Source organism: Nicotiana tomentosiformis, chromosome 9, assembly GCF_000390325.3.
Source record: "Nicotiana tomentosiformis chromosome 9, ASM39032v3, whole genome shotgun sequence".
Lineage (NCBI taxonomy): Eukaryota > Viridiplantae > Streptophyta > Magnoliopsida > Solanales > Solanaceae > Nicotiana > Nicotiana tomentosiformis.
Genome location: NC_090820.1, coordinates 67,433,359 through 67,505,447, shown reverse-complemented (window position 1 = coordinate 67,505,447; position 72,089 = coordinate 67,433,359). Strand labels below are relative to the sequence as shown.

The window sequence follows — 72,089 nt, the reverse complement described above, 5'->3', positions numbered from 1 at the left end:
AAAGTGGTATGAAACAAACTGAGTTGCATAAGATGCTAATGATAGATTTTTACCCTCATTCGAGGATGAATGATCCTAAGCGGGGGAGAATGTAACACCCCAAAAAATTTCGAAGTACTTAAGTGTAAGGCCTGGTAAAATTTGCAAAGAAAATAATGTTTCATGGTGCCGGACTCTGCGGCTCAGACTTTTTGGGTTGAACAATGCACCGAAAAGTAAAAGAAAATTTTTGGTGGAAGTGAGCATTTCTGCGGTCCATTATGCGACCGCAGAACCACTCTGTAGACCGCATAATGGCCGCATAGTGAGGCAGTTAATTGGGTCAGTTGGATGCAACTATGCGGTCGATTATGAGACCGCATAACTGTTATGCGGTGCATTGTGCGACCGCATAACAGTTATGCGGTTGCATAATCGACCGCATACACAGATAGTTCTTTTAGCTATTTTGCAACCAATTATGCGACCGATATGCGGTCCGCATATCATTTATGCGATCGCATGCCTTATTCCTGAGCTCCATTTTTGGATTTTTAAAACCCGATCCTATTTCGTTAAATACACTCTTTGGGCCATTTTTGAGACATAATCTGATATTTTAGAGTGAGAGAGAGTGACCTAGAGTGAGAAGGTGTTCTTCAATTCTTGCTCAAGTTTTGGAAGATTAATAAGGGAAGCTCACTAGGTCTTCATCCTAGAGGTAAGATTCTACATCCTAAACCCTAATTTCAAAATCTTCTGAAAATGGGTAACTAGCAAGATAATTTTTGGGCATGAGAGTTGTTTATTTTACATACATGTGTTATCAAAGGGTGTAGGAAGATTATTGAGCTAAAAATGGTAAGGATTGGGTTGTGGGATGATAGAACCTTCATAAAAAGGACATTGAAACCTTGTGCACATCTAGTGTTTGATAAAATGCTCAAATGAGCTAGAACCGTGATCATCTTCCTAATTTTGATTCAATTTGTTATATTTTCAAAATAGATTGAAGTTGCTAAGAATTCCGGAACGTTTTAGAGTGTAAGGAATCTCAAGTGAGGTATGTTAGCTAAACTCTTCTCTTAGAATTGACTCCCACAATATTCATGTAAATTATGTAAGTCCCGAGTGATTCATTATGAATTTGGATATTCTGAGTAAGATTTGGGTTGAAGGATATATGTTCAACAAGCATCACAAATGCTCTATTCATGTTATGTTACCAATTGAGGATGTGTTAAAATATCGGTTGTGCATTAATAATGTTTCGCCTTTAAGTCAAGTTCAAATGAAGGCTATTATGCCAAAGTTTTGTGAAATATCTCTATGTGCATTAGACTCTAAATTGCTCACATGTGTATTACACACTTTGATTTGAATTGTGTTTATTGTTGATGATGAGGATGATATTTGAAATTGATAATGTGAGCATGAAATACTGAATATGGCCTACGTGCCAAGAATGATCTTATAATTATGGCCGCTAGTGCCAATGGAATGAAAAGATCTGAAAGCACTATGAAATGCGATGATTGATATAAAAAGGTAGAAGTCTCAAATAAGATGGCCTAGTCGATTGGGTCGTGATCGGACACCATGCCGCACACATGGTGGTGATTGTGCCCGAAATTGGTAATGATAGTAATTGTGGTTGATGTCTCTAATGAGATGGCCTAGCCGATCGGGTCGTGATCGAACTCCGTGTTAAAAACGGTGGTATTGATATTGAGAGTAATGGTGGTTGATGTCCCTAATGGATGGCCTAGCTGATCGGGTCGTGATCGGACTCCATACTAAATTTACGGTGGTATTGGTATTTATGGTAATTGTGGTTGATTCTCTAATGAGATAGCCTAGCCGATCGGGTCATGATCAGACTCCGTGCTAAAAGTACGGTGGCATTGGTATTAAGAACCCTAGTATTACAGACAATGGTATATCGATACTAAAAATCTCCCAATGTGAGATATGGAAATTAATTTGAATACTGTCTTGATCCTAAATTGAGGTTTGATGTTGATTAAGGCTTTAATTGATATTATGATAATCTTGTTTGTATTAATTGTCATTCTATTGAGAGGTTGTTTAGTTATACATACTAGTACTATTCGACGGTACTAATGTCCCTTTTACCGGGGGCGCTGCATCTTTCAATGGATGCAAGTGGTTCCACAGCAGGAGATATTGATCAGTGATAGCAGTGCACCTTCTTCCCAGCTGACTTGGTGAGCCCCACTTCATTCCGGGATCATGAATCTTTTGTACTTGTGTATTCTGTTCGAGGTATAGCCGGGGCCTTGTTGCCGGCATTATCATTGTACTCTTCTTTATCTATAGAGGCTCCGTAGACATAGTGTGGGTTGTGTATTTGTGCTGGGGAAAGACAAACTATGTTATGTTGTGGATGTATTACTTGTCCATTTGAGACTTTAAAAATGATGAAACAATTGGAAATGAATTGGTAATGTAGATATGAATACATTTTCGTCTAATTAATGAAAATATGTATTATCTTCATTCGTGGATGAGTTTGGGTATAAGGAAATCTAACAGGCTTACTCGGTCGGGTTCACTCGGTTGAGCGCCGGTCGCGCTCCTCGGTTTTGGGGCGTGACACCCTGGCTTCGTAAATCGGCCTCCAAACGCCTCGAATCTAGCCACAAATAATTTGATACAATCATCACGAGATATAGTAATCAACTCCATATGAAAATGCTAAGTTCTTAATCAAAAGTCAAAAAGTCAACCCCGGACCCACGTCTCAGAATCTGAAAAAAATAACAAAATCCGAATACTCATTCAACCAAGAATCCAACCATACCAAAATTACTCAAATTCGATCACAACTCGACCTTCATATCCTCAAATTAAAGCCTATGAAGTTTCAACAATCTTTCAACCCAAATCCATAATTAAATGATGAAATCAATGATATATTCATGGAATTTAACCAAAATCGAGTTAGAATCACTTACTCCAATCACTCCCTTAGAAAATCTCTCAAAGAATCGCCTCAATCCGAGCTCCCAAAATCAAATTATGAAAAATGACTCAAACCCTCATTTTTGAAATATTTAAGTCTGCCCAGACGCCCTTCTTCGTGATCGCGAAGCACAAAACTAAGATGTCCAAAAATTGACCCTACACGATCGCAAAAAGCCCCACACGAATGCGATACCTAACCATAACTGACTTACACGATAGCAGACACTCCTACGCGATTGCGAATAACAACCACGCGTGAACCCATTCTCCTCATTTCCTCTACTCGAACGCGACTTAACCCATGCGCACGTGATGCACTGATATCGAAAGCTTCGCGATCGCGGACTTTCCCACGCGACTGCATAGCATAAAATCCCAGCTGCCCAAAATAAGCCTACGCGATCACGGACCTTGCCACGCGATCGCGTAAAAGGAAACCATACTTGCAACATCAGCTATCATCTAAGTCCAAATTCCAATCCGTTAACCATCTGAAATCCACCCGAGGCCCCCGGGACCTCAACCAAACATATCAACAAGTCCTAAAACATCATACGAACTTAGTCGAGGCCTCAAATCACATCAAACAATATCAAAAATATGAATCACACCCCAATTCAAGCCTAATGAACTTATGAACTTCTAACTTCTACATTTGATGTCGGAACCTATAAATGAACTCTGATTGAACTCAAATTTTTCACACAAGTCATAAATGACACAATACACCTATTCTAACTTCCGGAAAAAATATTCGAGCCCGGCTACCACAAAGTCAACTCTCCAAACTTCTAATTTTCTAATTTTCGCCATTTCAAGCCAAAATCAACTAACGGACCTCCAAATCAATATCCGGTGACACTCCTAAGTCTAAAATCGCCCTACGGAGCTGTCGGAACCATCGAAACTCCATTCCGGGGTTATTTACACATAAGTCAATATCCGATCAATATTTTCAACTTAAACTCCCAACCTTGACATTAAGTATCTCAACTCATTCCGAAACATCTCCGGAACCAAACCAACTACCCCGGCATGTCACTTATAAACAATTAAGGATAAAATAAGTAGTAAATAGGGTAACGGGGCTACAATACTCAAAATGATCGGCCGAGTCGTTACAATATGCGATAGGTGTAATCGACTATAGCAGTCTTCTCCAAATCCAGTGAACCTCTCCAACATCTGTAGATATTCATGCCTCCTATAATCCCTAAGATCAGGCGGGTAGCAGACAACAAGACCGTTAATGGGCAACCCGAATAATACTTCCACGTCCTCTAGCTCGATGGTTACTTCGCCGGTAGGAAAATGAAATGTATGTGTCTCAGGCCTTTAACGATCGATCAAAGCTGTGATCAGGGGCCAATCGAACTGCAGCCGGCCGACCTCAACAACCCGCTAAAAACCAGTCTGAGTGAGGTACACAACTATACGAGGATGAAGTGGCTGGTCCCTAATAAACTCCCAAAAATGGTCAATGCATCTCAGGTGGAAGTTCTGGTTAAGCAACTGTCCATCCCAGATGTGTGAAGACCTATGGCCCGCCTGGAGCAAAAGTAGCTCATGAGAAACAGGTCTAGGATGCACAGACGGGCGATCCATAATGATGTTTGTAAATTAAATAATATTAATAAAAATATTATTCTATTTACTCGTTTAACATTTCAAAATATTTGCGATATTTTCTATATTTTTATTTAATTCATAAATTTTTATATTATTAATTAATTTAATATAAAGTATTTATATGTTAGTTTTTAGGTTTTTACGACTAAAATTCAGCAGAGTCTTATTTGTACAGTCAACTTTTTATTATTTTTATTCGCCGTTATTAAAATACTAAATATTTAATTTGTTTAAATTATCGAGATAAATTTTAATAATTTTCATAATTATTTTTATATTAAGTATTTATTTCGTTCGTTACGATTTATATGTTAATTTATTACCTTTTACAAAAAAATACGGCATGGTCTCTTATATGTACTGTTAATTATTTATCAATTTTATTCGTCATTAAAATAATACTAAATATTTAATTTGTTTAACTTATCGATATAATTTTTAAAATTCTAATATTTTTATCTAAAGTATTATTAATTTTTTGTTTCATTTGTAACGATTTATATGTTAATTTGTTATCTTTTACACAAAAACCTGGTAGTGTCTCTATTATGCTGACACCTAATTGTTTTATTATTGATCATCCAAAAATACTAAACAGTTAATTTATTTAACTTATCATATTTTATTTGATCATATCTGATAATACTTTTGCTATATGATTAATAATTGATTAATATCTGTTCCGTAATTGATAACTCTAACTGGTTACGTTAATGAAGACAGGTAATTATTGTTCTACACTAAAGGACACTAAAGATCACTAAAGACACATATTTATTATTCAGCAATTATAAAAATATTCCTCAACTAACATAAATTATAATGTATTTATTGTTCTACTACACTAAAAGCCATCACTAAAGGATACTAAATAACACTAAAGGCACATATTTATTATTGTACAATTATAAAAATATTCAAAAACTAACACAAAATATAAACTTTATAACAATGGAATAATAAACAATTTTCAAAAAAGAATTGATAAACATTAATTAAATTCGGTTAAACACAAAAAATAAAAATACAAAATCATGCAATACATTACTACGAACTAATTACACACACATATATATATAAAACTTATAGTAAAAGAGTGTTTCGAAATACCTATTTTTGAATGTTTTTGAACGGAGAATGTTTTTTGCCTTTTCAACCGAATCGAGCACAAATCACATTCAACTCTACGAGGAAGCCTTGGATCGTATCTTTTATCGATAAAATAAGAACGACAACAGATTTAGGGAATCAAAGTGGGCTCCAATAAAGTTTTTGTAAAAAAAATAAGGGGGGGGGGGGGGGCATTTTTTAACGCTTCTGTCGGGGAAGAGAGGCTGTGATATATTTAAAGTATGTAAATATGACCGTCTTTTAACGTTCAGTTATATCGCATGTAATATACGCGCTATATTGAGTCTTTCAAAATAATAAGCATAGCGCATGTATTTCATGCGCTATACCGTAACGGGATAACTAGCCGTTGAGGTATAGCGCATTAAAAACATACGTTGTATATAAAAAAGTCATCAATAGTTTTTTGTACCTATATTTGTGTCTTGAGTCCAAAATTGCATCATTTTGGCTCCGGACTCCATATTTGGGGCGCTAAAGTAAGTGTCTTACTTGTTTCACCGTAGAGTCGGCACTGTTTAAAGTGTTATAATCACATTTTTTATTTATAGTACTTCTTGACATGCATATGTAGTTAATGTGTCGGCTGATTCTTTTTCATGGATTTAGCATGCGATAATCCTTTTATGATAAAGGTTAACGGTAAAACTGGAACTCAAGTCCTTTTTTACACCATATAAGTTAAAATGGCTTACAATAATAGGTAAATCTTCATAGCATAGTTTGATTTAGTAACCAAGAGGTTAACGGTATAGGTTAACGGTACTACTTTGTTATAATCAGGTAAATTGATCGTATAATATAATTTTTTAAAATTATTAGTGTATATAACTAAAATAAATCCGTCATCATTGAATACCAGTTAGTGGGATTCTGTTGACCCCAAGCTCCAACTAGACTATAATTTATCTTGGAAGCTTAAAGCCTAGAGGTTTATAGTGTTACTGAAACCATGATCAATCACGATCAGCATGCAAGGTAAGGAAATATAAGCCAGCTGTGGGGTTAAATAATCTTACATAAACTCGAAAATACCTAATTGGATAATGGGAACTAAATAATGCTGGATAACAGGGTGTGTGGAGGGGTGGGGAGATAGACAATTTGTTGTATACGGTCGAAATAGATTTCGGCCTTTCTACGTTCGATCGAGTTCGAGTGTTAAAAAGTCATAATTACATTTTTGGGAGAGATCTCCGAAGTCGGTATTAACGAGCCTCGAGCCCGAAGGTCGATCGAGAGGTCGGCTCAATAACCCTATCGAGCCCATGGCCGAATCGATCCGCAAGGCACTACTTCAAGGTCGGCAATGCGCGACGCCCATCTCGAAGATCGAACTCGAGCCAAGACCGAAAGGCCCAACCCAGTAACGAACTCGAGCCAGTATCGAGCTCACAGACAAGAGCCGTTGTGACCGCACCAGGAGAGAGAAGCTTAGCAGGAATCAAGGAAGAGACAGGTCATCATGGGCCTTCCACTATATGTTTTATTTTATTATGTTTTGTAATAACCCTCTTCTATAAAAGGAAAAATCCTTGTAAGTTAAAAAGGCAGAATGCATTGTAACAAAAGATCACTTCTCATATTGAAAGATAGCTCCTAATGCTTGTTTTATTTTACCTTATTCATTCTTTTGCTCAATATTCCCATTCTCATAGTCAAGAATATACGTATCTCTATTTTTCTACATGTTTTATATCGAATTGTATCGCATATCTTTAGAACCAAACACAAAATCTTACGTTATTCGAATTTTTCCGGTAAACAGTTTGGCGCCCACCGTGGGGGTAAGGGTAACAATGATCGTTTGATACAAATCTAAAGTGCATGCCAGCTTACAACTTCAAATCAGTAATGGCTTTACTTATCGACCACGAAGCCAGCCTTCTAGGTGAAACCAACAACTTGGCACCCGGGGCCGGAAGGCCAATTAACGATGGCACCGAGGCTCGTATCGAAGTTCCCGAAATTCGAGCCGAAATACCATTGGATGTCAATTCACAAATAGCTTTGGAGGCGAATTAGCGTTCCGAACCGGAAAGAAGTATTCAGGGCAGTACTCGATCCGTAGCCCGAGACACCCAAAAGGTAGGAAAAATCGAGGACAGTTTACGTATGATCTTCGAGATGCTACAAGCCCAACAAGTAGCGATAGCTCAGTTACAGAGCCAAACCCGCGCATAAAGCAGGCCGGATTCCAATCCACTTCGAGAAGTCACCCCTAGAACAGAGCCTGCCATAGTGAAATCTAACGAGCAAGAATCGGGGACTACTCTCGAAATTACTAAATTGCTCGAAGAACTCACAAAACGAGTCGAAGAAAATGACAAGATAGTGGAAACATACAATGCCAGGGTCGATCAAATCCCGGGGTCTCCACCAATGATAAAGGGGCTTGATTCGAAAATATTCATACAAAAGCCTTTTTCGTCGAGTGCGGCGCCGAAACCAATTCCCAAAACATTCCATATGCCCAAAATTCTCAAATATAACAGTACGACCGATCCTAAAGAACATGTCACCTCTTACACATGTGCCATCAAAGGCAACGATTTGGAGGACGAAGAGATCGAATACGTGTTGTTGAAAATGTTCGGGGAGACCCTCTTGAAGGGAGCGATGATCTGGTATCACAATTTGCCACCGAATTCCATCGATTCTTTTGACATGTTAGCAGATTCGTTCGTAAAGGCAAATGCTGGTGCCATAAAGGTTGCAACAAGGAAATCAGACCTCTTCAAAGTAAAGCAAAGGGAGAATGAAATTGTGAGGGAATTCGTATCCCGATTTCAGATGGAATGCATGGAATTACCACCGGTCACAGACGATTGGGTCGTACAAGCTTTCACCCAAGGGTTGAACGAGCTATGTTCTACAGCATCACATCGGCTGAAACAAAATTTGATCGAGTATCCACTGATAACTTGGGCAGATGTACCCAACCGATACCAATCGAAAATTAGGGTTGAGGATGATCAGTTGGGAGCTCCGTACGGACCTGTGCATCAGAACAGGAAAGCTACTAAAAACCAAAAGGAGATCGACAGAGAACAAAGGTCGAACAGAGACCGATATCGACTGTACGTCGCAGATCAGGTGAACAATAGTTCAACACGCAATGCAGTTCGGAACAATCAAAGGATTGATCGAGGGCAAAATTCTCGGTGACTTATGAGTAAGAGCGGCGTCGATAAATATGCCGATCCTATAGAAGCACCTCGATTATCAGAATATAACTTCAGCATTGGTGTATTCGCTATCGTGTCGGCCATCGAATGCATCAAAGACACTAAATGGCCTCGACCCATGCAGACCGATCCTGCCCGAAGAAATCCCAATCAAACGTGTGAATATCATGGTACCCATGGCCACAGAACGGAAGATTGCAAGCAACTAAGAGAGGAAATAGCCCGATTATTTAACAAAGGGCACCTTCGGGAATTTCTGAGTGATAGGGCGAAGAACCATTTTAAAAAGAGGGATTTCAGCAAGCAAAATGAGCAAGAAGAACCGCAGCACGTCATCCACATGATCATAGGCAGCATCGATACCGCTTAGGGACCAGTGCTTAAACGCACTAAAACATCGATTGTGAGGGAAAAGTGATCTCGGACTCAAGATTACGCACCCATGAGGACTTTGTCCTTTGATGATGAAGACGCAGAAGGGGTCATCCAACCTCATAACGACGCACTGAAATATCCATACTCATAAATAAAACTAAAATTAAGCGTGTGTTAATCGATCCAGGTAGCTCGGCCAACATCATCCGATTTAAGGTAGTAGAGCAGCTCGGCCTACAGGATCAAATCGTACCCGCAACTCTGGTTCTAAATGGGTTCAATATGGCATGTGAAACAACCAAAGGCGAGATAATCCTACCAATAAACGTGACCGGAACTATCCAGGAAACAAAGTTTCACGTGATCGAAGGTGATATGACATACAATGCCCTTTTCAGAAGGAGATAGATCCATAACATGAGAGTTGTACCTTCAACCCTACACCAGGCCCTCAAATTCCCGACATCGAGAGGTATCAAAACGGTATACGGAGAACAACCAGCCGCAAAGGAAATGTTTGCCGTCGAGGAAGATAAACCAATGTCCTCACCTTCGCCGATAAAAGAATCGGGCTCGGAAGGAGAACGGGACACCAAATAGCAATCACAAACATCGGCTTCGACCCAGCCAGACAACCAGAAAATCGAAGAGGATGATGATCAAAGGGTCCCTCGATCTTTCATGATTCCCAATGACTCCAACGCCACTAAATCAACAATCGAGGAACAAGAGCAAGTCACATTAATCGAACACTGGCCCAAGTGAAAGGTATACTTAGGAACGGGGTTGAGCCCCGAACTCAGAAAGAAACTCGTTCAATTTCTTATCGATAATATTGATTGTTTTGCCTGGTCCCATACGGATATAACAGGGATCCCGCTGGACATAACGACGCATCGGCTAAGTTTAGACCCCAAGTTCAGACCGGTGAAGCAAAAGAGAAGACCCCAGTCCGAGGGAAAGCACGCATTCATAAAGGACGAGGTAACCAAGCTTCTCAAAGTAGGGTCCATTCAGGAGGTGAAATATCCCGAGTGGCTAGCCAACGTAGTTGTAGTCCCTAAAAATGGAACAAACTTAGAATGTGTGTGGACTATAAGGATTTGAACAAAGCATGCCCCAAAGATTCATTTCCACTGCACAACATCGATCGCATGATCGATGCCACGGCCGGCCACGAGATCCTCACTTTTCGCGATGCCTATTTCGGGTATAATCAAATCCAGATGAACCCGGAGGACCAGGAAAAGACTTCATTTGTCACCAAATATGGAACGTATTGTTATAATGTGATGCCCTTCGGGCTAAAGAAAGCAGGGGCTACTTACCAACGCCTAGTAAATAAAATATTCGAAGAACAAATAGGAAAATCAATGGAAGTTTATATTGATGACATACTAGTTAAATCCCTGCGCGCAGAGGACCATTTGATCCATTTGCAGGAAACGTTCGAAATTTTGAGGAAATACAACATAAAGCTCAATCTCGAAAAATGTGCTTTTGGGGTCGGTTCGGGTAAGTTCCTCAGCTTCATGGTGTCACATCGGGGAATAGAGATTAACCCCGATAAAATCAAGGCCATCGAAGACATCGTCGTTGTGGATAGCATGAAGGCCATACAAAGGCTAACGGGTCGGATTGCAGCCTTAGGCCGGTTCATTTCAAGATCATCAGACCGAAGTCATAAATATTTCTCTCTATTCAAAATAAAGAACGATTTTCCTTGGACCCCGGAGTGCCAACAAGCATTAGAGGAACTAAAGTGATATCTATCAAGCCCACCACTACTTCACACTTAAAAAAAAAACGAAAAATTTTGTTTGTACTTGGCAGTATCGGAAGTCATCGTAAGCGGTGTCCTAGTTCGAGAAGAGCAAGGTACGTAATTCCCCGTTTATTATATGAGTCGAACCATAGGAGAAGCGGAAACTAGATATCCGCTCCTAGAAAAATTGGCACTTGCACTGATAAGCGCCTCTAGAAAGTTAAGGCCGAACTTTCAATGTCATCCCATATGCGTGTTAACCACTTACTCGCTTCGTAATATTTTGTGCAAACCCGAGTTATCAGGCCGACTGGCCAAATGGGTCGTCGAACTCAGTGGGTACGATATCGAATATCAACCCCGTACGGCCATCAAGTCTCAAATTTTAGCATACTTCGTGGTCGATTTCACGCCAACCCTCGTACCCGAAGTCGAAAAAGAACTCCTGTTGAAATCAGGTACATCATCAGAGGTATGGATCCTTTTTACGGACAGGGCTTCGAATGTGAAAGGGTCCGGGCTGGGCATAGTTTTGAAACCACCCACGGGTAACACTATTAGGCAATCTATTAAAACTATCAGGTTGACTAACAACGAGGCCGAGTATGAAGCCATGATTGCAGGTCTTGAGCTAGCTAAAAACTTGGGAGCAGAAATCATTGAAGCCAATTGTGACTCTTTGTTGGTGGTGAGTCAAGTAAACAAAACCTTCGAAGTTCGAGAAGGTAGAATGCAAAGGTATTTAGATAAACTTTTTGTCATTTTGCACCATTTCAAACAATGGACTTTACGGCATGTTCCACGGGAACAGAATAATGAGGCCGATGCGCTTGCGAATTTAGGGTCGTCGGTCGAGGTAGATTACTTGGGCTCGGGGAATGTTGTTTAACTTTCGAGATCGGTAATCGAAGAAGGTCACGCCGAGATAAATTCTACAAGCTTAACCTGGGATTGGAGAAACAAGTATATTGAATACTTGAAGAGCGAAAAACTACCATCAGACCCTAAAGATTCTAGAACCCTACGGACTAAAGCTGCTCGATTCACGTTGGCTTCGGACGGAACGCTGTACCGAAGAATATTCGATGGACCGTTGGCAGTATGCTTGGGTCCGGGAGATACTGATTACATCCTACAGGATGTGCGGGGTACTTGCGGGAATCACTCTGGAGCCAATACATTAGTTTGAAAAATAATCAGAGCAGGGTATTATTGGATCGATATGGGCAAAGATGCGAAGGAATTTGTTCGTAAATGTGACAAATGTCAAAGGTTTGCACCAATGATCCATCAACCCAAAGAGCAACTCCACTCAGTCCTATCCCCATGGCCGTTCATGAAGTGAGGAATGGATATCGTCGGCCCTCTACCATCGACCCCAGGTAAAGCCAAATTCATTTTATTTATGACTAACTATTTTTCTAAATGGGTTGAAGCACAGATGTTCGAGAAAATAAGAGAGAAAGAAGTTATTGACTTTATTTGGGATCATATCATATGCCGATTCGGGACACCAAGGACGAGGCACCTCCTTCCTCCTCTTCTTCTTCTTCGTCTTCTTCTTCTTCTCTCAGTCGTTGGACCGAGTCAATCGAAAGGGCAATTATTTTCCTCCTCACACTTCGAGTTTCGGGCTTGGAGCCCTCTGATCGAGAGGCAGCTTTGCACTTCTTGTCTTTCCCCGGTTTCGGGACTGGGGACTTGGTTCCTTCTTCACCACTCGAAGGCCTCAAAATGGCATCCTTAGTTATGCCTGCATGACTGGAAATCGGTAACGAATGGAACACAAAGAGAACTTTGAAGGAAACGAGAAGTAAAACCTTACCATGGTTCTTGGCTTCCCATCTGCCTTTAGCCAAATCACGCCAAGCGCGTTCGGCATAAGAGGAAGTCGAGGCTAACTTCTGAACCCAATCCTTGAGGTCGGGCACCGCTTGTGGCATCCAAGGGGAAGTTGTATATTAGGAAGAAACATCAAAAAAAAAATTATCTATGAAAACAACTTTCGATCGAAATTCCATTCCTCGGGGAACGACATCTTCTCTTCCGGAATAAGGTCACGGGTCCTCACCCGGATGTAACTCCCCATCAAACCCCGATCCTTGTCTTCGTCGATGCTCTACATCAAAGCCTTTGATGCCCGACGATGAAGTCTGATTAATCCTCGGAAGATTTGAGGCCGATACAACCGAATGAGGTGATTCAGGGTAAAATCCAGCCCCCCGGCTTTGGTGGAGAAGAAGCGAAGTAGGATTATTATACGCCACATAGAGGGATGAATCTGACCAAGGGTGACGTGATATCTCTTGCAAAAATCGATGATCACCAGGTCGACCGGACTCAATGTGAAGGGATACGTGTAAACACTTAAAAACCCCTCCACATGGATGACGACACTCTCTTCGGGGGATGGAATTTGCAACACAACCTCGGAACCCCAGTTACAGTCTTTTCTAACGGCCTCGTGATGACCCTCCATTATAGAGCACATATACATCGACACGTGCTCGCATCGACCCGGGAGGGATGAAGGATTCTCAACCTTAAAATCGATCTTTAGAATACACGGGCCGGGGATATAGTTATAGGTGGACGGCTCCACCGGCGCCTTGTAGCCGGACGACCGTGAAGAAGAAGCTTTCTCCTTCTGAGGCACAGTTTTCGAAGTCTTGGACATTGATATGGGAGGAAGAAAGACAAAGGAAAGTGAAAAATAGACGGCACCAAAACTCTGGTAGCAACAAGAAAGGAAGAAAATATGAGAAAATATGGGGGAGTAAACACGTGAAAGAAGTAAATGATAGATGGAAGAGCTACTTATAGGTTCGCACCGTGACTGTTCAATATCACAAGTGGCCGGCCTCCATCTGACAAGCATTAAATGCCTTGAAAGGCTGAATCGATAGAACAACTATCACATACGTCATGATCGATCCCTGTGAAAACGTCGGCTTATGACCCGATCGAACCACCAAAAATCACGTCGATTCTCACCGCATTCTTCGTGTGAAATGAGGGGACTATCTGTATACGGTCGAAATAGATTTCGGCCTTCCTACTTTCGATCGAGTTCGAGTGTTAAAAAGTCGGAACTACATTTTTGGGAGTGAGCTCCGAAGTCGGCTTTTACGAATGAAACCGTTGTTTGTCAACTCAAAGACCTTTTCCACTGTAATTATAACGGTGTTTTCTCCCACAACACAAAAACATCTGGGAAGATAAGACTTGCCTATCATTGTGGTGAGAGCTGTTCATAAATCCTTGTCACAAACCAGCTCCATTTTCACGCAAAATCTATTTGTTGTATACCATTTAGAGAGAATAGTTGTATTAATGTTGTTCAAAGCGATTGCAGGGGAAAAAATGCAGTTTGTTGATCGGAAGAAGAATAGGTTGTCAGCAAGTAGTGAAGTAGATAAGTCGATGAGGAGAGAAATTCCTCGAGTTACTCTGGCTTCTATTGAATCCTTGTCTGTACCACTTGTAAGTTAATTTCTATGTTCTCCTTTCAGCCATAACATTTTGTAGAAATATTGCAATTATGAGGCATGCAGGTGCAGGAAGTTGTGTTCTTGGCGGACTACCGGTGCACCAAGTGCCAGCAGAGGGTGGCCGAAGTGATGTCAAAGATGAATGGTAACTTCTCTTTCCTCCTGTCTTATATAAGCTCCATTTGTATTTTGGGTGACATATCATCGTCGCTACATATATAAAAGCCATATTCTTTGAAAGAAGCTAGTAAATGTTTCTAGACTCTGAGGACACTTAGAGGAGCGAACAGTAATTTTCCAAAGCGTATTCAATTTTAAAAGAAGTAAAAAAATATTCTCGGTGTTTAATATATGTTATGTACCTGTAAAATTAGATATTTTACCTATATATACGTTATAATTTCCGACAAAGGGTGGTCAATTGACATCATCCCCTCTACTCAATTACTGACTCATTTGGAAATTCAAACCTAATGGTTCTGGTTCTGGTTCGACAATCAATCTTGCCATAACATGAGTGAAGCCAGTCCATCCCCATTATCATGTCAAAATCTACCATCACCCATTCAACGAGATCGGCCATCCCAACCAAAGTTTGGCTTTGCCCCTGCCTCAGAGCTGGCAGGGGATTTCTGTGTGTGCGTTTCATTGTCTTCCATCTTCTCTTAGACACTTTCAGCATTCAGGAGGAGGTCTAGCTTCCATAGCTACCATATGGTGCAAAGTTGAGGATCGTTGCACTGACCCATCATTTCAGCTTTTGAGGGGTCCACGTGAGAATTTTAACAAAAGGGGCTGAAGTTATATACGTTAGTCAGGAATCACGAATCATGATCATTCTAAGTGGAGCGTTTCCAACTCTAAAATTCTGGTTTAACGGGTTACATGTAAAAATATTCCCCCCCCCCTCCCCCCTCCCCCCCCTTTGTTGACGACAAGTTACTATTCATACAACTTTCTTTTTTGGACCACTGGGTTTGGTTTGCATTGGATTCTATTGCTTTGCTGAATATAATTCCCCAATTTTCAAGGAATCAATATAATCGCTCTTTTGGCACAAAGCGTTGGATATGATGTCCTTTTGTCTTTTAACAAACTTTCTATTGCTTGTTTGCTTTTTCCTTGGTCCCATTGGTTTTGGAAAATTTTAGTCCCTTTCTATATTTCCCAAGAAAGCACCAACATTAATTTTAGTCATACTTGCAGCCATAAAAATAAAAAATTTATATAAATAAAAAATTTAACTTTTGACTAATTAATGGCTCTTAAACGTGTAGTAGCAGCGTTTTCAAGCCTTACATTATTTGTTTAGCTTGACTAATGATCCCTTTTTCTGTTATACGGGCTATTTTAGCTGGTTTATATATGCTTGTTCAGGCCAAATGGTAAGGACTTTGAAATTTGCAACTTAGTATGCTGCGAACATTTTAAATTGAAAACTTGCTCGAACTAGGTCACAGGGGTTGATGATAGTTTTCCTTAATTGTGTATTAAAATTGTATGGAAGATATTCCATTGAATCGCCAGACAAATTTGTGAACTGAAAATCACCTGCTTTCTATTTTGAGGTCAAAAGTATTATTGACCATTATTTATTATCAGATTTTATTTAGACAAACACGGAGGGAATAATTTGTGTAGCTAGTATTTATTTAAAAAGATGGATGATTCTTCAACTACAGGAGAAACGGAATCTGTATTGGTAAGTGTGCTGGAGAAAAAGGTTACTCTAACTTGCAACTTTTCAAAGGAGTCAGAGGGACGAGTAGCTTCAATCTGCCGGAATCCCTTCAACAGATTTACTTTCGTGATGCGGATGTTCCTCTCTTCTTGCTGCTGATCCATATACGTCCACCTTGATACATTTTAATAATTTCTATGTACTTTCGAGTTAGTCATGTTATGCATTTGACACGTGTAATTAAATGTGCTACATGGAGAAATAAAAGAAAAGTTAGTTTACCCCAAAATCAGGTAACAATTAAATTTGTACGCGGTTTAAATGATACGTCGTTTAATTCAACACGAGTAACTAAGAGTACCAGATAAATGAATTAAAGATGAAATAATTGATCAAACCAATCACAATGTTAAGACCAAGATTGATCTTAGATTGAATAATGAGCTCATCATCGGTTGGACCCTCGGTTCAAGCCCAGTCGCGAATAAAGAATAGAACAAGGGAGCAGTGCCTTTAACAGTAACTAAAAGACAAAAGTAAACCTTTATTGCTTTGAATTGCGTTTTACAATGTGTGAGATAAAAGAAAAACTTCCCTTTTATATAGTAGGAATGTTTCAGTCATAGAATAAGTCTAAAAAGGGTAAAAATCTTTTTTTCCCGGTAATTGTTGATCCATAATCAATATTGAGCGAGATTCATGCCGTGATATCCGGTTAAGGGCGAGTATTACGACCCACTATCTGTCTGGCATAACAGTTCACCGTGTCTCCCGAGGTCTAGAACTTACACTCGGCCCGGGGCGTGTCGCTTTTCCATGTCCGATGTAAGATATATTGTTCATTCTTCCAGGGTCTCGATACGAAGGGTCTCTTACCTAGATTACATTGTCTCAGATCCGTGAATCCTGGTTCCTTCCTTCGTACGTTATGACTGAGTTGTTGAGTCAATGAAACGTCCCATCAGTCGCGTCGTTCTGACTTCGGACACGTGTCAGCCGCCGGTGGACTGTCCTCGAATGCGAAACTGTCACGCCCCAAACCTGGGGAGGCGTGACCGGCACTCGATGCCATATTTGGCTCGAGCATATCACTCTGTAACTGTGAACTCTGGAGGGGTAACTCTCAACTTACGCCGACGAGGCCATATTCTTAATCGTCTGAAAATAATGCCTCTCTCATCTATGTGGTAAACATATCCAAAAGCTGATATATATAACTATGCAGGCCGACGAAGCCGTCATGAACATATATAAAATATACAGGACTGGTCTACAAGCCTCTAGAGATGACTGTATTATGGTCGGGATAGGGCCTCGACCTACCCGTCAAACCTGTATAAAAAATATGGACTCCAAGGTCTAGACCTAATAACTCTGGGGAAGTGGAGCTTACCAACGAAGCTGATGTTTGGCTCTGTCAACTGGGAAGGTCTATCCAGCTGTCTATCAGGACCTGCAGGCATGAAATGCAGCTTTGCTGGCAAAAGGGACATCAGTACAAAATAATGTACCGAGTATGTAAGACAATAGAATAACTGAAAGCTGCAACTGAACTGATAATACAATAACTGAAAGTAGCTAGGAGTCAAAGATAATCTGAAGATATGCTTACCTGCTTATACTGACTCAACTCTCTCAATATAATAAGTAAAATAACTGTCCGGTCCTATACGGCTCGGTATGTGTAACTGCTCTGCCATAGTAGGCTTGCTCTTAGGCGCTCGGCCATACTAGGCTCTGTATCTCAGCCATTCTGGGCTCGCTCATAGGCGCTCAGCCATAGTAGGCTCGGTATATAATGTACCATCTGATCAGTGGTTGCCCAATAGGGGCCTGCCCATCGATTATAGTTCAATGGTAGTGAAAAACTACTGTAATACTATATATATATAGACCCTCTGCTCTCTTGACTGAAAGAAGACAATACTTAACTGAATAGAAAGTCCCGATAAGGGGGAATACTGAAGAGACTAGGCCAATGTACATAAATTCAGGAATATGAACTTCTCTTTATGTCTCATTATCAAACACATGTAGTTACTGTACCATGCCAAAATGAAGGAAATGTTTAGCCTTAACATACCTTAACCTCTTTGAGTCCTTAATAGCTTCCAAGCAACTCTTCAAACAACTCAACTCAGTCTACCATAGCATAAGGAGATTCAAAATCAGTGTTGAATAAAGGTTAATTCTGTAACTTAAGCTAGTAGCTCGTTTTATGTAAATTTGGGTAGCATATCCCTTGTAACAAGGGCCTCCTCCAATACCATATACCAACAACAACTACCAGAGCAATGCAATAGGAACAACATCAATAATAGGGTACAAAATATTTTATTAACAAGTCGTCAACATATCTCGACGAGCGGCAAGCTCGGATTGAATCCTTTCAGCACCCTTCAACCCCATTATCACCCCTTATAGTCTTCTTACATTAAATTAACAGCATAATTAACATGATAATGAAGTCATTTATCAATGATTCCATCCTTATATCATATATTTATAACAAAGGAAACAATCCACAATCCAACTATCTTCAATTAGCAACTTTATTCATTAGTTCATGTCTAGTAGATCCATTTAACTTAATCAATATCAAGATAAACTTATGCACATGCAATAACATAATACAAATACCTTCTACAGTAGCTTCAAGTCTAAATCCAAGTTATATTTAGATTACAACAGCCCTCAATGGCAATACAACACTATAGAAGTGACTTAAGCTAATTCAAGTATTATCTTGTAGTTTATCATCCTAACAACGTAACCAACATACAAGAAAGCTTAAGCGCAATTATTATTCTATTATACTCACCTTAGCCAGTAGCAACAACTTGAAATTTCACCTAAACACAGCCACCAACTATCCTCAATGACAACACAACCTCAAAGAGGTGTTGTTCTTCACTAGAACAAACTTTTGATTTTGAAATATGGTGTAATCCATTTGCAAGACTTGAAATAACCTAGGATCGATATGAAAACCTTAGGATAGTATTTCACTGAACTTAAACCACTTAAAACAACCCCCCACACCAGCTAGAACCACCCAAAAATCAGCAACAACAAGAAGAACAAGAAACTTACTAGCGCGACGGGATTCCCGACACTTGATTTGTGTTGTTTACCCTTTGGTTGGGTCTTGGATAATGAGAGAACCTTGAGAGGGTTTTTTACGATGTCTAGGGTCTAAAGTACTGAAAAATGATGAGTTAAAATGGGGTTGAGGCGTCTTATATATATCAATACATCTCTACTGCCATTGTGGGTCCCATAGAGAGCTGCTTGGCGCAGTCTCCCAAAAATGGGAATATCTCTAACGGTTTAATAAGTTAGAAAGTAGACTCATAGATATTCAATTTGTTAGGTAGACCACCCCAGAATTCGAAGAAAATTGGGAGACAATTGCATCTACATTTGACCTAAATTTCAGCACATTTATGAATGTAACTTGTGATGACCTTTGCCAACTTTTGTTCCACAACTTGCTTGACTTAAAAACATAACACACGACTATCATACGACTAAAATAACTCATAACATAACCTCCTTATAGTATTAAGAATCCTAGTCTCATTACAAAAGTACACGTTATAACATTCCCAACTTGTCGACATTCGACAAAACTTATTTTCTTCAATTTGTTTAGCTTCTAAGCCTTCAAACCCTCTTAGTACTTGGTATTCATGATCTTAAATATTTGTAACCTCCATTTTAACATGATTAACTAACTTTGTAAACTTTTCAGAGATGATTTCATTTCTAAGCTTACATCAATTGACTTACGACGTACTCTTACGTACGAAAACATGGGGTGTAACATTATTTTCCCCTTTGGAACATTCGTCCTCGAATGTTGATTGATGCGCTTATCAGTATCATAACCTATAGCTCTTACAAATACTTTACTGTTATCCTTTCCATCTAGGCAACTGCTCTGTGAATAAATACATAGGCCAGGGCATTCCCCCATTTAGGCCTCTTTCTCACACCACGATTTGTGGTCGGAATTCTTCCAATCTCATAACTATTGCTACCTTATGTCATGCAGCATGTACGACTCTGTCCTTATATATGCGCCTATGTCACTCTTCTCTCATTTGTCCTCCAACTTTTAGCCAATCTCTAGGCCTTACTTTGTGAACATATACAGAACTATGACAAGTTGTCCCTCTAGGCATCTATAGGTGTACTAAAGTTCTTCGCTCGGTACTTGTCGAACTTACGATTACTGCTATATCTTGTTTCATATCCTCGGTTAGCTATGCTTATGGATTAACTATATCTAGGTAGATTATACTATACCACAACACTTACTTTAATTTATTATTACCAAGGTCTGCTACCTAACTCCAAGTTACTCTCTCGCTGCTTATCCTATATGTATAAATTTAAGTCCCTTAATGCTTCCTCATTACTGTTCATCTTAAGAATGACAACCTAATCTCATCTCATACTTTGTAACCTTTATTCATCTATTGTTGATTCACCTTAATATTGATCTATAATCTAACACTGATAACTTGAAACCTCTTACGTAATACATTTTCACTAGGGCTCATGTCTCATCAAGAACATTTGCAGTTATTTGCCTGATCCATCTAGGAATGATACTAAACTTCAAAAACCATATGTTATAGCATCCCAACGTGATTCATCTTATGGGGGTATTCCAATCCTATGCAATTCATGAAATGACGTCTCTTTGAATTATTACTCAATCGAAGGCCCAATTGTCATCCTCTTATCATTTATCACACTTACACTCTCATTCTACTACCAGCGCAGCATTCCATATTTTTTAAATGCCCCTAGTCTTAAACTGCTCTGAGTTTATTCAAGCTATACTGAGCTTTTTATAACTTACAAAAACCATCAGCTCTCTTGTTTTGATAGGTTTAATCCCAAGGACTTACTTATTCTCGTCACCTTATGACTCACATTTTCTTATCTTTACTCTTGTCTACCTAAAACCTTGTCGCTCTACCATACTTTAGCCTGTGACCTACGCATATCTATTTATACTACTCGCAAGCTTCCTTTAACTTGCTAGCACCATAGGTTTCCTTATGTTATCCTGGAACCTCAAGCGAGACATCACATCGTTTCTAACTCTTCTTTACTCTCATAACTAGACCTCTCTATATTTGGAAACCATAGGGTGGAAGATATGCTACTGATGACACCAGTATCATTTCTGGATACTGAATCACATCAGTTCTAGCACTCTACATGAAGTTTGGACTATTCACAACCTTCTGCACTTGAGTGTCTCGTACCTTATTCACATTTACCTTACTTACCATTAAATATCGCATCGTATCTCTGTTTCTTTCATAACCTCCCTTCCATAGAGGTAGGATTCACATCTACAACTTGAAGCTCTACTATAATACTTGCACCTCTGGTGCATACACATTCCGACTGGCGTTTCATACTGACTTCTAATGAGGCTGGTACTCTTTTAACTAGATTTATTGTAGATCCATTATAAAATATGGCAGTTGTATTATATCTCTTGTACCTTTGTTATTAAGAGTGATTCTGCAGTGTTATGAATCATGAATCCTATAATTATCAGGATTTAATAATAAGACTCCTGTTTCACTTAGTTGATGTAACTCTTTAGTTTCCTCTTCTCTCTCAGCCTTTAAGTAGGCTTAAGCTATCTTCCGATATGCGGCTCAGGGTATTAGTTATTACTTTCGCCTTTCGTGGATGCTATAGAACATCCATAATATAATCTTCTAACAATTCAAGCCTTTGTCTGTGAGGTGGACTCAATTGTTTCTTTTATAACTTATACCGGAGTCTCCTATAGCTGTAGGAATGTCAACATACATACTGCATGGATAATACTCTGAAATTTTAAGTGTGTTCATAATGTAACTAACTCTGGGTCATTGATCGAATAATTCCTTTCGTGTCTTCTTAGCTTTCTTTTAAAAAAAATAAGCAATTACTTTTCCTGGTTTTTCTGCCACTTGTTGCATGAGTACTTGGCTTATCTTAGTGCCCACACTTATTGGAATTTCGTGCAACTCATATGATCTCAAATATTAATTTTTTTTCCCGTTCATTAGCACGATCAGAGCCACTTTCTTATGGAGTATATACAATGTTGTAGTGAGATTGTTGTTATAAGATCATTTCCTCTTTAGTCACTATGCGTAGCTTGAAGCCTTCTTTCTTATTTTCTCAGCTAGTCTTTCATTGTAGTACTTAGGAAAGACCCTCTGACTCTTGTAAAGCTGTGAGTTTATTACATTGTATACCCCACAAAATTTCTGATGTTCTTACTCGCCTATAATTATCCTTAGTTACTTACCTCTGCGCCCTTGTGCTCGTGGGGGTTGCTTCTGAATTGATATTTTGATTGTCTCCATGGTGGCACTCTCTTTTATTTCAGTAATACTTATACGATACATTTAACTACCACAAATTCTATCTGAATATTTCTCAAGGATTACGATGTCATATCTGTGAGGCTGAATTTCCTGTGTTGGGTCATTACGTTAATCTTGCATGAACATCTCATTTATCTGAGACCTCTTGTCTAGCCATAACTAGGCTCTTCCTGGATCAACTATTAACTACTCATCAGTCCATGCTCATATCTATATTCTGTGTAACCTCTCTTGGGTTATGTATTTTGTCTTAACTTTCCTTTCGCACTGGATCCTAATGTATCAAGTATCCATTCACACTTATTTATCAATAAAATCCTGGTCGGGAATCGTTACTTCCTCTCCCCGGCATCGTGCTTGAATAATGTTCTGGAGTCGTAACATATCTGTAGGATCCGAATAAATGCAATCTCATTCCTTTCACCTTTTACCGCATTTTTTCTTTACTATTCCATAGTTAACTGAACCACTTAACTCTGACTTAATACCATATCACACCGTCTTCCCCCCTTTAGGGAAGTACTAGCTTCATCATCTTTGGCATTTTTTCACGTCTTCACTGACTCTTACTCGCCTTGCGATAACTCTTCTCTACCAGGGATAACTGAATTTCTTACGCGCGAGGGTGACACCTAGTGTAACTAGCACACTTAGTTCCTTAAGCTTAACTCTGCTCACAGTGCTTGCTTTAGGGAAGTGTCTTCCTGAATGACCTTTAAAGGTTATTCTTCCGTTACCCATTCTATCATTACCGAAACGCGATCTCTAAAATTCTCATGATGATGACTATTATCAAATCCTTCAGTCCCTAAATCATGTTCGGTTTTATCTTGTTTACTAGCCCATACTAATTTTTATTACTCCCGGGGTCTAACTTTACGTTTTGGTAATCAGGTGGGAGTCACCAACTTATACTCTCTTATTGTCTCAAGGCTTGTCACCTCTTGTCTTTTCCTTCACTTAACTATAGACTATGCCATATTGTCATATTTTGATCTACCTTTATCACCCATTTATTATACCTTACTCGTAATGCTTCATTTACTCTCTTCTTATTCTCCTGCTAATATTTCTGTCTATCACATTATTCTAAAAACTTCAACAAAACCTTGTTTCACTTTAGCTCCCCTGGCTCATTCCACCATTTTGGGTTACTCTAACCCCAACTGGATCCTGATATCCCATCATTCTCTTAAACTAAATCTGTTAGCTTCCATTGGGCATAACTGAGATGGTTGTGGCCAATTATACATACCTCTATTACTGTTGAAAGTAAACTCAGAGTACTTGTATTTCTCTGCCTGAATTTTAAATATTGATAATCTCCACTAACAGGGCACCTCGTACCCTCCTTCACCTTGCTTCAATTACACGCTGAAACTTAAAATTTTACCTTATGATACTCCCATGGCCTGCTATTCACGGGGTGTATTTGATATTCCCATCTTAGGGTGTTAAGCTAGATGTCTGCACATCAGGCATGCATGATCTGATAGGGCCTCAAACAGGGCCACATCGTCAAGAACTCTCTCTCTCTATTAGTGCCCATACTTGTTGCTATATTAGACCTATGGCTAGCTATAATTGTTTCTAATTGAAAGCATCTCTATATCATTAGCAAACATAAGTTTTGGCCCGAACTCTTATGACTCGACTCTATAGCATGATTTGGATTTTAAGGAAGGGTAACAGACTCCTACATGCCTTGTAGCTTCATGTTTATATAATGTGGTGCACAACACATCTGTAAACAAGGTTCGACTAGACAATGCTTGTAGACTCCCTAGGATAGAACTGCTCTGATACCAAGTTTGTCACGCCCCAAACCTGGGGAGGCATGGCTGGTACTCGGTGCCATATTTGGCTCGAGTGTACCACTATGTAATTGTGAACTCTGGAGGGGTAACTCTCAACTTATGCCGATGAGGCCATATTCTGAATCGTCTGAAAATAATGCCTCTCTCATTTGTGGGGTAAATATACCTAAAAACTTATATATATATATATATATATATATATATATATATATATATATATATATATATATATATATAAACTGTGCAGGCTAACGAAGCCGCCATGAACATCTACTGATATAGAAAATATACAGGACTCGTCTACAAGCCTCTAGAGATGACTGTATCATGGTAGGGACAGGGACTCGACCTACCCATCAAGCCTGTATAAAAAAAATGGACTCCAATGTCTAGACCTGGTAACTACGGGGAAGTGGAGCTTACCAACCAAGCTGATGTTTGGCTCTGTCTACTGGGAAGGTCTATCCAGCTGTCTATCAGGACTTGCAGCATCCCCGGCAAAAGAGACGTCAGTACAAAATAACGTACCGAGTATGTAAGACAATAGAATAACTGAAAGCTGCAACTGAACTGATAATACAAAAACTGAAAGTAACTGGGAGTCAAAGATAATCTGAAGATATGCTTACCTGCTGATACTGACTCAACTCTCTCAATATAATAAGTAAAATAGTTGTCCGACCCTATAAGGCTCAGTATGTGTAAGTGCTCTGCCGTAGTAGGCTCGCTCATAGGAGCTTGGCCATACTAGGCTCTATATCTCGGCATTTCTGGACTCGCTCATAGGCGCTCGACCACAGTAGGCTCGGTATCTGATCAGAGGTTGCCCAATAGGGGCCTGCCCATCGATTATAGCTCAATGATGGTGAAAATATTGTAATACTGTATATATATATATATATATATATATATATATATATATATATAGACCCTATACTCTCTTGATGGGAAAAAGACAATACTTAACTGAATAGAAAGTCCCGATAACGGAGAATACTGAAGAGACTAGGCCAATGTACATAAATTCAGGAATATGAACTTCTCTTTATGTCTCATTATCAAACACATGTAGTTACTGGATCATGCCAAAATGAAGGAAAGGTTTAGCCTTAACATACCTTAACCTCATTGAGTCCTTAATAGCTTCCAAGAAACTCTTCAAACAACTCAACTCAGTCTACCATAGCATAAGGAGATACAAAATCAATGCTGAATAAAGGCTAAGTCTGTAACTTAAGCTAGTAGCTCATTTTATGTAAATTTGGGCAGCATCTCCCTTGTAACAAGGGCCTCCTCCAATACCATATACCAACAACAACAACAACAACAACTAGAGCAATACAATAAGAACAACATCAACAATAGGGTACAAAATATTTCATTAACAAGTCGTCAACATATCACGACGAGCGGCAAGCTAGTATTGAATCCCTTCAGCACCCTTCAACCCCATTATCACCCCTTTATAGTCTTCTTACATTACCTTAACAACATAATTAACATGATAATGAAGTCATTTATCAATGATTCCATCCTTATATCATATATTTATAACAAAGGAAACAATCCACAATCAAACTATCATCAATTAGCAACTTTATTCATTAGTTCATGTCTAGTACATCCATTTAACTTAATCAATATCAAGATAAACTTACGCACATGCAAGAACACAATACAAATACCTTCTACAGTAGCTTCAAGTCTAAATCCAAGTTATATTTAGCTTACAAGGCAATACAAAACCATAGAAGTGACTTAAGCTAATTCAAGTATTATCTTGTAGTTTATCATCCTAACAATGTAACCAACATACAAGCAAGCTTAAGCGCAGTTATTATTCTATTATACTCACCTTAGCCAGTAGCAACAACTTAAAATTTCACCTAAACACAGCCCACAACTATCCTGAATGACAACACAACCTTTTGCAAGACTTGAAATAACCTAGGGTTGATATGAAAACCTTGGGATAGTATTTTACTGAACTTAAACCACTTAAAACAACCTCCCACATGAGCTAGAACCACCCAAAAATCAGCAACAATAAGAAGAACAAGAAACTTACTAGCGCGACGGGATTCCCGACACTTCATTTGTGTTGTTTACCCTTTGGTTGGGTCTTGGATCATGAGAGAACCTTGAGAGGGTTTTTTACGATGTCTAGGGCCTGAAGATACTGAAAAATGATGAGTTAAAATGGGGTTGAGGCGTCTTATATATATCAATACATCTCTACTGCCATTGTGGGTCCCATAGAGAGCTGCTTGGCGCAGTCTCCCAAAAATGGGAATATCTCTCTACTATGATATCGTATCAACTAACGGTTTAATAAGTTAGAAAGTATACTCATAGATATTCCATTTGTTAGGTAGACCACCCCAGAATTCGAAGAAAATTGGGAGACAATTGCATCTACATTTGACCTAAATTTCAGCACATTTATGAATGTAACTTGTGATGACCTTTGCCAACTTTTGTTCCACAACTTGCTTGACTTAAAAACATAACACACGACTATCATACGACTAAAATAACTCATAACATAACCTCCTTATAGTGTTAAGAATCCTAGTCTCATTACAAAAGTACACGTTATAACATTCCCAACTTGTCGACATTCGACAAAACTTATTTTCTTCAATTTGTTTAGCTTCTAAGCCTTCAAACCCTCTTCGTACTTGGTATTCATGATCTTAAATATCTGTAACCTTCAAATTAACATGATTTACTAACTTTGTAAACTTTTCAAAGATGATTTTATTTATGAGCTTACATCAATTGACCTACGACGTACTCTTACGCACGAAAACATGTGGTGTAACAGAAACGTCGTGCATTGATTGTTCTCCCCCTATAAAAATTCCGACCCTTTTTCATTTCTCCACTTTTCGATTCTAAAACTCTTCGACTTAGCTTTGAATTCTCTACTTACCTATAACTCCTTCAAATCATCATACATTGCTCCTTGGACCTTCATATCTTCATCCTTAATCTTCACACATTCTCTTTGAACTTCCAACCCGGACCTTCATATATTCATCCCATCTTCAAATCCTCATATCTTTTCTTCAAACCTTCATATTTACCAGATCTCGATGGCAAAAACTTCCAAATTCGTGCTTTAGCAATCCGCTCCTTCATCTTCCAACCCGGCCACAGACGCCGATGTGACCATTCTTGAGGTGGCCCATGAGACTCCCTTGATGAGCTTCATATCCAAGGGCTGCTCTATCGGGAACGACTTCAACGTTGCGAAGGCCTCCAATCAATAGGACCGGGAGCATGGAGGTACATATGCTCTGTTACTAAGGAAACACTACCCATAGTCCGGATAGACTGTAACTGGGAGGGCAAGTAGGTGGTCATCCCCGGGCCCAACGACGACATCACTACTCACGTGGAGGGGTACTTAAGTGTTTGCACTTACCCCTTCATGCTCGCCCCGATGGACCCTACAATCATCGACTTCTGCAAGAGGTACAAGGTCTGCCTTGGGCAGATCCACCCATCCTTTTGGAAGATCGTAATCCCCCTCCGACACTTCATGAACAACCCCGAAGCACCTCGGTTCACCCTCGACCATCTGCTTTGTCTATACAGTCCCCGAATCTTCCGAGAGGTGTTGATCAATCTCGTTCGCCGAGTAGGGGTAGCTTGTGGGCTTTAGGATCCAGGATCAAAGAAGTGCAATGCAGAGTAATAAAGTGTAAGGGAGGTAAATATTTCTTTCATTATTTAATATGCAAGGTACATGATCGGAGGCGCATAAGCCTTGTGCCGTGGCTAGAGTTGACTATGTGGGCACTGTTCGAACGACTCTTTGACCCTTACAAATGAATCCTAATCACCCAGCCTTGGTTTTTGACATATAAAATTGTCCTTTTCTAAGAATCCTAAACTAAGGGTGATGGCCCCGGTATTTGAGGCCGAATTTGTGAGGGTTCAGATACCGTTGATTCAGTGCAAATGATCATCAATTCCGATTTAAGGCCGGTCTTCAAAATTAAAGTAGCACATTTTACTGTTGCCTCGTTAAAAACCTTTCCAAAAAACCCATTTCTGGACAAAAAATCAGTTCAAGGGAAAAAGAGTACAACACGTGCTTTCAGACCTAGTTGCCATATCCGTCCCTGGCAGAGTATCTGTATACATTAGTTCGTAATGTAACTAAATTAAAAGGGAATTAAGTTTGTACCTTAGCAGTAGTACCACTTTATGTGTGCCACACTCCAGTTGTTTGGTAGTTGTACACCATTTCCTTCTTCGAGTATATATGAGCCTTTGCCTGTTATTCCGACGACTTGATATGGTCCTTCCCAATTCGGGCCCAGTTTCCCTTTATTTGGGTTCCTGGTGTGTAGTGTTACCTTTCTCAATACCAATTCCTCGACTTGATAATGTCGGAGGTTGGATTTTCGATTGTAGTACATCCCTACTCATTGCTTATGGGCGGCCAACTAGACAAGGGCTGCTTCCCGCCTTTCGTCCAACAATTCCATGCCCGTGGTCATGGCCTCGCCGTTTGAATCTTTAGTATCACACTGGAACCTGAGGCTCGGTTCCCCTACCTCGACAGGTATTAAGGCTTCTGCTCTGTAGACTAGAGAGAATAAGGTTGCCCCGGTAGTTGACTTCGAAGTCATACGGTGTGCCTACAGGAATTCGGGCACGATTTCCTTCCACTTTCCTTTAGAACCGGTCAACCTCTTTTTCAGGTTTTGGAGTATAGTTTTGTTTTGTCGATTCCACTTGGCCGTTCCCACTAGGGTGGTAAGGCGTTGATAATATATTCTTTATCTTATGATCCTCGAAAAACTTACTTACTCTGCCGTCGATCAATTATTTTCCGTTGTTGCAAACGATCTCAGCTAGTATCCCAAATTGACATATTATGTGATCTCAGTTGAAGTTGATGACTTCTTTCTCTCGGGCCTTCTTGAACGCCTGAGCCTCGGCCCATTTGGAAAAATAATCGGTCATGAATAGTATGAATTGAACCTTACCGGGTGCCCATGGTAGGGGTACGACGATGTCCATTCCCCACTTCATAAAGGGCCATGGAGATAGGACTGGGTGGAGCATCTCTCCCGGCTAATGAATCATCGGGGTGTGTCTTTAGCACTTGTCGCATTTTTGCACGAAGTATTTCGCATCCTTCTCCATTTCATTCCAGTAGTAACCAACTCTGACTAGCTTCTGAACTAAGGATTCTTCCGCTGAATGGTTCCCGCAAGTGCCCTAATGAACTTCCGGCCCTAAGCATCTTGCCAGAGGGCCAAAGAAAGATCTCCTGAACAATGCCCTTTCGACTAAGCTAAATGTGGCAGATTTGGTGCGCAGAGCTCTCGATTCCTTGAGATCTGAAGGGAATTTTCCTATTTTCATGTAATCTATGTATTTGTTCTCCAATACCAAGTAAAATTTGTTGATTTTACCTCAGTGTTACCTTCTTATATCACTGAGTTCATCAGTTGTACGACTGCCCTTGAGCTGAATTCATCGGAGTCGACCGACAATCCCAAGTTAGCTAGCGCATCGGCCTCACTCCTTGAATTGGTGCAGAGTCACCTGCAATTTTGTCCAAGTACCTCCGTATCCGTTCCTCTTTTACTTTGAATATTTCATTGACTTGGTTTACGACGAGGAGGGAGTTGCATTTGACTTCGATCACTTCGGCTGAAAGGCTCTTAACCAGTTCTAGACCTGCAATCAGGGCCTCATACTCGGTTTTGTTGTTAGTCAATTTTACAATTCTAATAGGCTGCCTAATTACACTTCATGTTGGTGTTTTTAACATGATACCGAGCCCATATCCTTTCGCGTTGGAGGCACCACCCATGAATATAGTCTAGATTCCCGAATTAGTCCTCGAGATGAGCAATAATTCTTTTTCGATTTCGTGTATTAAGGTTGGCATAAGGTCGGCCACAAAATCTGCCAGAATCTGAGATTTTATGGCAGTTCGAGGTCAGTACTAAATGTCGTACCAGCTAATCTCTACGGCCCATTTGGCCAACCGACCTGAGAGCTCGGGCTTATGCATGATATTCCTTAGCAGGTAAAAGGTTATGACACAGATATGGTGGCATTAAATATATGGTTTTAGCTTCTTGGAAGCGCTTAGCAAAGCGAGTGCTGACTTTTACAGGTGAGGATACCTCGACTCGGCATTGCCTAGATTTATACTAACATAGTTAATAGGAAATTGCATACCTTCTTGCTCCTGGACTAAGACACCACTTACCGCCACCTCGGAAACCGCTAAGTAGAGGTTCAACTATTCGTTTGCCTTCAGAGTGTGCAGCAGAGGGGGGCTCAATAGCTACCATTTGTGTTCTTCCAAAGCTTGCTGGCATTCTGGAGTGCAGAAAAAATTATTCTTCTTCATCAACAGTGATAAGAAATGATGGCTCTTGTCCGAGGACCTCGATATGAACATGCCCAATAGGGCTATACACCCGGTTAGTCTTCAAACCGCCTTGACATTGTCCACTACGGTGATGTCCTCTATGGCCTTTATTTTGTTGGGGTTGATCTCTATCCCCTGATTGGATAACATGAACCCGAGGAGTTTACCCGAACCGACCCCGAATGTGCACTTCTCCGGGTTTAGCTTCATGTTTTATTTCCTTAGTATGTTGAAGGTTTCCTGCAGATGTTTCAGATGGTCATCTACTCGCATGGACTTGACCAACATAATGTCCATATAAACTTCCATTGATTTCCCTATTTGTTCTTCGAACATCCGATTTACTAGGCATTGGTAGGTGACACCAGCGTTCTCTAATCCAAACAGTATTATGTTATAGCAGTAGGTACCAAATTTGGTTACAAAAGAAGTCTTTTATTTATCGTCTAGGTCCATCCAATTTGGTTGTACCCGAAGTAGGTGTCAGGAAAACTCAGTATCTCGTGCCTGGCCGTCGTGTCGATCAATCGATCGATGTTAGGCAAAGAGAAAGAATCCTTTGGGCATTCTTTGTTTAGGTCTTTATAATCCCCATACATATTTAGTTTATTTCCTTTTTTAGGTACTACTACTACATTAGCTAACCAATCATTTTATTTAACTTCCCGGATAGATCCTATTTTTACAAGTTTGGATACCTTATCCTTGATGAACGCATGTTTGATCTCGGACTGTGGTCTCCTCTTCTACTTAACCGGATGGAACTTCGGGTCCAAACTCATCTTGTGAGTGGTTACCTCTTGTGGGATCCCTGTCATGTCTAGATTGGACCAAGCAAAACAATCGGTGTTAGCTTTAAGAAAATCAATAAGTTTTTTCCTGAGCTCGGGGTTTAATCCCATGCCGAGGTATACCTTTTGATCTGGCAGATGCTCGATTAATATGACTTGTTCCAATTCTTCAACCGTTGATTTGGTGGAGTTTGTATCATCATGAGTTATGAATGATCTCAGGACGCCATAATAGTCCTCCTCATTTAAGAAAATCCCTGTCATGTTCCTTGATGTTGAAACCACTGGCACCAGGATTACCTCGTCGACAACAAACATCTTCCTTGTGGTCGGTTGTTCTTCGTAGACCATTTTGACTCCCCCCGGTGTGGGAAATTTTAACGCATGGAGCAAGGTCGAGGGTACCGCCCTCACGTTGTGGATCCATGGCCTTCTGAATAGAGCGTTGTAACTCATATCCCCTTCGATCACATAAAACTTATATTCTTGGATTATCCCGGCGGTGTCTACCAGCAATGTTAGCTCGCCTTTCGTGGTCTCACACGCCATGTTAAATCCGTTTAATACCCGGACTGCTGGTACGATTTGGTCTTGTAACCCCAATTGCTCTACGGCCCTTGATCTGATGATGTTGGCCGAGCTACTTGGATAAATTAACATACGTTTAACACGAGATTTATTGTTAAGTACGAATATTACCAATGCATCGTTGTGAGGTTGTAAGATGCCCTCGGCATCTTTGTCGTTGAACGAAATGGCTCCCTTCGGAATATAATCTCGGGTGCATTTTTCCCTCATGATAGACACTTTAGTGCGTTTTATCATTGGCCCTTGGGGGAATTAGACTTCCCCAATGATCATTTTGATCACATGCTAAGCCTCCTCTTATTCGACCTGTTTGGTGGCGTCCCTATTTCTAAAGTGGTTTTTGGCTCGTTCACTTAGGAATTCTCGGAGGTGCCCATTGTTGAACAGTCGAGCAACTTCTTCTCTTAGCTGTCGGCAATCTTTGGTCCAATGACCGTGAGTGTTGTGATACTTACACATCAAGTTAGGATCTCTCTGGGTATGTTCAGACTGCAATGGTCGGGGCCACTTGGTCTCTTTGATGCACCCTATGGCTGACACGATGCTGGCAGCGTCCACGTTGAAGTTGTTATTGCTCATCTGACCTCAGCCATTGGGCCTTCGATCACTTCTCTTCTCATTTCTTACGGGGTGACGTCCAGATCTATTTCCCCTTCGGTCCGCATTGTATGGTTGATACCGATATTGAACCGGTATTGTCACTTGATCAATGGCTCTCTTAGATCTATCATCAGCCTTTATGGGGTAAACAGATCCAGAAGGGGCCTCGAGTTGGTCATGCTCGACCCTGATCTTCGACTGGTACCTGTTGTGGATGTCAGCCCAAGTTATAGCTGGGTACTCCACCAAATTTTATTTTAGCTGTTGAATAGCCAAGGAACTTCGGGGGTTGATCCCCTGAGTGAAATCTTGAACGGCCCAATCATCTGCAATCGGTGGTAGGTCTATCCGTTCTATCTGGAATCTTGACACGAACTCCCTGAGCATCTCGTTATCCCTTTGTTTGACCTTGAAAAGATCTGACTTTCTGATCTAGAGCTTGATGGTCCTGACATGTGCCTTTATGAGATGCAAGCATAGAAAATGAGTCAATAGAATTTGGGATCAAGTTGTGATACCATATCAGTGTTCCCTTGCATAAAGTCTCCCCAAAGTTCTTCAGTAACACCGACTCAATCTCATCATCTTCCAAATTGTTTTGCGCATGTATAGGAGGTCACATGCTCATTTGGATCCGTGGTCCTATTATATTTGGGGATGTCGGGCATGCAAAACCTCTTTCGGATCAGCTTTGGTGCCGTGCTTGGAGGAAAGGAATTTTAGATAAATATTTTGGAGTCATGCCCCTTCAATATCGGGGGTGCTCCCTGGATCTAATCGACCCTGGAGTTGTATGTTTCCAACTTCTTGTCATTATCCTCAATCTTTTTCTCACCTGACTCCACCCGCTTTGTCAATGCTTCGAGCATTTTCATTACCTCAGGATTTACCTCGGGTTCGGCTTCTCCCGGTCTCTCCTTAAATAATTCATCTCTTCGGGTGCATTCCCGGGATTGTTCGGGCTTGACCCTGTTGGGGGCGCGTCTTTGATTCTGTAGCTATGCTATTGTCGCTTGTTGAGTGTGTAGCATTTTGAAAATCAGCCGTAGGCTCACCCCATCACATTCGCCTTCGGGTGCTTCTCGAGCTATTGGTCGGGGTCCCTCGCGAACACTATTTTCGTGATCAATTGCGAAATTGACGTTGATGACTACCTATGAGTTGGCATCAACCGGGTCTCCAGCTGGGACACTGCTGGGATTGGCAGGAAGCACATCATTGCTGGGAACCAAATTATTATTTTTGCTTTGATGGCTAGACACAACCGTTAATGTTCAATTGATCAGACTTAGAGTTTGACATTTTTAGGCTGACCTGAAATTAAGATTTCAAAGAACAAGCATAAAATAGGGAATGCTATGGAGATTCATATCAAATCACCACTATTATCATTAGCCCCGCGGTGGGCGCCAAACTATTTACCCCAAAAATCAGGTAACAATTAAATTTGTATACGGTTTAAAAGATATGTGATTTAATTCAACACTAGTAATTAAGAGTACCAGATAAATGAATTAAAGATGAAATAAACGATCAAACCAATCACAATGTTAAGAGCAGGTCTGATCTTAGATTGAATTATGCGCCCATCCTCGGTTGGATCCTCGGTTCAAGCCTAGTCGCGAATAAAGAACAGAACAAGTGAGCAGTGCCTTTAACAGTAGCTAAAAGACAAAAGTAAACCTTTATTACTTTGAATTGCGTGTTACAATGTGTCAGATAAAATAAAAACTTCCCCTTTATATAGTAGGAGAGTTTCAGTCTTAGTATAAGTCTAAAAAAAGTAAAAATCTTCTTATTCCGGTAACTGTTGATCCATAATCGATATCGAGCGAGATTGTGCCGTAATATCCAGTTGAGGGCGAGTATTACGACCCTCTATCCGTCAGGCATAACCGTTCACCGTGTCTTCCGAGGTTTAGAACTTACACTCGGCTTGGGGCGCATCACTTTTCCATGTCCGATGTCGGATATACCGTTCATTCTTCTAGAGTCTTGATACGAAGGGTCTCTGACCTCGATTACAATGTCCCGGATCCGTTCTCCTCCTTCGTTCTCTCATCCGGGAATCAGGATAGACATTGTCCCCAATTTTACACGCACACAAAGTTGTTACTTACATGTTGGAATTTCTCTTTTAGTTTTATTAGCTTTGGATTTCTATACCTTAATGGCTCCTTTGCCAGGATATATAAAAATTAGTAATGATATATGAAAATTAGTATTTTCTTTCCCTAATATATTTGAAAAGGTTTTGAGTTGATCTTCTTGGTCTTTTGCTGGGAACCAAGGATCGATGTTGAAGAATGGAAAGGAAAATTACCCACTCCAAGTCTCAGCAAACATCTATATATAAGGGATTATCCTTATTCTATGATCAAGGTTACATCTAATGCATACCTACATGTCAGAAAGAGAATGAAAGAATCATTTCTACAAAGCAATAGAAGTCAAAAAAGTTTTTTTTATAGTATGGTTGGAGTTTAAGAAGAATTTAATAGCCCGATCGTTTAGAAAAAGAAAAGAATTAATGGTATTATAAATCATATTCGACTGGAAAAGAAGACGACAAGCCTATGTTGATTGTAGTGGTAGAATAACCTATTTACCCGAAAAATGGATAGAGTTGAATTTATACGTAGTTCTAAGTATACGTGGTATAACTTGGCACAAGTTAGAAAAATAAGTAGGGATATATCGAATATTGACTGTAAAAAGGAATGAATAGAAACTCTAATTGAGTAGAGAATGATTGATAAATGAACAAGATGAATCAATATCAAAAGCCCAAAAAAGGATAAAATTTGCTAGATGTTATGTAAATCTCAATAATCTCTGAATGTGAGAATGTGTGAATGTATCTCGATCTTTTCTTTTCAAATGTTAGCCACTCCTAATATAGTGGAGGAATCCTACTTTGGATATAACTAAAAATACATAGTGGGGATCCCATGATAGATTAATTAATTGGCTTTTTCTTGATTCAAGCCGTGATTTCAGCTGAGATTCTCTCCCCAAATGCGGCTATAACGGCTTTGTTGTTCCTTGGCTCGGTCTCGATCTTGGTTGGTCTCTGGGTCTCATGCTCGACCTTGACTTGATCTCGGTATTTGATCGGTCTCTGGATCTCAAGCTCAACCTTGACTTGATCTCAGTACTGATCGGTCTCTGGATCTCGAGCTCTACCTTGACTCGATCTCGGTACTGATCGGTCTCTGGGTCTCGAGCTCAACCTTCCAAATTTACATCACAGCTTGGTATTATAGTGATGAACCTCGGTCCATCATGCTCCAATCTTGATTAGTCGCATGAAGTGCAAACTCAGTTTTGACTGTATACAGATAGTCCCCTCGTTTCTCGGGAAGAAGGTGGCGAGAAACGATATGATTTTTGAACCTCTGACTAGATACATACTGACATCTGAGACGAGCCCGATTGTGACGTATGTGACAAATGTCCCGTCTGTCCAGTTACCAAGGCATTAAATGCGCGTCGGTCGATGGTCGACCACTGCCAATTTTGAATCGTCACTGTGAAATCTATAAATAGCCCCCTTCTTCATTATTTCAAACTTTTACCTTCTAATCTCTTTTCATTCCAATCTTCATAGTTCTTCGCCTTCCCAAAAGCTCTCTATTTCCAGGTTTTGGAATTTCTTCGCTTGTTCTTCTCAAAACACCAAATACTTCACTATCCCTTCTCAGTTGATGGTCGATACGAGCCGGTATCGATATATATATGCTTGATACCAAAAACCCTTCTTGACCTGGTTAAAAAAGACTGCCATTGGGAAAATAAAGAGGTTGTGATACCTGCACCGGAGGAAGTGATCACTACCCACGTGGAAGGGTACCTGAGTGTTTACACTTATCCTTTCATGTTGGGTCCCCTCGATTCAGTCATGGTCGATTTTTGTAAGAAATACCAGGTGACCCTCGGTCAAATTCACCCATCTTTCTGGAGGATTGTGATACTGCTTCGTTTCTTTGTGAGCAAAATCGACGGGCTTCCCTTCACCCTCGACCACCTCGTAAGATTATATATCCCTGAACTTTACCGAAAGCTTCAATGTCAGGCCACCAAGGAGTTCTCCTGGAGCATAGATGAAGAGAAAGATCGAGGTTGGATGGGCCGGTTCATTCGAGTGAAGACCTCGGACCTAATCCCGGCTGAGAGTATGCCATTTCCCTGAGAAATGGAATATGAACCGTAAGTGTGATCCCGTTTTTAGTTTTTGTTGTTTTTACTTCTTTATCCTTTCTTATCAGTGTTTTTATTGATGCAGTCGTTGCTTGGATGCCGGGTGCGGTTCCTTATATCAAGAATTGGATCAGGAGCCTGGTTTCTACGTCAACATACGCTGAGCGCGCATGGCGTGATTTGTCAAAGGACCGGTGGGAGGCTCGTACTCATGGTAAACCTTCTTCTTGGCTCATCGATTTGCTTACCATTCAAGTTTTTTTTTCAGGTATAAGTTTTACTTACTTTTCTTTCTTGGTAGGTCTCAGAAAAGATGCAGTTATGAGACCCCCATCAGGTGTTGAAGAAGCTTTACCGCTTATCTCAAAACCGAAGAAGGTAATTAAGAAAAAAGGGCCTCGGACTCCGAGGGTCAAAAACCCAAGAAGTGAGTGGCTCGTAAACCCAAAGTGAACATAATCCCTTTGACTATGGAGTTGGTCCTTAGTCTAAGGGATGATGAATAAGAAGAAGAAGAAGAAAAAGAAGAAGAAGAAAGTGATTCCGGGCTGGTGTCCCTTGCACGGGCTGGCCCCGATACTCAAAATACTTCAGTATCGGTGGGAGTTGATACTGCTCCGTTCAGGCTTGATGAGGTCGAGGAGGAGACTTTGACCAAGTTCCCGAGCTGAGAGGGACCGAGGATATTTACCTCAGGGTAAAGAGACCGGCGAAGAAGCTGTGGATGCCGGTGTGCAAACCGATCGTGAGGCTTCCCAAGACTGAGGCGGCGCCCAAAAAGACCTACTCGGGGCAATAGAGATCGAGGATTCCCCCTCTTTCCCTTCATTTTCCCAGTCGATGATATGTGATGCCCAAGCTGTGGAGACTTGTCACGGGGAGGGAGCCCATGGAGAGGATGACCCTTTCCATGGTTATTTTATCGGGGTAGAAGATGTCACCGGTCCGAGTGACTTGGAGGCTCTGAAGAAGAGCTCGAGCAAGGTGGGAGCGTCTTGCCTTTTCAACGAAGCCCAACAGGCCCTAAATCGGGTAAGTTCATACTTTCTTTGCCAATTTCATACTTGTGATTTTCTTTCCTTGTATAATCCCTTCTTTTTATTTTTGTTGGCTTCTGTGCTTCATCACAAGGCATTTTTCCAATCCCGAGAGGAGCTGAGCCGTTACGAAGCCGAAGTTCAAAGGCTTACTGAGGAGAGAGATGCCTTCAAGCTTCTCAGTGAGCAGAGAGAAGGATAAGTAAAAGGACTTCGGGCTAAGCTAGAATCTTTTCAGAAAGAACAAGCTGAGCTAGCCGAGAAGGTAAAAAGAATCATTAAATTTAATGATATTGACTCAGGAGTGATGGCCATCAGTTCGATCCCGTAGGTCGAGCAAAAGTTCGATGTGATCAGGTAGCTTCGTGTTAAAGTGGACGTAGTGAAATCAGAGGCCGAGGAATAGAAGAAGAACATGGACTGCCTCGCCTCAAAAAAGGAGATTTCCCGAACTCAATTGGCTTCGGCTGAAGCCCAACTCTAAAGCTTGAAAGAGAAAGCCTTGGTGCAAGATAAGAAAAATGAGGAGTTCCAGTCTAGGTTGAGCTCAGCAAATTCTGATCGAGAGAGACTGGCCACAGAACTTGCAGCGGTCAAATCAGAGGTCGAGAAAACCATGGCCAATGCTGATTCAATGGTGTCCGTTTATCGATCCGATGCCGAAGTTTCTCATGTTCGAGCAAAGGAGGTTGCTGAGGCTGTGCAGGCTCAAGCAAACTAGGTTGTCGAGCATGCTAAATACTAGTCTCGGAGGGAGACTCTCGAAGAGGTCCATGCTCGTGGCTTTGATCTTACAACCGAGATCGAGAAAGCTAAGGAGCTTGAAGTCAAAACCAGAGTGTTGGCCTTTCCCGATAATGATGATGCTGCTCCCGAAGAGGACTAAGTCCTTTAGTATTTTTTTTGTTTCTTATAAGACCGTTTTGGTCATTTGTAGAGGAATTTGATCGGGCCATGATGCCTTGTAAATTATTTTTGACATGTATAAAAAACGTTCATCCTTTCTACCTTATAGAATTGTGAAGTTGTATTCTAAGGTTGGGGTTCAGATAATTTGATCAAAATCGAACTAGTGTAGCCCTTAGGCCTTTTGATTGAGTGAGTGCTTTCTCAAACTCGAAGTAAAGTAACCCTTGGTTTTTTAGTTGAGCGAGGATGGTCTCTCGAACTCAAAGCAGAAAACAGTCCTTAGGTTTTATGGTCAACTGAGTGTTTGCTCGAACTCGAAGTAAAAAACAGCCCTTAGGCTTTATGGTCGAGTGAGTGTTTGCTCGAACTCGGAGTAAAAAATAGCCCTTAGGCCTTATGGTTGAGTGAGTGTTTGCTTGAACTCGAAGTAAAAAACAGCCCTTAAGCTTTATGGTCGAATGAGTATTTGCTCGAACTCGATGTAAAAATAGCCCTTAGGCCTTATGGTCGAGTGAGTGTTTGCTTGAACTCGAAGTAAAGTAACCATTAGGTTTTTGTTAAAAGGATTGTTTATGGCCTTGTCCCCTTTCCGTCTTAAAAGAGTTTCTTATCATTCGTATTTGCAAAACTTGTAATGCCTTAGCATGAAATAGGGATTTGTTCGAGAGTTCGAATAGTTTTGTACTCATTAGAGTTTTTGAGGCTTGATATTATTGAAGCCTTTTATGATTTTTCCGGGGGTAGCCTTTCTGACCCTGTTTTGTTACGGAATTCGGATGTCTCCGAATCGTGTTAATTCGTTCGTAGCCTCTTTACTCCGGAATTTGCGTCTTGGGCTTATTTCTCCATTTTACTTCGAGCTTGCCCGAAGTACCAGTCCCCGAGTGGGGTGGCGGTGGCCTATAAAAATCCTTCTTTAATTCAAGATGTTCTTCTTGGGCTTATGATCTTCGGAGTTTATATAATTTGATCTCGTCTATTTTTCGGACGGCAGTCCCCGATTTGTGGGGGTAATCATTCGAACTCCGGTCATGGTCGGCCCTTAAGTTTGTTTGCATAACATAAGTAGAAGAACCTTTCTTAGGTATGGGATATCGTTAAAGAAGGAATTTCTCTTTATAAATCATTATACATGCGTACATGTTTTGAGCCAGGGCTCGAGCAAACTCTACGGGCATGGTTCATTTTGACCATTACAAATTTTTTCTATCGAGACCCTGTTGTCGTGATGTAATTTCCTTTCATCGGGCATGATATATTCTAGGTCAATTCCCCCAGTATTCGAGGTTGATTGTAAATAGGCCTCGAATACTGTTGAATTTTTCTAAGTTAGTACGATCAATGGTTGCCTAATTAAAAACCTCGCCGGAAAACCCATTTAGGACAAAACCGGTCCAAGGAAAAAAGAGTGCAACGCGTGCTTTCAGATCTAAAGACTTTGTGTTGAAGAATCCATCCTTGTTTCTGATCAAACACCTGGAAGGGTTAGTTTAGAAATACAAATGAACATGGGAGGGTCGTACTTTAGCAGTAGTATCATTTTAGGTATGATACGTTTCAATTGCTCGGTAGTCGTTTGCCGTTTATCATACCGAGCTTGTAGGTTCCTTTTCCGACGATTTCGAGAACCTGATACGGTCCTTCCTAGTTCTGACCCAGTTTCCCTTCATTTGGATTTTGGGTGTTGAGGGTAACTTTTCTTAGTACCAAGTCCCTGATTTTAAAATGTCGAAGATTGGTTCTTCGATTGTAGTACCTCTCGATTCACTATTTTTTGGCGGCCAATCGGATGAGAGCGGCTTCTCGTCTTTCATCCAACAATTCTAGGCTCGTATTCATGGTCTCGTTATTCGAATCCTCTGTTGCATATTGAAACCTAATGCTATGTTCTCCGACCTTGGCCGGGATCAGGGCTTCGGCGCCATAAACCAACGAGAATGGTGTTGCTCCGGTACTAGATTTTGATGTTTTGCGATATGTTCTCCTGGTCCCAAACATATTGCCAATGGTCCATCGAACGTCCTTCTAAACAGCGTTCCGTCTTCGGACAAGGTGAACCATGCTGCCTTCATGCGCAGAGCTCTCGATTCCCTTGGATCTGATGGAAGCTTCCCGTTCTTGAAGTACTCTATATATTTGATTATCTAATCCCTGGTTAAACTTGTGGAGTTTATCTCGGCATGACCTCATTTGATTACTGATCTCATGAGTTGTACGACAGTCCCCGAGTTGAGTCCATTCCTTAAATCGATGTAGAGTCACCTGTAGTTTATCTAATTACCTCTGCATTCGATCTTCTCGGACATCGAAAGTCCCGTTAACTTGGTTTACCACGAGGAGGGAATTACACTTAGCCTCTATGACTTTTGCTCCCAAGCTTCTAGCTAGTTCGAGACCTGCAATCATGGCCTCATACTCGGCCTCATTGTTAGTCAATTTTGTATTTCTGATAGACCGTCTAACTACATTACATGTGGGTAATTTTAGTACGATGCCTAGTCCGGACCCCTTCGCATTCGAGGCACCGTCTATAAAGAGGGTCCAGACTCCCGAAGAGGTACCCGATTTTATCCGTAGTTCTTTTTCAATCTCGGGTACGGAGGACGGCGTAAAGTCAGCCACGAAGTGCGCCAAGATTTGCGATTTGATAGCGGTTTGGGGTCGATACTCAATATCGTACCCACCGATATCTATGGCCCAATTCGCCAATCGACCCGAAAGCTCGGGTTTGTGCAAAATATTTCGAAGAGGATAAGTTGTTACAACATGTATCGGATGACACTGGAAATATGGTTTTAGTTTCCTAGAGGCGCTTATTAAAGAAAGCGCTAATTTTTCTAAGTGTGGATATATAGTTTCGCCCTCGCCTAAGGTCCGACTGACATAATAAATAGGGAATTGCGTACCTTGTTCTTCTCAAACAAGAACTCCACTTATCGCTATCTACGAGACAGCTAAGTACAGGTAATGTTGTTCGTCTACTTTCGGGGTATGAAGAAGTAGCAGGCTCGATAAATACCGCTTTAGTTCTTCCTAAGCCTGCTAGCATTCTAGAGTCCATGTGAAGTTACTTTTCTTCTTAAGAAGTGAGAAAAATCGGTGGCTCCTATCTGAGGATCTCGAAATGAATCGTCCTAGGGCGGCTATCCATCCCGTTATCCTCTGCACGACCTTTACATTATCTACTACCTTGATGTCCTCGATCGCTTTGATTTTATCGGGGTTGATCTTGATTCCTCGATTGGACACCATGAAACCAAGAAACTTGCCCGAGCCAACCTCGAATGCACATTTTTCGGGGTTGAGCTTCATATTGTACTCCCTCAGTATGTCTAAAGTTTCCTGCAAATGCTTTAAATGATCATCTGCTCGCAGAGACTTAACTAACATGTCATCAATATAAACTTCCATTGATTTTCCTATTTGTTTTTCAAACATTCGATTTACTAGGCATTGATAAGTTTCACCAACATTTTTTGAATCGAATGACATTACCTTATAACAGTAGGTACCGTACTTAGTGATAAATGAGGTCTTTTCTTGATCCTCCGGGTTCATCTGTATCTGGTTGTACCCGGAGTAGGCATCGAGAAAACTGAGAGTCTCATGGACGGCTGTAGCATCAATCATACGATCGATATTAGGCAAAGGAAAAGAATCCTTAGGACATGCTTTGTTCAGGTCTTTATAATCTATACACATTTTAAGTTTGTTTCCTTTCTTAGGGACTACCACCACATTTGCTAGCCATTCATGGTATTTTACTTCTCGAATGGATCCTATTTTAAGAAGTTTGGTTACCTCTCCCTTGATGAAGGCATGCTTGACCTAGGACTGGGGCCTTCTTTTTTGCTTTACCAGATGGAATTTCGGATCCAAGCTTAGTTTATAAGTGGTTATTTCTGGTGGGATCCCTATCATGTCAAGATGGGACTAAGCGAAACAGTTCATGTTAGCAATAAGAAATTGAATAAGCTTTTTCCTAAGCTCGGGATCTAACCCCATGCCCAGGTATACCTTTCGCTTGGGTAGATGTTCGATTAGCGTGATTTTCTCCAGTTCTTTGACCGTTGATTTGATAGCGTCGGAATCACCAGGGACCACAAAGTATCGAGGGATCCCATAGTCATCATCTTCGTCCGTCTTTTGATTCTCTAGTTGGGTCGAGGCTGACGTTTGTGATTGCTATTTGGTATCCCGTTCCTCCTTCGAATCTGATCCCTTTGTTGATGATAGTGAAGATATCGGAATCACTTCATCCACGACAAACATTTCCTTTGCGGTCGGTTGCTCCTCGTAGACCATTTTGATTCCCTCCGATGTTGGGAATTTCAGAACTGGTGAAGGGTCGAGGGCACTGCTCTTATGTTGTGAATCCAAGGCCTCCCGAACAGGGCATTTCTAACGACCCGACTTGTCATTTTAATAATTTACGCCCCGTTCAGTTACTTAAGGTCTCGAGCAGCTTCGCAATATGTATTATGACCCGCGGGTGTGGTCGAGCTTGAATTACTGAAGATTTGAAATTAAATTAAAAGAACAATCCTTATTTAGAAGCTTAAATGGAAAGAGTTGACCGGAGGGTTGACTTTTGAGCAAATGACTTCGAAATGGAATTTTGATGATGTGAATAGCTCTGTATGGTGGTTATGGACTTAGGAGCGTGTCCGAAAAATTATTTGGAGGTCTGTAATGGAATTATGCTTGAAATGGCAAAAGATGAATTTTTTGGAAGTTTGATCGAGGGGTTGACTTTTTGATATCTGGGTCAGAATCCGATTCTGGAAATTGGAATAGCTTCGTTATGTCAATTATGACTTGTGTGCAAAATTTAAAGTCATTACGGATTGATTTGATGTGTTTCAGCTAAAGATATAGACTTTAAAAGTTCAAAGTTCATAGATTTTGATCTGAGGTGTGATTCGTAGTTTTGATATTATTTGATGTGATTTGAGGCCTCAAACAGGTTTCTGTTATGTATTGGGACTGGTTGGTATGCTCAGACGGGGTACCGAGTGGCTCGGGTGAGTTTCGGGGTGGTTTCGGACCATTTATAGGCCATTTTTAGTTGCTGATTTTTGGCCACAGAGGTATGCATCGCGATCGCGGACAAATGGTCACGATCGCGAAGAGTAATTTTGCTGTTTGGAGATTGTGAATCGCGATCGAGGAAGCCTTTTCGCGATCGCGGAAGCCTTTTCACGATCGCGGAAGCCTTTTCGCGATCGCGTAGAGGAAACTCCTGCAGTACTGACCCAATTTTGGAAGCTTATATCCCGTAATCTATAAGTAATTTGGAGATGATCCAAAAATGAAAGTTGTAGCCCTTTGTGTCTAGTTTTCAGAAATTTAAACCATTTGTCATTTGGAGTTGTGTACAAAAAGGTATGGTAGATATACTACAGGCTATCCAGGAAAAGTTTGGAAATCTTTGTTGCATAGGGCTGATTTTGGAAGCTTGTATCTCGAAATATATAAGGAATTGGGAGATGATCAACTAATGAAAGTTATAGTCCTTGGAATCTAGGTTTCACAAAAGTTAGACTATTCATCATTTGGAGTTTTGTACAAAACTTTATGACCATTATACTAGAGGTTGTCTGGAAGAGTTGGGGGAGTTTGTTCTTCGCGGTCGCGATTGGTTTTCCACGATCGTGAAGAGAAATTTTGGGGCTGAAAAAATTTGTGCTTCGCGATCGCGAAGCATTTTCCACGATCACGAAGAGTAAATACCTCGGCAGTAGCTATATTTTGAGGTTTCAACCACTTTTAACATATTTGGAGCTATGGAGCTCGGATTGAAGCGATTTTCACCATATAAATTGGGGTAAATATTCTATATCCTAAAGTGATTATACTTCATGATTCTATGGTTATATTCATCATTTATTTTGGATTTAAATGGAAGAAATCAAGATTTTTGCAAAAAATCTTCCAAAAACACAAATTTAAGATTTGGAGGTCGAGTTATTATCGGAATTTGATAAAATTGGTATGGTTGAACTCGTATTGGAATGGGTGTTTGGATTTGGTGAACATTATATCGGGTTCTAAGAGGCGTGCCCCGCGTTTACTTTTGTTGACTTTTTGGAAAATATTTTTAAGTCGACGTATTATTATCCGGAATTGTTTTCGATGAATTTTAATGAGGTTGTGCAATTAATTTGGATAGTTTTGAGCTGTCCGGAGGTCAATTCAATCAAGAAGACTATTTTGGAATATCGGCCTAACTTCAAAAAGGTAAGCGTCTTGCTTAAATTCGAGCGGGGGAAATTACCCCTTAGGCATCGAGTCTTATGTGCCATTTATTAAATCTGAAAAGCCGTGTGCGCGAGGTGACGAGTACATACTCGGCTTATATGTGTAAAGTTTATTGAATTCTTGAGCATATTGTGTGGTAAATTGGGTAATTGTTGGTATATATTTAATCATATATTTGTCTTGAGCATTATCTGTTGTTATATGACAATTTGATGTGATTGTTACTTAATTATTTATGTAATTCCGTGAATTTGTTTGTTTGATAATTATTGGAATTGAATTTCATTATGGATTTTTTCTTTTCAAATAATTAATTAAATGAGCTTAAGAAGAGGTGTTTATATAATTATTGAAAATTTGAATTTAATGAAGACTTTACTTTATGTTGAGTAATTTCGATCTCTATTGATTGTTTTTGGGTATTGTACACATTGTGTGGAGCGTTTGGGCTATTTGTTGCTAAATTAATTGATTTTGTTATATCTTTGGAATTTGGTTATGGCCATTGGGCAAATTGTGATATGAATTGATTTTGTTATGTTGTCGTATTAATTTCTCGTATAAATTGTTGTGTTGTGTGAGTTATTATTTTGGAGAGATAAGGGTGGCATTTCACCGTTGATATTATGTGGGGTATAAGGGTGGAATTTCACTGTCGTTGTGTTTGTTAGAATATTGTCTGGGCGGAGCGATAACGGTGGTTATAGAAGCGATAAGCGTGGCAATAGGAGTGATAAGAGTGGCTATTGATATTATCTAGGCGTAGAGATAAGGGTGGCAATATGAGCGATAAGGGCTGCTATTTTCAGGGATGACATGCGATGATGTGGGGTTGTGGTGTTGATGATTTTCAAGTGATGTTGTGATTTTCTTGTGTTTATTTTTATACCTTGTGCAATTTGTCTTGTTTTTGGTAAATTGATAACAATCTGATTTATGTTGAAATTGAGAGCCTGTGGCTATTGCTAGGCGAATTATAAATTGAAATGTGGGCACGGGGTGCCGTGAGTAAATAATGAGGATATTTGGCACGTAAATTGTTCATGCAGTTGAGTTATGAAATGTGGGCACGGGGTGCTGTGATGAAATGATAATGATATTTGGCACGTGAGTTGTCCATGCAGTTGTGATATGAAATGAGGGCACGAGGTGCCGGGAAAATATGATGATTTAATTATGGGCACGAAGTGCCGTGGAAGCATGAAAAATGGATGTGACCCGTGTTTACGAAAAATATGAAAATGGGCTGAGACTCGTATTTTTATGATTTTGAAATGAGATGTCACAGGGTGACTCTTTAATTGAAAGAATTATATTCAAAATATTTATTTGGAAGGATTTTTATTCAAAAAAAAATTATATGTAAGAATTGTATTTGAAAGATATTTATTCGACACTATTATATTTGAAAAAGAGTTTTATTCGTAAGAATTATATGTAAAATATATTTAATTGAAGGACTTAATTTAACTAGGTGTAATTGTATTTATTAATTGTTGAGCAATATTAAATGGTGATTTTATTGTCTTATTGTGCATATCATTGGTTGTTTGATGTTGCCTTGATGTTATTTGTTTCATATTATTTTGTATATTATATTGTACAGGTTATTAGACTAGTGAGCCAGGTATTGGAGATATCGTACTTGAGCAGAGTTAAAGCGGGATCGTAAGGATTCAAGGTAGAGCTGCTTAGTCGTCGCAGTCCTTTGGATTCTTTTTATGTTATTGTACTGTTAATTTGTAATCAAACAGTATTGTATATTCGGTCCTCGTGATCATTCCATATATTCAGTTAGAGTTCGTGACTCAGTACTACCAGTCTTGGGTGGTAGTTGTATTCATACTTGTTTTCGCTGTCAGTTCTGATTACCTATTTAATTCAAAAAAAATGGCTTCAAAATATAATTGAAATCGGCTTACCTAGTCTTAGAGACTAGGTACCATCACGATGCTTGTGCAGGGATTTTGGGTCGTGACAAGTTGGTATCAGAGTTCTAGGTTCTTAGGTTCTACGAGTCACGAACGAATCTAGTAGAGTCTTGCGGATCGGTATGGAGACGTCTGTACTTATCTTCGAGAGGCTACAGAACTGTTAGGAAATTCCCACTTCTTTCATTCCTGTTGTGCAGATTTGTTGATTGTGGAATTTGAGCTTTTGTATCTCTATTCTCTCACATATGGTGAGGACACATGCTACTGGGTTAGCTAAGCAGGCATCCGCACTTACTGCTAGGGCTGCAAGAGGCCGGGGCCGAGGTAGATGTCGAGGAAGGACATGTTCCGCAACTAGAGCACATGTCAGAGCAATAGTTGAGGAGCCACTGGTAGATCTAGTTGGGGGACAGGTACCAGAAGCACCTATCGTTACCCCTGGACTTTAAGAGACTTTGGCATAGTTCCTGAGTATGTTTGGTACATTAACCTAGGCGGGATTGATTTTTGTTGCACCAAATATTCCGCAGATTTGGGGAGTAGATCTGACTCCTACCACAACTCCAGAGCAACAGATTCATGTTGGTCAGGTTCCGGGTGTAGCACCGGTACAACCTGTTATTCCGGTTCGGCCTGAGGTTAGGCAAGAAGCATCAGAAGAAGAACAAAAGGGACTTGAAAGGTTTAAGAAATATGACCCACCTACTTTCAGTGGCACAACTATAGAGGATGCCCAAGGATTTCTGGAAAATTATCACCATATTCTCCGCACCATGGGTATCGTGGAAGTGAGCAGAGTTGCCTTTACTACATTTCAACGGTCAGGCACAGCGTATCGGTGGTGGCAAATCCATGAAGAAGGTAGACCAGCCGATGCAACACCGCCAACTTGGGCTCAATTTTCGGAAATATTCTTGAAAGAGTTTTTTCCCCAGACTCTCAGAGACGCGTGGCGCACAGAGTTTGAGCAGTTACGTCAGGGCACTATGATAGTGTCAGAATATGCTATCAGGTTTAGTGAGTTAGCCCGTCATGCACCTATCTTGGTTCCTATAGTTAGAGAACGGGTCCGCAGATTCATTGAGGGGCTCGATTATGATATTAAAATATGCATGGCCCAAGAGTTTCAAACTGCTACTCCATTTCAACAAGTAGTGGAGATTGCATAAAAGATTGAGGGTGTTTTAGGCGAGGAAAGGGAGTCTAAGGAGGTCAAACGGTCTCAAAGAACTGGAGGGTTCAGTGGATTGTACTCTTTCGCTAGGACCCATTATAGTGGAGGCTCGAGAAGTCAGTCAGCTCAGTCTGCACATCAGATTACTCGGGGTGCTCCAGTTTATAGTGCACCACCGACACAAGATTCTTATAGTGATTATTCCAGTTATCTGGCACAGACTCAGTACGAGCATACGCGACCTCAGAGGTGTTGTTATGAGTGTGGTGATACTAGTCACATCATGAGAGATTGTCCCAGACTTGGGAGGGGTGAATTTCATCAGAGCACTCCAGCTACAAGCTTTATTCCAGTTAATACTCCACGTGCATAGCCAGTTAGGGGTGCAGGACAGACGTGTAGAGGGCGCCTAAGAGGTGGAGGCCCGACCAGTTGATATAGTTGCTATGAATGGGTTGAGGCCGATACACCAGATGGTGTAGTTACATGTATGATTTAATTTATAATAAAAGAAGCACCATTATTATTTTGATTCGATTCCGATTATCGAGGTGAGAACTCCTTTCATGCTCTTTACATATAGTGGATTAGTGAATTTGTAATCCACTCCTGTGTTTATCCCTGTTGGGAGATTTTATGGTGTTAGCCCGTGTGTATCATTTTTTGTTTTGTACATTATTGTGCGCTATGAGTCCAAAAGTAACTTTCTATTACTCTCTACAATGGGTTTCGATGTGATTTCGGAATAATTGAATTCAATTTTATGAATTATATGCCCTACTGGTATGAGGGTTCATTATGTATTGAGAAACATTCTTTACGAAATTTATTGAAAAGAAGAAAGAAAGGAAACTGAAAATTTCAGTGGGCACAATGTGAAAAAATACTTATGATTCGGAGTTGAAGACGAGATCCTCGTATTTTTTTATATGGTGTGAAATAATTAAACTGGGCTATAAGCCGCGGTGGAAATTATATAAGGACAAGGTCCTTGTAGTGAAAAACTTATGAGTTTAAATTCTCCTTTTGTGAAATTAAAATTTGTACTATAGTATTAATAAGGAGTTATGCCTGTTAGGCTTATTTGATAATTCTTTTATGTGTTTCTGTGCATATTTATCCATAATTATGAGGAAAATATTGAGTTTTAGCCCACGAGGTGAGTGCCCAGGCAGCATTAAATGTGGCTTGTTAAGTTGGGTAAATAGTTATGAGGTCTTCATGCCTCACATTTTGCTGTCAGTGTTGTGAAAATTAGAAACGAGGTTTTGGTTAATATGAGGTTAATTGGAGATGTTGTAATCGATTATGAACAACTCTTAAGACCAGAGATATGGTGATGGCCATACATATGATGTGCTTCATGTCCTGATATCATTATGATAATGCAGTGCTTGTAATGTTGAGATTAGTTTATTGATATATAGATTGTGGTGCTTTGTTGGGTTGAGGATGTGTTGTTAGGAGTTGTTTTGGTGTTACTCTAGCAGGTGGATAGGCCCCATTTACAAGGGAGACTTTGCCGAAATTTCTTAAAAATTTGGGAGTTAGTAAAATTTGGGGGACTGAGACGTGCGATAGAATAGATAAGTTATGCTATGTGTTGAGGGCGGACTCTACTTCTCATTCAAGGGCGAATGATCCTAAGTGGGGGGAGAATGTAACACCTCGAAAATTTTATGAAGTACTTCAACACTATCAAGAAAGTTGTTGTGTGCGTATGCACGAGTTGCTATAGCTAGTTGAGACTAATACCGTGCGTTGTTGTGAAAATCAGGCCTTTTGAAAATATTTGGAGTGTAAGAAATTGGTCTTAAAATTTAAAAATATGGATAAAAGAAATATTATCAAATGAGATGGTGTTGTCAGGCTTATCTCAAATGCGGTAACGTAGGATCAATCGTGAGTATATGTGTAAAAGTAAAATCATCAATTTTGTAACCTCAGAATAATTCTTAGCACGTTCGAGGACGAACATTTGTTTAAGAGGTGGAGAATGTAACGACCCGACTTGTCATTTTAAGAATTTACGCCCCGTTCAGTTACTTAAGGTCTCGAGCAACTTTGCAATATGTATTATGACCCGCGGGTGTGGTCAAGTTTGAATTACTGAAGATTCAGAATTAAATTAAAAGAACAATCCTTATTTAGAAGCTTAAATGGAAAGAGTTGACCGGAGAATTGACTTTTGAGCAAACGACTTAGGAATAGAATTTTGATGATGTCAATAGCTCCGTATGGTGATTATGGACTTAGGAGCGTGTCCAAAAAATTATTTGGAGGTCTGTAGTGGAATTAGGCTTGAAATAGCGAAAGATGAATTTTTTCAAAAGTTTGACCGGGGGTTGACTTTTGAATATCTGGGTCGAAATCTGATTCTGGAAACTGGAATAGTTTCGTTCTGTCAATTATGACTTATGTGCACAATTTGAAGTCATTCCGGATTGATTTGATGTGTTTCGGCACAAGATATAGAATTTGAAAGTTCAAAGTTTATAGATTTTGATCTGAGATGTGATTCATAGTTTTGATATTGTTTGATGTGATTTGAGCCCTAGAGTAGGTTCGTGTTATGTATTGGGACTGGGTGGTATGCTCAGACGGGGTACCGAGTGGCTCGGGTTAGTTTCGGACCATTTCTAGGCCATTTTTAGTTGCAGGTTTTTAGCCACAAAGGTATGCATCGCGATCGCGGACAAACGGTCAAGATCGCGAAGAGTAATTTTGTTGTTTGGAGACTGTGAATCGCGATCGCGGAAGCCTTTTCACGATCGCGTAGAGGAAACTCCTGCCGCACTGACCCGACTTTGGAAGGTCATATCTCACAATTTATAAGGAATTTGGAGATGATCCAAACATAATAGTTGGAGCTATTTGTTTTTAGTTTTCAGAAAAGTAAACCATTTTTCATTTGGATTTGTGTACAAAAAGTTATGGTAGATATACTATAGGCTGTCCGGGAAGATTTTAGAAATCTCTGTTGCATACGGCTGTCTTTGGAGGCTTATATCTCGAAATATATAAAGAATTAGGAGATGATCAACAAATGAAAGTTATATCCCTTGAAATCTAGTTTTTATAAAGTTAGACCACTCATCACTTGGAGTTTTATACAAAAAGGTATGACCATTATACTAGAGGCTATCCTTATTTAGAAGCTTAAATGGAAAGAGTTAACCGGAGAATTGACTTTTGAGCAAACGACTTAGGAATAGATTTTGATGATGTCAATAGCTCCGCATGGTGATTATGGACTTAGGAGCGTGTCCGAAAAATTATTTGGAGGTCTAAAGTGGAATTAGGCTTGAAATGGCGAAAGATGAATTTTTTTGAAAGTTTGACCGGGGGTTGACTTTTTGATATCGGAGTCGAAATCTGATTCTAGAAACTGGAATAGTTTCGTTCTGTTAATTATGACGTGTGTGCACAATTTGAAGTCATTCCAGATTGATTTGATGTGTTTCGGTACAAGATATTGAATTTGAAAGTTCAAAGTTTATAGATTTTGATTTGAGATGTGATTCGTAGTTTTGATATTGTTTGGTGTGATTTGAGCCCTGGAGTAGGTTCGTGTTATGTATTGGAACTGGGTGGTATGCTCAGATGGGGTACCGAGTGGCTCGGGTGAGTTTCGAGGTGGTTTCGGACCATTTCTAGGCCATTTTTAGTTGATGGTTTTTAGCCACAAAGGTATGCATCGCGATCGCGGACAAACGGTCGCGATCGCGAAGAGTAATTTTGTTGTTTGGAGACTATGAATTGCGATCGCGTAAGCCTTTTTGCGATCGCGTAGAGGAAACTCCTGCCGCACTGACCCGATTTTAGAAGGTCATATCTCACAATTTATAAGGAATTTGGAGATGATCCAAACATAATAGTTGGAGCTATTTGTTTCTAGTTTTCAAAAAAGTAAACCATTTTTCATTTGGAGTTGTGTACAAAAGGTTATGGTAGATATACTATAGGCTGTCCGGGAAGAGTTTAGAAATCTCTGTTGCATAGGGCTGACTTTGGAAGCTTATATCTAGAAATATATAAAGAATTGGGAGATCATCAACAAATGAAAGTTATAGCCCTTGAAATCTAGTTTTTATAAAGTTAGACCATTCATCATTTGGAGTTTTATACAAAAAGGTATGACCATTATACTAGAGGCTATCCTTATTTAGAAGCTTAAATGGAAAGAGTTGACCGGAGAGTTGACTTTTGAGCAAACGACTTAGGAATAGAATTTTGATGATGTCAATAGCTTCGTATGGTGATTATGGACTTAGGAGCGTGTCCGAAAAATTATTTGGAGGTCTGTAGTGGAATTAGGCTTGAAATGGCGAAAGATGAATTTTTTCGAAAGTTTGACCGGGGGTTGACTTTTTGAAATCGGTGTCGAAATCCTATTCTGGAAACTGGAATAGTTTTTTTCTGTCAATTATGACTTGTGTGCACAATTTGAAGTCATTCCGGATTGATTTGATGTGTTTCGGCACAAGATATAGAATTTGAAAGTTCAAAGTTTATAGATTTTGATTTGAGATGTGATTCGTAGTTTTGATATTGTTTGATGTGATTTGAGCCATAGAGTAGGTTCGTGTTATGTATTGGGACTGGGTGGTATGCTTAGACGGGGTACCGAGTGGCTCGGGTGAGTTTCGTGGTGGTTTTGGACCATTTGTAGGCCATTTTTAGTTGCTGGTTTTTAGCCACAAAGGTATGTATCGCGATCGCGATCGCGAAGAGTAATTTTGTTGTTTGGAGACTGTGAATCGCGATCGCGTAAGCCTTTTTGCGATCGCGTAGAGGAAACTCCTGCCGCATTAACCCGACTTTGGAAAGTCATATCTCACAATTTATAAGGAATTTGGAGATGATCCAAACATAATAGTTTGAGCTATTTGTTTCTAGTTTTCAAAAAAGTAAACCATTTTTCATTTGGAGTTGTGTACAAAAAGTTATGGTAGATATACTATAGGCTGTCCGGGAAGAGTTTAGAAATCTCTGTTGCATAGGGCTGACTTTGGAAGCTTATATCTAGAAATATATAAAGAATTGGGAGATCATCAACAAATGAAAGTTATAGCCCTTGAAATCTAGTTTTTATAAAGTTAGACCATTCATCATTTGGAGTTTTATACAAAAAGGTATGACCATTATACTAGAGGCTATCCTTATTTAGAAGCTTAAATGGAAAGAGTTGACCGGAGAGTTGACTTTTGAGCAAACGACTTAGGAATAGAATTTTGATGATGCCAATAGCTCCGTATGGTGATTATGGTCTTAGGAGCGTGTCCGAAAAATTATTTGGAGGTCTGTAGTGGAATTAGGCTTGAAATGGCGAAAGATGAATTTTTTCGAAAGTTTGACCGGGGGTTGACTTTTTGAAATCGGTGTCGAAATCCTATTCTGGAAACTGGAATAGTTTTTTTCTGTCAATTATGACTTGTGTGCACAATTTGAAGTCATTCCGGATTGATTTGATGTGTTTCGGCACAAGATATAGAATTTGAAAGTTCAAAGTTTATAGATTTTGATTTGAGATGTGATTCGTAGTTTTGATATTGTTTGATGTGATTTGAGCCATAGAGTAGGTTCGTGTTATGTATTGGGACTGGGTGGTATGCTTAGACGGGGTACCGAGTGGCTCGGGTGAGTTTCGTGGTGATTTTGGACCATTTGTAGGCCATTTTTAGTTGCTGGTTTTTAGCCACAAAGGTATGTATCGCGATCGCGATCACGAAGAGTAATTTTGTTGTTTGGAGACTGTGAATCGCGATCGCGTAAGCCTTTTTGCGATCGCGTAGAGGAAACTCCTGCCGCACTAACCCGACTTTGGAAGGTCATATCTCACAATTTATAAGGAATTTGGAGATAATCCAAACATAATAGTTGGAGCTATTTGTTTTTAGTTTTCAGAAAAGTAAACCATTTTTCATTTGGATTTGTGTACAAAAAGTTATGGTAGATATACTATAGGCTGTCCGGGAAGAGTTTAGAAATCTCTGTTGCATAGGGCTGACTTTGGAAGCTTATATCTCGAAATATATAAAGAATTGGGAGATGATCAACAAATGAAAGTTATAGACCTTGAAATCTAGTTTTTATAAAGTTAGACCATTCATCATTTGGAGTGTTATACAAAAAGGTATGACCATTATACTAGAGGCTATCCTTATTTAGAAGCTTAAATGGAAAGAGTTGACCGAAGAATTGACTTTTGAGCAAACGACTTAGGAATGGAATTTTGATGATGTCAATAGCTCCGTATGGTGATTATGGACTTAGGAGCGTGTCCGAAAAATTATTTGGAGGACTGTAGTGGAATTAGGCTTGAAATGGCGAAAGATGAATTTTTTTGAAAGTTTGACCGGGGGTTGACTTTTTGATATCGGGGTCGAAATCCGATTCTGGAAACTGGAATAGTTTCGTTTTGTCAATTATGACTTGTGTGCACAATTTGAAGTTATTCCGGATTGATTTGATGTGTTTCGGCACAAGATATAGAATTTGAAAGTTCAAAGTTTATAGATTTTGATTTGAGATGTGATTCGTAGTTTTGATATTGTTTGATGTGATTTGAGCCCTAGAGTAGGTTCGTGTTATGTATTGGGACTAGGTGGTATGCTTAGACGGGGTACCGAGTGGCTCGGGTGAGTTTCGGGATGGTTTCGGATCATTTGTAGGCCATTTTTAGTTGCTGGTTTTTAGCCACAAAGGTATGCATCGCGATTGCGATCGCGAAGAGTAATTTTGTTGTTTGGAGACTGTGAATCGCGATCGCGGAAGCCTTTTTGTGATCGCGTAGAGGAAACTCCTGCCGCACTGACCCGACTTTGGAAGGTCATATCTCACAATTTATAAGGAATTTGGAGATGATCCAAACATAATAGTTGGAGCTATTTGTTTCTAGTTTTCAGAAAAGTAAACCATTTTTCATTTGGAGTTGTGTACAAAAGGTTATGGTAGATATACTATAGGTTGTCCGGGAAGAGTTTAGAAATCTCTGTTGCATAGGGCTGACTTTGGAAGCTTATATCTTGAAATATATAAAGAATTGGGAGATGATCAACAAATGAAAGTTATAGCCCTTGAAATCTAGTTTTTATAAAGTTAGACCATTCATCATTTGGAGTTTTATACAAAAAGGTATGACCATTATATTAGAGGCTATCTGGAAGCATTGGGGAGTTTGTTCTTTGCGATCGTGATTGGTTTTCCGCGATCGCAAAGAGCAATTTTGGGGCTGAAAATGTTTGTGCTTCGTGATCGCGAAGAGTAAATACCTAGGTAGTAGCTATATTTTGAGGTTTCGGCCATTTTTAACATATTTGGAGCTATGGAGCTCGGATTGAAGCGATTTTTGATGCGATTTTCTCCATATGGATTGGGGTAAGTGTTATATATCGAAAAATGATTATACTTCATAATTATATGGTTATATTCATTATTTATTTTGGATTTAAATGGAAGAAATTAAGATTTTTGCAAAATCTTTCAAAAACGAAAATTTAAGATTTGGAGGTTGAGTTTTTATCGAAATTTGATAAAATTGGTATGGTTGAACTCGTATCGGAATGAGTGTTCGGATTTGGTGAAAATTATGTCGGGTTCCAAGAGGCGAGCCCCGCGTTGACTTTTGTTGACTTTTTGGAATAAATTTTTAAGTGGACGTATTATTATCCAAAATTGTTTCCGATGAATTTTAATGAGGTTGTGCAATTAATTTGGATAGATTTGAGCTGTACTGAGGTCAATTCAATCAAGAAGACTATTTTTAAATATCGGCCTAACTTCAAAAAGGTAAGCGTCTTGCTTAACCTCGAGTGGGAGAAATTACCCCTTAGGCATCGAGTCTTTTGTGCCATTTGTGAAATGTGAAAAGCCGTGTGTGCGAGGTGACAAGTATGTACTCGTCTTATATGTGTAAATTTTATTGAAGTCTTGAGCATATTGTGTGATAAATTAGGTTATTTTTGGTATATATTTAATCATCTATTTGTCGTGCCTAAATCCTTGTTATTGTTAAATCTGTTATTATATGACAATTTGATTTGATTGTTACTTAATTATTTATGTAATTACGTGAATTTGTTTGTTTGATAATTATTGAAATTGAATTTCATTATGTATTTTTTCTCTGCAAATAATTAATTAAATGAGCTTAAGAAGAGGTGTTTATATAATTATTGAAAATTTGAATTTAATGAAGACTTTACTTTATGTTGAGTAATTTTGATCTCTATTGATTGTTTTTGGGTATTGTACACATTGTGTGGAGCTTTTGGGCTATTTGTTGTGAATTAATTGATTTTGTTATATCTTTGGAATTTGGTTGTGGCCATTGGGTAAATTGTGATATGAATTGATTTTGTTACGCTGTCGTATTAATTTCCCATATAAATTGTTATGTTGTATATTACTATTGTGGGGAGATAAGGATGCCATTTCACCATTGATATTATGTGGGTTTAAGGGTGCCATTTCGCTGTTGTTGTGTTTGTTGGAATATTGTCTGGGTGGAGCGATAAGGGTGTATATTGATATTGTATGGGCGGAGCGATAAGGTATAGGAGTGATAAGGTTGGCAATAGAAGGGATTAAGATGTCTATTGTCAGGGACGACATGTAATGATGTGGGGTTGATAATTTTCATGTGATGTTGTGATTTTCTTGTATTTATTTTTATACCTTGTGCAATTTGTCTTGTTTTTGGTAAATTGATAACAATCTGATTTATGTTGAAATTGAGAGCCTGTGGCTATTGCTAGGCGAATTATAAATTGAAATATGGGCACGAGGTGCCGTGAGTAAATAATGAGGATATTTGGCACGTGAATTGTCCATGCAGTTGAGATATGAAATGGGGGCACTGGGTGCTGTGATGAAATGATAATGATATTTGACACGTGAGTTGTCCGTGCAGTTGTGATATGAAATGAGGGCACGAGGTGCCAGGAAAATATGATGATTTAATTATGGGCACGAGGTGCCGTGTAAACATAAAAAATGGGCTGAGACCCGTGTTTACGAAAAATATAAAAATGGGCCGAGACCCGTATTTTTATGATTTTGAAATTAGGTGTCACATGGTGACTCTTTAATTGAAAGAATTATGTTCAAAATATTTATTTGGATGAATTTTTATTAAAAAAAATATTATATGAAAGAATTGTATTTGAAAGATATTTATTCGACGAAATTATATTTGAAAAAGAGTTTTATTCGTAAGAATTATATGTGAAAGATATTTAATTGAAGAACTTGATTTAACTGGGTGTAATTAGATTTATTAATTATTGAGCGATATTAAATTGTAATTTTATTGTCTTACTGTGCATATCACTGGTTGTTTGATGTTGCCTTGATGTTATTTGTTTCCTATTATTTTGTATATTATATTGCACAGGTTATTAGACTGGTAAGTGTCTTGACTGTACCTCGTCTCTACTCCATTGAGGTTAGTCTTGATCCTTACTGGGTACCGACCGTGGTGTACTCATACTACACTTCTGCATATTTTTGTGCAGAGCCAGGTATTGGAGATATCGGACTTGAGCAGAGTTAAAGCGGGATCATAAGGATTCAAGGTAGAGCTGCTTAGTCGTCACAGTCCATTGGAGTCTTTTTATTTCATTGTACTGTTAATTTGTAATCAAACAGTATTGTATATTCGATCTTCGTGATCATTCCATGTATTCAGTTAGAGTTCGTGACTCAGTACTACCAGTCTTGGGTGGTAGTTGTATTCATACTTGTTTCCACTGTCAGTTTTGATTACCTATTTAATTAAAAAAAAATGGCTTCAAAATATAATTGAAATAGGCTTACCTAGTCTTAGAGACTAGGTGCCATTACGACGCTTGTGGCGGGATTTTGGGTCGTGATAGCATTATATCTCATATCGCCCTCGATCACATGGAACTTCATTTCTTGGATGGTCCCATCCACGTTTACTGGCAAAGTTATCTCGCCTTTAGTAGTTTCACACTCCATATTGAATCTGTTTAGTACTAGGGTTGCAGGAACGACCTGGTCCGGTAGACCGAGTTGCTCTACGATCCTTGATCGAATGATGTTGGCCGAACTACTTGGATCAATTAACACACGCTTAACTTGAGTTTTATTCATAAGTACAGATATTACCAGTGCATCGTTATGGGGTTGCATGATTCCTTCCGCGTCTTCATCACTAAAGGACAAGGTTCCTTTTGGTGTGTAATCCTGAGTCCGAGATCGCTTCTCTCTTACAATCGACATCTTAGTGCGTTTAAGCACTGGCCCCTGGGGGACATCGATCCCTCCGATGATCATGTGGATGATGTGTTGTGGCTCTTCTTGTTCGTTTTGTCTATTGAAATCTCTATTTTTTAAATGGTTTTTGGCCCGGTCACTTAAAAATTCTCGAAGGTGCCCTTCATTGAATAATCGGGTTACCTCCTCTCTCAATTGCTTGAAGTCTTCAGTTCTGTGGCTATGGGTACCATGATACTTGCATATTTGATTGGGATTTTGCTGGGATGGATTGGACTGCAGAGGTCGAGGCCACTTAGTATCTTTGATGCGTCTGATAGCCGACACGATAGCGGATGCATCGATGTTAAAGTTATATTTTGATAATTGTGGTGCTTCCTTAGGTCCGGTATGCCTGTCGAACCCATTCTTGTTCATCAGCCCCCAAGACCCTTGGCCTCAATCACTTCTCCTTTCGCCTCGTACGGAGTTGCATGCAGGTTCGCTAGCCCTACGATCTCCGTTATACGACCGATATAGGTCCTTGATCGACCTTGGTTCTCGGTCGATGTCTTTTTTAATAACGGATCCAGAACCCAACTGGTCATCTTCGACTCTAATCTTCGATTGATATCGATTGTGTACATCGGTCTAGGTAACAACCGGGTACTCGATCAAGTTCTGCTTCAACTGTCGTGAAGCCATCGAGCTTCGTACGTTCAGTCCTTGAGTGAAAGCTTGAACATCCCAATCGTCTGTGACCGGTGGTAGATCCATTCATTCCATTTGGAAACGAGATACGAACTCTCTTAGCATCTCGTTATCTTTTTGCCTTACCTTGAAAAGGTCCGACTTCCTGGTCTCAACCTTTATGGCTCCGGCATGTACTTTTACGAAAGAATCTGCAAGCATAGCAAAAGAATCGATAGAGTTAGGCGGTAAATTATGATACTATATCATTTCTCCCTTTGACAGGGTTTCGCCAAACTTCTTCAATAATACGAATTCGATCTCGTCGTCTTCTAGATCATTCCCTTTAATGGTACATGTGTAAGAGGTGACATGTTTGTTGGGGTCGGTCGTCCCATTATATTTAGGAATTTATGGCATGCAGAACTTCTTGGGGATCGGTACTGATCGGTCTCTGCATCTCGAGCTCGACCTTGACTCGATCTCGGTACTGATCGGTCTCTGGGTCTTGAGCTCGACCTTCCAACTTCACATCACAGCTCGGTATTATAATGACGAATCTCGGTCCATTATGCTCCAATCTTGATTAATCATACGAAGGACAAATTCGATTTTGACAGTATAGTTAACCAAAAATCAAGACAGTAGTTGAGAGAGACAAGCAAGGGTATGACGTAACCCTCATCCCAAAGGCTTCTTAGCGGACCGACAACTAGATTCCACTTTGACAAATTAAGGAGGTGTTTCCTCTTCGGGCATAGAAATAACTGTCTTTGCTTCTGCCCTTTATTATTGAAAAAAGGTTCATCATCCACCTTTTTTAATTGACTTTTCAGATTTTTACCGAAATACCTTGTTTCATGTCTGGACAGGTAAGTATTCCAACAGCATATATGGTAATATTTTCACACATACAACTTCCGGGAATTTAAGCTACGTTTTCTGTTATATATCCATTAATTGACTATGATATCTAACCAACAGGATTCTGATTAATTAATCTTGTAAAAAACAAGCAGGTATGCATGGTGATGCGGGTTAATCTGGATTGCCCTTCTTGCTGCAGGAAAATGAGAACAATCATTCTCAGAATGAAAGGTAAGGCATACTTAATATACGAATCCGCGATCCTTAGGATAAACAGATTTATAAAGCTAGTTTTTGTCTACAACGTAATTCTATGACTAATATGGTGTAGAAATAGAGATGCACCTGATAGAGAAGCAACACAACAGAGTGAGCATCTTTGGCCGGTTTGATCCAGCAGACATAGCCATAAGAATTAGGAAAAGAATGAAGAGAAGAGTTGAGATTTTGGACATTCAATTACCCGGTGAAGAGATGCCTCATGCCACTGATGGCCCTGACCAATCCATTATGCAACAAGCCGCGTAACGCTGAAGCTAATTCAGAGAATGACATACTCTGTTCACAATAGGAGAAGATGCTCATACTATATTAAAGTATTGGAAGGTTTAGCTTCTGTTTTAGTCCCAACAAAAAAATAAATTAATTTGTTGGTTTATGCTATAGTCTGGAAGAATTAAGACCCTCTTTGTATACAATAGCAAATTAATGTATGTTGATGTACATAATTTAGCTGTCTTTTATACAACTTTAGGTTAGTCCAATTACAAGAGAAAAAAGTTCATGCATCTTTGATCTCCCAGAATCAAAGCCAATCCACTAGTATTGGAATTAATTTGAGTATTTCACGACCAGTTAGAAGAAGTTTTTTTTATTAACTCAAACCAATAAAATAAACAATTTTATTTTTCCTTAGTATGTTAACAACGAAAATTGGTGGCAAAAATCACAAAGAAAAGTTGAGAGTTTGAGTTGAGAAAGAGAGAAAAAATCAAGAGAATAAACAGAGAAAATAACGCAAGGCACCCCTTTAAAGATTTTATAATAAAAATGCCTCCCTTTTTGAAATATAGAATATACCTCCAATTTAATAGTTTTTAAGATTTTATTAATCAGCTGTCCCCTCTCTTACTATGCCTATGCTCCACCTAAGGCCGTTCCCCTTTTTCCTTTCTTTTCTTTGTTTTTAAGACCTTTTCTTCCTTATCTTTTTTACTTTCTTTTATTTTTTCCATTTATTGTTATTTTTTCACTTTATTCTTTTCTTCTAATAAAACTCTGCACTCTTTTCTGGTTTCTTTTAATTTTTATAGTTCTTTTTTCTTTTTATTTCTTGCTTTTTTCTCTTTTTTTAATTCTTTGTTGTAACAATTCCTCACCTTTTTCACTTTATTTTTTCTTTATTTTTACTGTGTTTTGCTATATTTTTTTTTTATTTTGATCTTTTCAAAAACAAATTCATCCAAAATACTGGTCACTCTTTTGGATTTCTTTTTTAATTATCATTTTTTACTTTACTTTTTCTTTTCTTGTAATTTTTTCCTAGTAAAATTCCTCTATCCAAATTTTTGTCACTCTTTTTTACTTTTGTTTTTATTTTTGTTCTTTCTAGTTAATTGGTGGATCTTAAAATCTATATTGGGCACCCTTTGCACAATCACATATCCATCATAATTACCGAGATTTACCATATTATATTTTTATTGGATTTTTTTCACGATCAAAATGCTACTAGGTCGTGGCTCGTGATAACACCTAATCTAACCCACTGGGTGAACTAAATATAAATAAATCTCATATATAACATCATAAGACTAAGATAAATAATAAACAGAGCCATGATTCTTCAAATTTCCCATAATTCTAAATAAAGTAGGGACTTCAAAGTTGTTGCCCAGGACTCCAATGCACTAACTCCTGTAAGCTCCATTCATGCTTACCTACCGAGCAAGAAAGACGCTACCGATCCCTGAATCGAGAGAGTACACGCTTTCAATTGGAAACCTCATGATTGTGATTTGATCATCATTAGGTGGTGAGAAAGTGGCGATAAGCTTATGCTTGTTTGGAGGGATCATCATAAATAATTAAAGTGCATCGATCACGATACATAAAATAAACAGACAAAGCTTGTCTTGTATAAGGAGCAAGGTATTGTTGTGTAGTAGGGGAATCCGCCCTTTTGGCTGCCACAATAGTTTATTCTATCGCTCCCCTTACCTGTAAAGTAGTTACTACCTGGGCCACGGGAGATGCTTTTTGCGCAATAGCTACATAAACACATATTAAATTTGACTAGACTATAGAGCTTAGTTAAAAAACATTCAGGCCTGCCTTTTCAATTCATAACTATGAGAGAGTATTCCTCTATCTCTTGCTCGCTTCGATCGAACTCTGAAAATTCAGGGAAGAATGATGGGTCACTAACGAGGCCCATTATCATAACATAAGTCTGAGTATGATATAGTAAGTGGACAATCAATCATACCATCCCTAGGAACTGGTGTCACAATATGATGACCCAATAGGCCATTTTGAAATTTAGCCTCCAATTTCATATTTCGAGACCTCGATTAGCTCCGTTTAGCGTCTCTTAATTTTCGTGCACAGTCTGTGTCTTATTCCGAAAAGTCTTTATGTGAAAAATTGAAGAAAATGTGAATTATTGCCTTAAAATGGTTTGAGTTGACTACGGTCAATATTTTATGTAAACGAACCCGAATTAGTATTTTGACAATCCCTTTGGATCTGTACCGTGATTTGGGACTTGGGCGTAAGCCCGAAATTGAATTCGAAAGTCCTTTGTTTGTTTTGACTGATTTTGCGAAAAACTAGCATTTAGAAAGTTGATAAATTACAAAGTATGATCGTAACTTCTAGGCTAACGGGTTCAAATTTTGATGTTGAAACTTGGAATAGTTCTATATTGCTATTTGACTTGTTTGCAAAATTTGGTTCAATATAGAGTTGATTAGACGTGATTCAGACATCCGGTTGTAAATTTGAGAGTTCTTACAACCGATGATATTGCTAGATGGATCGAGATGGTTCGTGGTCAGGATATGGGCCGATATCTGGTAAGAGGCCTCATCATTATGGTGGTTTCAGTGGTGCCTCGTCTAGAGGCAGGGGTACTTTTGGTAGAGGTCATCGTCTTAGGCCATTTCAGTCAGCGCTTTAAGCATCCCACAATGGTTCGGGTAGTCGTGGTCCTTATTTATCTCAGCCTGGGCAGCCGAACTACAGTGCACCATTAACTCCTATTAGTGAGCCTCCGATCCAGAGCTACCACCGTGGTTATCCATCCCGTTCGGGTTAGTTTTAGCTATAGCAGCCATAGCAGACGGATGGATGATTTGAGTGTGGGGGTACATGTCACATCAGGAGGTATTGCCCTAGATTATTGGGCAACATGTCATAGTAGAGTTCTCGTGCCATAGTTTTGGCACCGGTTGCTTTACCGCCCGCTTAGGTAGCTAGAGGTGGAGGTCAGGCCATTAAAGGTGGAGGTCAGGCCGTTAGAGGTAGAGGCTAGCCAGCTAGAGGCCGTCCGAGAGGTGGAGGTCGGGGTGGTGAGGCCTAACCTTATTTTTATACATTCCCAACTAGACCTGAGGCCGAGTCATCTGACGCCATTATCACAGGTATTGCCCTAGTTGCCATAACAATGCTTTAGTTATGTTTGATCCAGACTCTACTTAATTCTATGTGTTATCCTGTTTTGCTTCATATCTTGTTGTGCCTCGTGATTCTTTGAGTGCTCCTGTGTATGTGTCCACGCCCGTGGGAGAATCTATTATTGCAGACCGTGTCTATCGCTTATGTGTGACTACTATTGGGAGTCTTGAGACTAGTCTAGATCTCCTACTTCTTGATATGGTAGACTTTGATGTTATTTTGGGCATGGATTGGCTGTCACCTTACCATGCTATATTGGATTATCACGCCAAGAAGTTGACCCTGGCAATGCCGGGGTTGCCTCGATTAAAGTGGAGAGGGACTCATGGCCATTCTACCAGCAGGGTTATTTCTTCTGTGAAGGCTCAGAGTATGGTCGAGAAGGGATGTCTAGCTTATTTGGCCTATGTTTGTGATTCTAGTGCGGAGGTTCCTTCCATGGATTCGGTACCTATTGTGCGTGAGTTTCCGTTGGTGTTTCCTGCATACCTGCCGGGGATACCACCTGACAGGGATATTGATTTTTGTATTAACTTGGTTTCGGACACTCAGCCCATTTCTATTCCACCATACTCTATGGCGCTACCTGAGTTGAATGAACTGAAGGAGCAGTTGTAGGATTTGCTTGATAAGGGATTCATTAGACCTAGTGTCTTGCCTTGGGTGTGCCCGTGTTGTTCGTGAAGAATAAAGATGGTTCGATGAGGATATGTATAGACTATCGGCAGTTGAACAAAGTCACTATAAAGAACAAGTATCTGTTGTCGATGATTGATAACATATTTGACCAGCTTCAAGGTGCCAAAGTGTCAAAGATTGATTTGAGGTCTGGCTACCATCAATTGATGATTAGGGCATCGGATGTCTCTAAGAAAACTCTTCGGACTCGGTATGGGCATTATGAGTTCCTAGTGATGTCATTTGGGTTGACAAATGTCCCAACAACATTTATGGACTTGATGAACCAGGTATTTAATCTCTATTTGGATTCTTTTATGATCGAATTCATTGATGATATCTTGATCTACTCGCGCAGCCGGGAGGAGCATGAGCAGCATCTTCGAATTGTACTTTAGACTCTAAGAGATAGTCAGCTATATGTCAAATTTTCAAAGTGTGAGTTTTGGTTAGACTCAGTCGCCTTTTTGGGGCATGTTCTATTTGTCGAGAGCATAAAAGTGGATCCTAAGAAGATTGAGGAGGTTCAGAACTATCCTAGACCTACATCAGCTATAGAGATTCGGGGTTTCCTCGGTTTGGCGAGTTATTATCGCCAGTTTGTGGAGGGATTTTCATCCATAGCATCCCCATTGACTAGATTGACCCACAAGGGTGCTCCATTCAGGTGGTCCGATGAGTGTGGGTTGAGCTTGCAGAAGCTCAAGACTACTTTGAATATAGCACCGGTGTTGTTATTGCCCACATGTTCAAGATCCTACATGGTGTATTTTGATGCATCACATATTGGGCTCGGTGCAGTATTGATGCAGGATGGCAGGGTGATTTCATACGCATCGCGGAAATTGAAGGTTCATGAGAAGAATTACCCTGCTCATGACTTAGAGTTGGCAGTCAGTATTCATGCATTGAAGATTTGGAGGCATTACCTCTACGGCGTGTTGTGTGAGGTGTTCATGGATCATTAGAGTCTATAGTATTTGTTCAAGAAGAAGGATCTCAACTTGAGGCAACAAAGGTGGTTGGAGATGTTGATGGACTATGATATCACCATTTTGTATCATCCCGGGAAGGTCAATGTGATGGCTGATGCCTTGATAGAAAGGGTTTGAGTATGGGTATCTTTGCGTATATTCTAGTTAGTGTGAGACAGCTAGCATCAGATGTTCAGGCTTTGGCTAATCAGTTTGTGAGGTTATATGTTTCGGAGCCCAGTCGTGTTCTAGCTTGCACGGCCTCTTGGTCTTCTTTGTATGAGCGCATCAGAGAGCGTCAGTATGACGACCCCCATTTGCTTGTCTTTAAGGACACGGTGCGGTGCGGTGATTCCAAGCCAGTTACTATTGGAGATGATGGGGTGTTGCGGATGCAGGGTTAGATTTGTGTGCCCAATGTGGATGGGCTTTGTGAGTTCATTCTTGAGGAGGCCCACAATTCTCGGTATTCCATTCATCCGGGTGCCGTCAAAATGTATCAGGATTTGAGGCAACAACATTGGTGGAGAATAATGAAGAAGGATATAGTTGCATATGTGGCTCGGTGTTTGAATTGTCAACAAGTAAAGTACGAGCATTAGGGGTCAGGGCCTGGCATTTTGCTTCAGAATCTTGAGATTCCCGAGTGGAAGTGGGGGCGTATTACTATGTATTTTGTTGTTGGGCTCCTATGGACTTCAAAGAAATTCGACGCGGTATGGGTCATTGTGGAGCCCACTTTCAAAAGGAAAAAACCCAAACTGAATCGCCAGCTTTATCTTTAAAAGGGAATCAAATCATTTTCGAAAAAAATAAAGTGTTGTCACCCCAAAAGGATTTTCAAAGAATGGTTTTTCTTCAAGTTTTCAAATCAAGGTATATCTTAGGCTTACTCCCATATCATTAGAACAATATACGCCCCCAGCTTAGGAACACATGTTTAAGCTTAGTTCTCCTTTCATATACTTTCTTAAATACAAACATCCTATATCTCTTTTCAAAAGCTCTTTTCAAGTATACATGCCCTAACATTATTTTCCTCTGTAAATTCATACCCCCTTTAAACTACACCATCCCTTTGTAAGAATTATGTCCTAATATCATGTAAGCCATATCTTTAGAACATCAGTTAAGGAATAGTATAAGTAATTAATTCTAAATCTAGTCTAAGTCCTATGGAGCTACCTCAAGTAGATTTTAAGGGGTGCCTAACACCTTCCCCTTAGAAGAACCAGAACCCTTACCCATAATCTCACTGGTTAGTAGACTAATAAAGAATATGACTTAGTAATTAAATAGGTACCCTAGTATATCTTTAAATATTAGGTGGCGACTCTCTTTTATCAACAACAGGGAAATCACAAGTTGAATCTTGTTATGACTAGTGCAAAATAGGGCGCAACACCTGGTCCAAACTCCTGAACATACTCATAAAGTGTGACAAGTTCTCCTGGAGCCCCGACGTAGCAATAGGCTGCTCAGGTGCAAGCTCAACATGCTCAGTCTCCTGATCCTCAACTAGAGCTGTTGGAGGCTCCCCAGTTGATACTCTAGCAAGTGCTCTAGCTATAGCACATGCCCCTCCTCGACCTCTACCCCGACCCCGGCCTCTTGCAGCTCTAGCAGAGAGTGCTAGTGTCTGCTCAGCTGATTCAGTAGTATGTGTCCTCACCATCTGTGAGCGTATAGAAGTGTAAAGGTTCAAACATTGGAATAACAATTCGACACGATAAAGAATGAAAGATGATGATGTTTCCTAACGGTTCAGAAGCCTCTCGAAGATAAGTACAGACGTCACCGCATCGATCCGCAATACTCTACTAAACTTACTCGTGACTCGTAGAACATATGAACCTAAAGGTCTGATACCAACTTGTCATGACCCAAATCCACCATAGGGGTCGTGATGGAACCTAGTCTCTAAAACTAGGTAAGACGATCACTTAATAACATTTAAATCAACAAGAGTTTAATATATAAGCGGAAATAGAATCAATCCTCGCGGTCAATATAAGCTGTCACTGCCTAGATCTGCTTCCTCCAACAGCTTAGGTTCAACAACAAGTCATCACATAGAAACACACACATATGGCACCTCATGCCCATATTTTTATTACAATCACAATAGCCACTCGTATCGCTCCGCCCTGACAAAAGGACACAATAGACACTCGTATCGCTCCGCCTTGACGATAACACAATAGCCACTCATATCGCTCCACCCTGATAATATCACAATAGCCACCCATATCGCTCTGCCTGAAAATATCACAATAGCCACATGTATCGTTCCGCTCAGACAATATCACAAGATCCATACATATCACTCCGCCCTGGTAATATCACAATAGCCACCGATATCGCTTTGTCCTGACAATATCACAATAGACACCCGTATTGCTCTGCCCTAACAATATCACAAACACAATCACACTTTAAAACACTTGTGCCAACACCTAAACAATCTGCTCAACATGGCCACATACGCCACAATATTCACAAAACAATAATGTCAAGCTTTCATCAAGGATATGAGTTCATAATTTATCAACAAGGTGCACAAGGACATGAAAATAGTAAAATGTGATTGGGTATTTAACAAATAAAGTATTACTATGACTAAATCAAGTGTAGTGATCATGTTCACATCCACCAAGTGATTAAGCATGTATCATATACAATACATCCTCAAATTAAGGCATATTAATAGCCTAAAGTCTAATCTAGTCACAAGCCACACTTAGAGCCCATGTACATGCTCACCACCTCGTGTACACGTAACTTTTTCACATAATACAAATAAGATATGAAGGCCAAATCCTAAGTGGTATTCCTTCACACAAGGTTAGGGAAGATACTTACCTGAAATAAGCCAAATCAATACTCTAAGAAGACCTTGCCTCTCGAATCGGCCTCCAAACAGGTCAAATCTAGCTAAAAATAACTCAATAACATCAAACACAGCTATAGAAATCAAATCCAAGTAATAAAGCTCCGATATTTTTCAATAATCAAAAAGTAAATCCGGGCCTGCTTCCCGAAACCCAACAAAAGCCACAAATCCTAAACTCCCATTCAAATACGAGTCCAACCATACTAGCCATAATAACAATATCTACACGGAAGAGACTGATGAGTGGTGATTTTACCATTTATTCTAGTCTCTTTTCTCTAGTTTTTGTGTCCTTTAATTATAAAATGAGGTGATTTATGGTGTGCATTGCTAGATTTTTAAGTACAAAGAGTCTTGAAGAGAATTGAAATTAAATCAAGTGGATTGGTGCAAAAAGAGTGAAAGAAGTGTAAAAATTTCCAGTGGAATCGCATCTGCGCAGAACCATCCAAATCTACTCTCTCGCATCTACGAGAAAAGGTGCGCATTTGTGGAAGAAGATATGCGAGGCAGGCATTGCATCTGCGCCTGATGAACCGCTTATACGGACGCGCTTCTGTGCTTGGAGTCCGCTTTTACGAACGCACTTCTGCAGACACTTGTCCGCTTCGCGGAGTAACTATTTACCACCAAGTATTGCATCTGTGTGCAGAAATTCTGCATCTGCGGAGCTGCACCTGCGATGATTGTTCCGCAGGAGCGGCCAACGGGCTTTAGACCTGGGCAGGATTGACAATTCACATTTTCTCCATTCCAATACCACAAATACATGACCTAGCTTATTGGAAACACATCTTTGGCATCTTTGGCATATCTTTTGGCTTATATTCAGTCTCTTGATTAGAGAACACAAGTTTTGGAGATAGGGTTCTTGCACACACACTTGGGTCTTGAAGATTTGAAGCTTTTGGTTGAGAATTTCTTACCCATTTATGTTCATTTCTTCATTTCCTTGCTTTGTATTGAATATCTAAGTGTGTAGTATTTTTCCAACACTTGAATCTTGTTTATGAGAATATCATATATAAAGTGTGGATTAAATATCTTGTTGTGCTTATATATTAAATGATTTTTATTTATTATGAAGTAAGTTATTATTTCTTTCATTATTCTTGTTCTTTAATGTTTCCAAAGGTATTATCTAACCCTAGGACTCGCCCATTTACTTCGAATTAATTTTGGAAAAGATAATTTGGGGTTGGGAAATATTAATTAACAAAAACTTGAGGCGTTAACCCTCACTTTATAGATTCTACCTAGGGATAGGATTGAACTACTTGTAACCATATTCGGGTGTGCTTAATCTCTTAATTGTTTTAGGGATAATTCAGTTAGAAAGTCTTGTTAGTCTTCGGAAGAAGCTAATATAGAACTATTACCGAGGCTAATTAACATAAACTTGCTCATATTTGTAAAATCGTGAAATACATTAGATAGTTACTTGAGTGTAATTCCCAATGCATTCATGCTTGTAGCCATAGATTGTTGCTTGCTTTCTATGTTCTCAAAACCTTTATAAGTGTTTGGATTAGCATAATAAGTGATAATTCTCTTACACGCCTAATCGCGTACATATTGTTCTCTGTGGGATTCGACCCTGACTCATAGTTGGGTCAATATATTGCATGCGACCCTATCCATTTACTTTATAGTAGTGGATCTGGACGTCATCAAAATTGGCACCGTTGCCAGGGAATAATTTGGCGTATTTAGGTTGTTTGAGAAATGAGTGTACGTGCTTTGGTCCAAACTTATGAATATTTGTGTAATTATTTTTCTCATCTTTGTCTATTTTTCTTGTTGTTTTCTTGATTGATTCTTATTTATTTTCTTAGTTTTGAAAATTTGCATCGCATAATGAAAATATGTCGGATGGTAGTTGTTCATACTTTGATGACCCTTGTCCTTATTGTGGAGGACCACACTCGTGGCAAAATTGTTTAAATTCTCCCGGGGGCGGATTGTGCGCACAATCTCAAACCCATGAGTGGATTATTTGTGATAAGTGTAGTAGTCAAAATGGCCATTGGGATAATTGTGCTTATTTTTCCTTCCCTTCCCTAAACCCTCGCTATGATGATTCTACTTTTTGTGATAACAAGTATAGGGATACGGAAGTGGAATAAATTGAGCATGGTCAAAATGGAGAGTTCAAGCTCATTGTGGAATGCCTACTTGAAGGAGGAAACAAAGAGCAAAAGGACTTGGAGGAGCTTTTAGAAAATAGTCTCTGAAATGATTTGGCGCTTGAAAGGTTAAACTTACAAATGGGAGAAATGCTTGAAGCTTTAGAGGTCCAAAAAGCCTCGGAAGTGAATGATAGCCAAGAACCTTCCTTAGAGATTGAAGTCGAAAATCCTTCTTTGGCACTTGATCAAAACCAAGAAGAATTCTCAAATGCTCAAAATGAGAGAATGATGCTCATGTTAGAGGCCATTCTTGAAAATGAGGAGAAGCACAACTTGGCACTCGAGGACTTGAAACAAGTTTTGACTCAAAATGATGAGAATATCCGCACTTTGGAAGCTCAAATGAAAATATTGGTTGAGGCTCACTATGCCCACCAACTTGAGAGTGTGGAAAGAGCTCAAGAAAAGTCCAACTTCGAGGATGAAAGTGAGCTTTATTTTGAGGAATCAAGAATTGAACATCCGCCAACCGACTCCATGTTTATTAGTGGTGCCAAGAAAAATATGAAATTAGAGTCAACCAATGTAGTTGAGAATATGGTTGAATTTGACTCTAGTTCAGCGGACTAAGAGGATGTCCAAATCTAGAAAGAATTGAAATTTTGAGGCTTGATGTCACATTCCAAGCATTTCTGAACATTGGAGTTGTGTGGTGATATGGGAATTGAACTACACGAATCAATGAGGGATTGCGAAGAGGAGAGGCAAGGGCCATACATCTTACAATTTGAAGGTACAAGAAGGCAAAATGACATTCCTCACATGAAAGCCAAGAAATACAAAATGAAGCAAATGGAATTTGGCTTGATCATCTACTTACCACCCCCCGTCGCTTGTGGTCACAAACTTGATTCCAAGTTAGGTGCCCAATTCATATCTTCCAAGTGGGGAGAAAAGTGGTAAAGTCGATTCGCATCGTGCCACGACGTTTAATGCGGTGCTTGGTGGGAGGCAAGCCAACATTTTCAAATATTGTTGTTAGATTTTTATTTTTTTCTGTAGGTTAGTTGCTTTTGTTGAACATTTTGATGTGTGTGTGTCTTAGAGTGCAGGGTAAATGAAGAAAAAGTGGCTAAACTTGCTTTTCTGTGGAAAAAATAATGTGATCGCATATTGGTTATGCGCACTGCATATTGGTCGCAGAATGAGTCAGAAGTTCGTAAGCTTTGGTCGCTCAAAAATGCGGTGGAATGCCAATTCTGAGGACCGAATAATGGTTATGCGACTGCAAATGAGATCGCACATTGGCCAAGCACACACCCATTGTTTTTCAAATTTTGAGTTCATTTTTTGAAACTTTCTTTTTTAGAATAACTTAGTCTATTATTTTTGACTAATCTGCCAAATTTCAGATTTTTTGGAGTTGATTGAGGAGTTTGAAGTGTTGGAACAATCCAAAATAGTGGCTGCCCAGTTCTGCCCAGCAGAACTTTAGTTCAACCGCACCTGAGACAACATTTGCGCAGATGCGCCCTCGCAAAAGCGCCATCACAGATGCGAACTCTTCGCAGAAATGGCTCATTAACAGCAGAAACG

At 39.7% G+C, this 72,089-nt stretch overlaps 2 protein-coding genes and 1 long non-coding RNA gene across 3 annotated transcripts; 2 read left to right on the top strand and 1 right to left on the bottom strand.

Moving 5' to 3' along the window:
* Positions 1 to 14,183: 14,183 nt before the first annotated feature.
* Positions 14,184 to 16,516, top strand: LOC104086924 (uncharacterized). Its single transcript, XM_009591276.3, has 4 exons — positions 14,184 to 14,295; positions 14,411 to 14,538; positions 14,610 to 14,691; positions 16,229 to 16,516. The coding sequence occupies exons 2-4, from the start codon at positions 14,419 to 14,421 to the stop codon at positions 16,384 to 16,386; spliced, it is 360 nt and encodes a 119-aa protein (XP_009589571.1). The 5' UTR covers positions 14,184 to 14,295; positions 14,411 to 14,418; the 3' UTR covers positions 16,387 to 16,516.
* An 18,885-nt stretch (positions 16,517 to 35,401) lies between these two features.
* On the bottom strand, positions 35,402 to 60,622 carry LOC138899546 (uncharacterized). Its single transcript, XR_011411241.1, has 3 exons — positions 60,487 to 60,622; positions 59,905 to 60,334; positions 35,402 to 35,449 (listed from the first exon to the last, which is right to left on the bottom strand). It is a non-coding gene; the product is annotated as an uncharacterized lncRNA (long non-coding RNA).
* LOC117281429 (heavy metal-associated isoprenylated plant protein 6) lies at positions 60,029 to 60,869 on the top strand. The gene is made up of 3 exons (XM_033661267.2): positions 60,029 to 60,146; positions 60,294 to 60,372; positions 60,473 to 60,869. The coding sequence occupies exons 1-3, from the start codon at positions 60,135 to 60,137 to the stop codon at positions 60,667 to 60,669; spliced, it is 288 nt and encodes a 95-aa protein (XP_033517158.1). The 5' UTR covers positions 60,029 to 60,134; the 3' UTR covers positions 60,670 to 60,869.
* The last annotated feature ends 11,220 nt before the right edge of the window (positions 60,870 to 72,089 follow it).

Coding starts and splice junctions, on each gene's coding strand:
- LOC104086924 (XM_009591276.3), top strand. CDS start 14,419: ATGCAGTTTGTTGATCGGAAGAAGAATAGGTTGTCAGCAAGTAGTGAA. Junction 14,539..14,609: donor AATCCTTGTCTGTACCACTT/GTAAGTTAATTT, acceptor TGAGGCATGCAG/GTGCAGGAAGTTGTGTTCTT. Junction 14,692..16,228: donor AGTGATGTCAAAGATGAATG/GTAACTTCTCTT, acceptor CTTCAACTACAG/GAGAAACGGAATCTGTATTG.
- LOC117281429 (XM_033661267.2), top strand. Junction 60,373..60,472: donor AATCATTCTCAGAATGAAAG/GTAAGGCATACT, acceptor AATATGGTGTAG/AAATAGAGATGCACCTGATA.